This window comes from Grammomys surdaster, unplaced genomic scaffold (genome assembly GCF_004785775.1).
Source record: "Grammomys surdaster isolate TR1022 unplaced genomic scaffold, NIH_TR_1.0 174, whole genome shotgun sequence".
In the NCBI taxonomy this organism is placed as follows: Eukaryota; Metazoa; Chordata; class Mammalia; order Rodentia; family Muridae; genus Grammomys; species Grammomys surdaster.
Genome location: NW_021604622.1, coordinates 9,154,583 through 9,226,671, shown reverse-complemented (window position 1 = coordinate 9,226,671; position 72,089 = coordinate 9,154,583).

Genomic DNA, 72,089 nt, shown 5'->3' with positions numbered 1-72,089 from the left:
CAAATAAAGCAACATTATTACCCTGCAAAAAAAGTCAAGTCAAAATATATTAGGGACCCCAACATAAAACTAGATACACTGAACTTGACAGAATTGAAAATGGGAAATACCCATGGGCATAGGAGACAACATGCTTAACATAAGAACAGTAGCACATGCACTACTAATGATTAACTACTAATAACAGGACCTTGTGATGCTAAAAACCATCTGTAAAGCTATGGACACTTTCAGTCAGACAAAGCAGCAGCCTAGAGAATGGGAATATATGAATATATATATATATATATATATATATATATATATATATATAATCCAACTCCACATCTAATAGAGGTATAATTTAAATTGGTAGACCCAGAGAGGTTAGGTAAAGAAAAGTAATCTGGGATAGAAGTATGTATCACTCTGGGAAGGATAAATAGAATAGATTTTATTGGTTGGCTAGGGGTCACAGGGGATGGGAGCAGGAGGGATCAGAGAAAATAAAAAAGTAAAATAATGAAGGGGCTTCTAGTGAGGAAGTGTAGGTATTTACAGACGATTACATGGTCTGTAATGAGACTAATCAGTATGCATTGCATCCATGTATTAATCTGTCAATACCAAATTCAGTACACATTTGGTAAAAAATAATAAGTAACAGATTTCAAAATGCATGAGTCGGTAATTTTTGGAAAACAGATTGTAAACAGCCAATTGGTCATTCGACCATGAGATAGCATTGAAAATAATACAAGACAATCAGGAATATAGGTCTCATAAAATCTAGCATAACAAAAGCACTTTAAACAAATTAATTAGAACTTTTCTTTTAGAAAAATTCAAAGTTAGTCATCAAATATTTGAGCCACCTTGTTCTAGACTTAGAAAGAGAAAAGAAATACTAAAACTAAGACAATCCTACAGATCTAAAGCAGAAGTCAAATTTGTTTAAAATAACATAAAGTGTCAGACATCCATTAAAATGGTATCAGAAAAAAAGAGACCAAGAGCATCATGATGACTCAGAGACATAACAGAGGTAGTTTTTATTTTTTATCTTCCCAGCATTCCCAGCAAGGAAAGACAAAAGAAGCTCATAGGCTTTAAATTTCCCTAGGAACATTTTATCGTATTTTGAAGAGATCATCTCAACGTGCATTCTTCCAAAAGAAAGGGGAATTTAGTTAAGAGACGGCGGAAAGAGATTGCCCACATCCAATCTAAGCATCTAGCTGAATCCCTATACCACCACAAGAAATATATTTTACCTCAGCTATGAAGTTACCTGCTATGAAATGAGAAGCCTGAGTAGATTGTTATATGAGAAAATTGCTTAAGAAGTTGGCTTAAGTCTGTACTATCAATAACAAGAGCAAGAAATCAAGCCACTGCAGGCTTCAGTGAGAGTTGTAAGCATGAGAGAATGTGGTTTGTGAAAAGATAATAGTTGTATTCCTTACACGGCAGGGTGTGGCCAGGCAAAGAATGAACCCAGAGGGTGGACAAATCCTGAGGTTTGCCCCATATCCTCACCTCTAAGTCTCCTGGAGACCTGAATGATCCTATGTAGAAACAAAAGGAAAAGCCACAGAGAAAAAGGTCACATCTTTTTACATCTTCCCAAAGGGAGCCATTGTTGTAGAGTCAAGATTGAAGTAAAAAAAAAAAGTGCAGAGTTAGACATAAACCATATGTTCTTAGTTGGCTGGGATTAGATTTTATCTGACTAGCTGTTAGGCAAAATTTCCTCAGACTGATTAAATTAACCAAAATGCTAGGGAAACTACTTAAAGCTTGAAAGGGAACTTTGAACATGTTATATTTGAGAATGGTAATGGGAGATAGAATTTTTAACATTTCAAAACCTATCTATATCATTAGTAAGCCAAGATGGCCATTGTCATTAATTCATGCATAAACTTCCAGGTAAATGACATCATCTTACTCTGTATAAGGAGACAATATCAACCTTGGAATTTATAAAGTATATCCATGCTTTCATGTCATTTTTAATCAAGACTCATTAATCAAATTAAGATGGCAAAGAAACAAAATAATGTCTTTTAAGTTAATATAAGGAACTACACTGAAAATACTTTCCTTAAAATAAATATACAAAAGATTTTACTTAAAGACTTTAACAGTAGAAATATTTCAGTGTAACTTTGTCTGACCCTCTATTTTATATGAATGATATTGGCAGAAACATAAGAAAGAATTTGGTTAATGTTATTAATTTAGCAATGGTTCTCATTGCTAAAATGTGTTTTCTGAAGACTAAAGAAACAGACATCTGATGCATTAATTTAATTTATCTTAATGGTGCTAATTGTCAATGAGCAATGTTGTTAATGGGATCAGTACCTGTCTTGTAAAGGCAGGTCATCAAATTGAACTGGCATTCTTCAGTCTGATGTGGAATTTATTCAATTAACTTCCAATTACTGACCATTTATTTTGTGTAAGAACTAACTCAGTATATACAAAAGAAGACAATTTTGTTATGGAGTGTTGGAAGAGAAATACTTTGCCAAAATTAGTTGAAAAAAACAATAATTTCATTACAAAATTGATAAAAATGTTCTAAAGCAAATTCTGGGAAGGTTTGGACTGCAGTGGACACACACACAACCGCAGGAGCACTTAGATCAGTGCTAACACTTGGATTCTCAGTATAATATCTTTAGATTTTTCTCAGGCTTAAAGCTACTGATGCTAATCTTCAGTGTCATTTAATTTCAGGACTTGTGCTTGTCTTTTTTTTGTTGTTGTTGTTGAGAGTAAAAATCTTTAAAGAGAAGTTAGTGCCAGGGTTTTCCTCTGTGAAGAAATTCCCAGTGTTCTGATATAAGTTGGAAATGAGTTATGAAGTGCCTTGTGAGAAGCTGGAGCTGGCCAGTAAGCTGTGCCCTCATTAATTTAGTAAAGAGCATACATTTAGGGAACACAGCCCAAGATCAAATGAGAAAAACAAGTTGGGGTTAAGTTGGAAAGTCATATGAAGAAAAAGGCATTTCTTCTTTTCCTCATTAAATTTTTACATGCATAAATTAGTGATGTAGCAAAGACAGCCTTTTAAGAACGCTAGTGTAGAATTGGAGAAGACTGGATTTGGAACTGGGCACAATACAGCTTATTCAAATTGCCATGCTAACTATAATGCTGGATACTGTTGCTTTAGATATTCTTCCCTTCTGTACCCATTCATAGCACTCTTGTGTGACTACCAGGCTCTCAGCTGAGAAACTGATATCGCTGTCTCAAGCAAAGCACACAAATTACACACCTTCATGTGGCTAAGGGGCCAGGGAAGAGAAATAACCGGTATAAAGAACAAAGAGATATTATTTTAGATTGTGATAACAGTACCGATAAAACATTAAAGTGATGAGAAAGCTATAGAATGCTGATTAGAGAGAGTAGAAACTTGTTTGCGATGGCTAGAAAGCGTAATCCTGGAAGCCATCTGAGTTGAAACTTGGCGTCTGGATGCCATGGGAATGTTCAGAAAATTACTTGTGGTCAGTAAAATTAGTGTGGGCTTAATGAAGGTTTGGAGTCAGGGAAGGAGGGACCAGTATAAGAGTTATCACCACCAAGATAGATTAAAGATAAAAAAGGAGAATCCATCCCAATAGTTGTCAGTTCACATAGCCAGTACAACTTGTTAGTTCAAGCAGTTTTTTGTTGAATAAAAAATTACTATTTAAAATATGGACTAATTAAGGATGTGTGTGTGTGTGTGTGTGTGTGTATAAATTTACTGAACAGCAATATTGAGCATAATAAATAAGTACAACTGTAAACACTCCCCATTGTTTAAGCGATATCTATCTTATTTCATTATTATTCATTTGAGGTTTGTTCCTCAATAAGGGTCAAGGATTATCCATGCACTTAGTGTTAAGTTTAATAGAGGACATTAAGATTAGGTTTATAATTGGGAGCTTAAACATGCTATCCACAGTTCTGTAGATTCATAAAAAAAGCAGAAAATTTCCTTTTTAAATTATAAAGGCTGTTTGTAAAAACCACATGCATATTTAAAAATATCCTTTAATTAATAGTCCTTTAGTACAGGAGTAAGGTTTTTTGAATAAACATCAAGTTTGGCTCGTGTGTGTTGTTTTCTCTCCAGTTGTCAGTACAAACGTAACACTCATCTGGACTGAAGTATATGGTCCTGGTGAGACTGTATGAGGTTCGTTTTGCTTTAGAGAAAAAGTGATATCCTATTTATTCAGTCTAGCATTTCATGACCAGTGTTGCGTCTGTCTCGTCTTTGTCAGTTTGTTCTTGTAGCAATACCTTACAGATAATTTGGTGAGATCACAGAGAAGCATCTTGAGAGTTTAATGTCTGGCTTGAGAAGACCAAATTGCTAAACCTCATATTACAGCGTGAACTACCCATCCACTTCAACTCAGCCTTTTTTTTTTTCAGAAGCAATCAGTGGATATTTCAACTTATGTTCCCTAATTTTTATCCTTGTCAAACTACAAAAATAATATTTTTCTTTAATCTATCTGGATCCCTTATCATTTCTATCTACTGCCTGCTATAATGGAGTTATTCTGAATTTTGCATATTTTTTAAAGTAGTTTTTACAGGTAGGAGCCTAGTCTCTATAGAAGATAATCTAAAAACAGAAGAGAGAAAACTGCAGCCATTCTATGTAACTAAGGTATGATCAAGGTTTAATTTTTCCAACATAATAATTTTATTGATTATTTTGGAATTTTACACCATGCACACCCACCTCCCAGTCCTCCCAGCTCCCAGCTCTGCTGCACTCCCTTATGACCTACACACACAAAAAGAGGAAACATCTATTTTATGTTGTCTGTGTACTCATTGGAGCATGGTCAAATTCCCAGTGTCCAGCCCCATTAACTGAGACCTTCCTCACACATACACAGACACACACACACACACACACACAGACACACACAGACACACACACACAGAGAGAGAGAGAGAGAGAGAGAGAGAGAGAGAGAGAGAGAGAGAGAGAGAGACAGAGACAGAGACAGAGACAGAGACAGAGACAGAGACAGACAGACAAGCAGATATCCTCTGGATGTCAGTGGCCCTTGCTCACACTGATTGAAAAAGACAAGGAGGAAAAGGAAGTTGCTTTTGCTGTGTGTCAGTGCCTTCAGACTTAGAGAGAGGGACACAGAAGGCTTCTGTGACAATGGCTACCACCACCCCAGCTGAACCCCAAAAAGCAACAGCCTAGATAGGGTGCTATGATAATGTATGTGCTTGCTGACCAATGCATCATCATAAAATTGCAGCCATTTTTATATGTTTGTTTTTATTTTTGTTGTTGTTTTGTTTTATGTCTGTTTTTGTTGAGCCTGTGGCAAATTTCTTCATTAAAAGGGGATGGAAGCACTTAGATTTCCATTGGCAATTTTAAAAATACACATTGGGATAAAGTTAATATTCACATCAGCACAGCATTTTGCTGTATAGTTGAAGAGTTATTGGCATTCTTTTTTTATTTAAAATTCATCTGAAAGTTAATCCCTCATGCTTAATAGGTGAATGCTATTCATAGCTGAAGCACTGGTAATGAAAAGAGTCAGAGTGTGTGTTATAGCAATAACTTCATCAATTCTGAAAATTATCTCAAAATCCATGGATAAATACATATGGACTTTGGCAGCAAAGCATTGCATAAATATTCAGCACATTATGTTGGATATTTATGTTTATAAATGTACATTACATATTTAATGAAATGAGTGGGAATATCAAGGGCTCTATTAACATTTTCATTCTAGCTAATAAAAACAAGACACAAATGGGCTAGGGTAATTAACTGACTTAGAGTATCTTATTTGGGGGACTAAAGGAAGAAAATGATAGATATATCTGGATACAAATTCAGCATATTAAAGAAGCTAAATACGTGCGTATGACACTAGAGTCCAGGGAGCAGCACAATATTCAAGAATATAGTCTGCCAGCTAAAGTACAATAGCTATCAGGGCAAAGAGAAGTGAAGGGGAGGCTGATTTCTAGAATAAACTGCTTGGTTTTGATCTTCAAATTCACCTCATTGGCTTCTTAATGCATAATCTGGGCCTAAAATTAATTTCTCCATAATGTCTTTCCTTATTATTTCTGGTTCATAGATTTTTAAGCACCCATGTTCTGCTCCATAATCCAACCAGACTGGCATGTATTCAAATCTGTGCTCCCTGTTTTCTCTCTGATATTGTCTTGATGCATGGGTCTTTGAGGCTCCAGACCTGTCTTCATGCTGTGTAGTCTTCTTTTAACACATTTGCTGAGGGACTGATGCTTATTCACAGATGGAGGTGTCTTCAAGAGGCTATACTTGTCTCACCCCATTTCCTGTTATCTATCAGTCTCCTATTGGTTCTGTTTTCATGACAAAATCTTGACCAATGTCCAGCAATTACTCTGAAGAAACGAAATTTTACAAAGATGTTTGCTTTTTTTTTCATCACTAATGTCATTGAGCAAAAATTCTTCAAAATGACTAGTTTCTTAACATTAATTAGCCTTTCTTTATTAATTATTATTTGTTCTTTTTAAATTTATTAACTAATTTCTTCACAATTCAATGCATGCATATACTGAGTTTAGGGCAATTTTAACCTGTTTCAGCTCCCACTGTCTACAGGATGAACCCTTCTTCCTAATAATCTACCTACTACTTATAACTTTTTGTACCTTTGACCACTGAAGATGACTAGGCTTGCTCTTGTGGTGTAATTTACTGGAACACAAAGGAGAATTTGTCAATGGCTAGATCACTGAAGAAGATGAATTCTTCTTGTCCAGAACTCTTTAAAAAATTTGTTAATGAGGTTTGAGCCCTGTGAGTCCTCTGCATGTTCTGGACTGGCTGGACTTATAGGTGTCCAAAGAGAAGACAGACAGGAGCTCCCCTCTGATAAGTTACATATCGAGCTCCAGGATTTGATCATGCTAAAATCAAACTTACCTGGTGTAAGTCCAGTAAATATACAATCCTCTTTTCCTTACTTAAATCATCCCAATGTGGTTTTCTTCAAAAATTTATTAATTTTATTTTATTGTAAAGTTCAAATATATATGTCCAGGGGTAATACTGCTAAATTTTTTGGTAGATCTACTTATAAATTCTTTGAGAAAATTCTGGCTGGGCAGTGGTGGCACACAACTTTAATCCCAGCACTTGGGAGGCAGAGGCAGGCAGATTCAAGGCCAGCCTGATCTACAGAGTGGGTTCTAGGACAGCCAGGGCTATACAGAGAAACACTGTCTCAGAAAAAAAAAAAGAGAGAAAATTTTGTATTAAACAATTTCACAAATATATAATTTACATTTAAATTGAAAATTTGTAAATTTTCAATTTAATATAGTACTGCACTAAAACAACACTAAATTGTATATATAAATTAACATTAAAAAAGAATTAAAAAAACAAGAATATCTGGTTTTGATAAGAAACCAAAGGAACATAAGAAATGGATGGAAGGAAAGAGGAAAGAAGGAAGAAAAAAAGGAATGGGAGAAAGTGAGAGAGAAAAATTAGCTTAATAAGAGGCCCATTACATTTAGAGATTACATACCCAATAATTCCTATGTATTGTTATTAAGTTTAGACAAGCAGACAATCAATTGCCAGGTGTTTATTTATGGCCTACTCTTTAGCAGATGTCTCTACTAATAAAAACTAAATATTCTAACTTACATATCTTCAAAAATTCACTTACTAGGAAATTATCAGTGAACATTACTAAAATCATTCTGAAAAATGGTTCACAGCAAAAATAACCCTTATTATTTCCCTCTCTAGGACACACACACACACACACACTTGTACACGAGTATACAAGCATATTTGCCTGAAATTAGCAATGTGATAACAAATAGATTTCATTTAATAAGTGAGTTTAGGATTTGGGTACCCAATCTAATCATCTATCTTTGAAATTCTACATTTTTTAAAATTATTGGATATTTTCGTTATTTACATTTCAAATGTTTTCCCCTTTTCCAGTCCCCATCCACCAAAACCCCCTATCCCTCCCCCTGCTTCAATGAGGGTGTTCCCACACACACCCACCCACTCCAGTCTTCCCGCCCTCGAATTCCCCTACACTGGACCAAGGGCCTCTCCTCCCATTGATACCTGACATCCTCTGCTACATATGCAGCTGGAGCCATGGTTCCCTCCATGGATGCTCCTTGGTTGGTGGATTAGTCCCTGGGAGCTCTGGGGGGATCTGGTTGGTTGATACTATTGTTTTTCCTATGGGGATGCAAACCCTACTTTTAAGAACCAAATCCCTACTACCTCTACTGTCAGGAAAAGAAACAAGAGTCTCTTCCCTGACATCACTCTTCTCAGGGCACCTCTTGCCCGAAGACCATCGGATGTCAGGTCTCTTTTAGCCCCACAAAACCCTGGCAATATTCTTCCATACAACGTAGGGAAATTCAAGCAATTTTTGATTGAGTGTTGAGAGGGCAGCAGCATCATTGAGAAGTTCAATGCTGAATGTCCTATGCAGTCCAGAGTTTGGAGTGGGTGATATGAAAAAGTACCACTCAGGTGGTACTTTTTGAGCTAGTTAACCCCTACTGCCAACCCTTCATCTTACAGCCTATCTCTGTGAAATCTGCCCTAAGGCTTCTTCTAACTGCCTTTCTTTGTCTTGGCTTAAGTAACTGTTGAGAAGCAAGTCCGGATGAGTGTTTGAGTTCTTACATAATGCATACATGTTTACTTTGCAATTAATTCCATGCTTAGGCCATTCCTTTCCCTGAGAGCAGCAATCCCAATTACATCTTCTTGTTTAATTGCTGTGGGGTATGGCACAATTTTAAAAGGAATAGGCAGAGTCATTACGCTAGGCTTTCTCATTGATGTTTGGTAAGAAACATGTGCTCTGGGGCAATAATGTAATTACACGAATACTGTAAACATAAAGCATATTTTACCTGACTTCTCTTCATTGTTTTGTTTTAAAAGTTGCCTTCTTCACTGGAAGACGGAACTTCAGGAAATGAGACAAAAAGATTTGATTCACAAAACAAAAGACAGGGGGCTTTAGGGATCTACTTCAGGCCTATTAAAGCCTGTGTTTTGGCTGGATAGTCGTCCATCTTGTGTTTTTGTATGGCAGGCATTTTAGTTGTAGCCACTTCTTGTTCTTTCGGAAGCATTTGTTTTCCCTGTGTTTCTTGCCATGTGCTGTCTCCAAATCTTTACATATTAGAGAAATAGCTGGTGAAGGTGGATGACTAAGGTTTTTTATTGCAGACTCCTGAGACACAGAGGCATAGTTTAGGAAAGATAGGCACACACACGTGCACGGAGACGCTGGAGGCCAATAAATCATGACCACCGCGGCATCTGATGTCATTTAAGGACTCTTTAGCTTCTGATGATAAAGAGCTAGCTTATCACCATGCTGACAACGGCAAACCCCCTAGGTCCTCAGCTTCTGTCTTTCTATTTGTTACCTAGTCAGCTAAATGGAATTTAACAGTGAAGTAAAGTATCTTTCTAAGTAGATTTTGGGAAAAGACAGGGAACAAAGCTAGCCGGGGTTTACATCCTGTTGGTGAGGAAATTGTTATATCTATGATTCCTCCTTCAGAAAGAAGGAACAGACACAGAACAGCCACACTGTCGTTTCTGTCTTAGAGAATTACATTTAGTTTATAATTTTAGAATGACCACACCCCCACACACAGACACACACACACATTTCATTTTAGGTCTGTTGATATAGCTCTGTGACATGGCACTTATCTGGCTAGCAGGCCCAAGGTCCTATGTTGAAAAGCAAATGATTTTAGCTTAAAATAGAGTTTAGTCCTGGGGAGGTGCGCATAAGAATAAGAATGATCATGAGAAGCTGATTTAGATTCCTCAGTCCCCAAGAAAAAGTTGGCCTTAGGTACACAGGAAACTTCAACCCAGTGCAGTGGAAGCCAGTGGATCATCCCTGGAGACTGCTGAAGGGCGTGAGTGGAAAAGTATAAAGCAGAAGTGCTAACATGAGACTAGAGAAAAATAGCTTTGCCATATAGCTATGCACCTGTTAATAATGCATATATGAAAGATGGTTAATTGTTAAAGAAAAAATTTCATAATACATATTGATCAGGTTTGTAGATAATTGTTAACAAGGACTAGCTCCAGTCTCTAAAGGAAATAAGGCAGAGAGTGGAAAAGCAGAACACATTCAAATGTACATAAGCCACATATACTCGATAAGCACCCAAACATATATACAAATACACATACACACATAACACAGATAAACACATACACACATATATGCACATGTGCACACACACACACATATACTTACAAATGTAGAGGAACACATGGCTCTATTTAATGTACATATGATGTTTTCCAACTGATGACTCTTCCTTTTCATATTATAAATTACAGGATAACCAGCCTGGTAATATAATGAAATAAACATATTTATGAACAACTACCATGGTAAATTTAAAATAATCATTGGTGAATTTTATTGGTATCAAAAACTAGTAAGCTGTGGATATAATTTAAATTATGAGTCAGGTAGATATTAAAAACACTCAGTTCAAATATCTGTTTCAAATTAGCCTATGAGTAAGTCAAACATCCAAAGTAATTTTGAAGTAAACTGTTCAAAAAAGTTTACTTTTTAATAGGAGTATAATGCTCTAAATTATAAAAGTACAAAGCTTATGCTGTATTTCCTTCTTCTTTAGGTATTATGTAAAACTTGATTAAAGGACCACAAGAAAAATCCATCTACAGTTCCCCCAAATTTGTATAATGAAATATTTGGCTTTACCAATTATTCTATACATATCATATATTATTAAAATGCTCATAGCTGCGAAACACCTCTCTATGTAATCTCATATTAGCATTTTAAATTACCTTTTAGCTTTATCATTGGTATCAGGAAGAACAAAGGAAGAGTCAGTATCAAATACATGGATGTTTGCATCAAAATGGACTACAGTATTTGTTAATACAAGTGAATCCTTGGTTAGGTTGACGAAACACTCATAAAGATATCTAATACACAAAGATACTTCTAGTGATTAAAGGACAGAACATCAGAGAAACAAGGAACACATTCATTATCAACCTGCATTGTATAAATCTGAGGGGACATGTTTTCTACATTTCAGTAGCTATATTAGCATTACATTCCTCAACTTTCTCTTTCTTGGACTGCTTATCCCACACTTCATGTTTTTTTTCTTCTTTAACATTGTGTTCTCTCCTCCTAGTCTATAGAAGAATCTCTAACAATTATAATGCAGACTAGTTAAAAGTGCACAAGCAAAGCTAATTAATTTAGAAATGGATATCTACAGACCATGGCAGGTCCTTTGGTTGTTGTTGTTGTTGCTGCTGTTTTTAAATCCATCAAATATTCAAATCTCCATTAAGTATCTCTAATTTAAAATATGCCAAGACTGGAAAATCCATCACATAAACAAGTATATAATCAGCTCTGGTATATTTTAAACTTTTCTCAAAGACCCATGCTCTTTAAAACAAACTCACCTGAGATAATTTGCATATAATCCCACTAGGTTTCCAAGACACATGGGTCTATCCACAGAGATCCATATTAATTAAGGCTGAGCAAAACCTAATTATATAAAATTTAAACTGACTTAGAATTTCAACACACAAGGATTTAACTTCAGCTTCTTTCTTCTGAAGGAAACAACAACTGAATCCCGTCATCAAGAACACTATATTACTTCCATAGTCTTCTTAAATGATAGCCAACTTTTAATCAAAACCACTAAGGATGCAGGAAAATGAGACATGACTTACAAGATTCAATAAAAGCAAACAATATAACCTGACCTGAGGGGCAGAAGCAAATATAAGTGCTAAAGCCACAAGCTTTAGAAAATGATTTACAGTCATGAAATTAAAAGTTAAGAAAACACTGCAAAACAAAACATAAATGAGTCTATTCTCTGTTCTATACAATAATGTGAAGCACAAATTTTAAAAAGAATCAAGGCACATGTTGAAGTGCAGCAAACTCTAAAATGAATTTGTTTTTAATTCCTTAGGAAGAAAGTGAGCCTTTACATTGCTACATCAGTGTAGAACCACTGAAAACCAAAGACTAAATCAAACCCTTAAAAAGGACCAAGCAACTTGTGGTGAGGTTATTATTATTGAACATAAATAATACTATGCAGAAACAATTTCTCAACAACAAAGATAGCAAATGTAATGCAAATTAAAGTGTCATGCCATCTTGAAGTAATTTTTAAAATAATTTATGGTATACAGGAATGATATATCTAATGGAAATAGCCACGTTTTTAAAAAAAATAAGGTTTGCAGACAAAAGGTTACTTCTGCAGTTTTAGTCTCGAGTGTTTTAAGAAGATGTGGTCATGAGTGATATGATTTTGAAGGTGGCAGATACGTTTAAAATTGGGCCCTTCTTAAGACCCACTTAGCAAGAGGGAAATTAGGCCTAGAATTAGCCAACCACTTATGGCTAGTGAAGTCATGGATCATGGAGGAGAACCTACAAGCAACACTTTACTAAACCAGAAGGGCCTAACTACATTCTTAATACCGGTCCTTAGACTCATAGATAAATGTAGCCCTCACCCATCATCAAGTTTCCTGACTGCTGTCTTCCCAAGCAGCTCCCTTCCTACTCCCACGTCCTTATTTTTCTTCTTGATAAGTCATTGTGCATGAAGGAGTATCTGTGTGTCACAGTTGTGACAGGCATGTAATAACACAAATACAGCATTTCATCAGGTTCCTGGATATGTTTGGAGTCTTTCCTCCACACTTCTCTGCTTTGTGCTTCCTGTGTCTTAAAGGTAGTAGCATAAATGTTATTACGACTTTTTAAATAAAGATAATTCTGGAAAAATAACACAAAGATAAGCCTGCTTGATTAATCAAAGTGTTGCTGTATCTTCCTACTCTTCCTAAGTTGATGATCTAACACTGCCAATTTCTTGGTTCTTTTATGAACATATGTGAGTAGTTTCTTCTTCTTTGAGTCTGGGTGGCTTCTGTGAATCCTTGGAGCCAGCAGAATGTGACAGAAGGACATTGGAGAAATTCTTGGGATAGAACCCAAGAAACCTAGCATATTCTCACTCTTTGTTGGAAACTGGTTGTTTTGATATGGAATAAAGGAAGCCTCAACTAGTTCATTGGATAAAAGAGAAGAGCACTTCTAAACCTTGGTCACATCCAGCTGACTAAAACAGGAAAGAAAAATCCAAGTTTATAGCATAAACCCTTACAACCATCACATGACTGTTCATGTGTGGAAAACTCAGTACATGTGCATTTCATGCACTCATTAATATTTATTTCAACAATTTAAACCATTCTATCTAAGAATCATTGATAGTTGATGGCAATGGGCACACATGCACAGACACAGGAACACATTCACATGGACAGGCACACACACATGTATAGTAAAACAAACACGCACAAGCATAAACACACATACTCACGCTCACAGGCTCACACACTCGTACATGCAAACATACATTTGCTGGCACACAGACAATGCACAGGCACATACACATTAAATTAAATGTAAAAAACGTGAAGAAAATATGACGCATGTATCTTCTTGCATGTGGCAACTTACCATATTTACTATTACAAAAATAACTTTCATGTATGATTTTAATTCACCAGTTTAACTAATATGCTTATAAGTATGTCATGGTTATGTATACTGAAACACTTAAAAACAGAAAGAACCCATAAATGTGGAATTCTCTGACAAGTGGGTCAGGATGCAAGTAACATTTGTCTTTTCCAGCTACTACTAGACAATATTTTTATTAACTTATTATAATAGGAAAAACAAGCAGATAATAGCTGAATAAGAGTGGGAAGACAGTTATGCTCAAAACAAGTGGCATACTATTTAGTATTCAGTGAAAGACTATAACATATTTTAAAACAATCACATTTTCTGGAGTTGAGGAAGAAGGATTTGAGATGTTTGCCTGCATTTTCTGTCAGCAACTATCTGACAAATTCTACTTCCCGGGACTGTTCACTGCCCATTGTTCCTTCCCTCTCCACAACTCCATTTATCTTGAAGAAAGTAGGACCCAGGAAATAAGTCTCCCTTGCCTATCCATCTTGATAACTTAATGCTTCTCTCTGCCTGCAGCCTCACACATTAGTGTTTTGAGTAAAATCTATAGGTCAATCCATCTTCTGCTTGAAACAAAGTGCCAATCTTTCATGTACTAGACTGTACCCTCTCTTTTCAAAGTACGTTGTTAGACCCTGTTATTATTTTCCTGGTGATTTTGTCTATGTGCTTTATGATAGAAAGCGAATCACGTGCAAGACATGCACGTACACACATGACCCAAGAAGCATTGGCATACGCTACTACTTCACAGATGACAACGTTAATGTAACTATGTCTTCATTAGAAACTGTGAGCCAGAAGATCTTTGCAATCCCCTACCTAACATAATGTTACCCACAAAACAAAATAAATAAATAAATAAATTACAAAGTTTCCACAATCTAAAATGTAGATAATAATTCTTCTCACTACTCCGTTAAGTATGTTTCACAGAAAACGTGCTTAAATGGTGGAGTTCTCTTAGTATGATTATTTAAAATCAAATGCTGCTGCAGATATGCTCGTTAACACTTGAATTAGCATTGCAACCTAGAGGAACTTACTCAAACTTTGAATTGCTCTTTCCTTCCCCTGCTAAATCCAAGAAAAAAAATATCAATAAATACTTGATGTCTTTCATATACAAGACACAATACTTGTTGCATAAGAGGCATTGCTTCAATCAATTTAAATTTAATCTTTATCTCATTTAAACGACAAATCAAAATATATGGAAAAGTTTTTATAGGGATTCAGGCAGATACATAATAAGTACTAGTTCCTATCCTTTTCTGTCTTATTGCTTTTATTGACATCTACATCAATATTTTATGGTCAAAGAAACCTAAGCCACTCAACACCCAGAAGGTGACATTTGCTGTAATTCTTTACCTTCACCTCCTATGGAGCTTACCAGCATCCCTTTGGAGGATTCCTGACAGGGGGAAGAAAAACCCTATCACACAAATCAAGAGTCCTTGCCAAATGGCCAAAAGAGAACAGTTTAATATAAGAATTTTTAGTAATTTATCTTTGTAGGCTTGTAATTGTTCTGCTCAGAAAAAAATGAAATATCACCACCAAAGTTGATATAACTTTTGGCTGCCTTACAACTTTTAGATGGATACTCAGATCTTATAGTCCAATATATTGACCTGAAATATTAAATCTGTCAAGGCACACTAACTGAACTCTACTGAATTGATACTCTTTTTGGGTTCATGCTACCCAGTGCAACAATAAACTCTATTACTGCCATTTTTTTCATAAGCCTGCAAACCCCTTAATCCTCGCTCTGCATTTAATACTTTTCTGCTTTTTACTCATTGAAAATGATGTTTTAAAACTTGGGTATAAATCTCAAGTCACAACCAAGAATCCTTAAGAAAATTTCTCAGAATTAAAAATACTTGTAACATTTCTGTGAGATGACTTGTTTGAAAGGGTTTTGACTTTCTCTGAAAGTTGCTATTCTAAAACCCAGCAGAACCTGTACACTTTAGTAGTCTCAAGTCCAATAGCATAGCTGTGGCTAGATATTAATGAAGACTATCAAATTATAATTTCTTGGAAGTCAAGAAAGTCACAATGAGCATCATTCTGTCACAACATATTCGAATTATAGTATGAGAAAGAGGCAGTATTATGATTTTTTAAAGCATAGTAAACAGTGATAAGATACCAGAAGAATAAGGGTAACTTTAGGAATATCACAAATGCTCTGAAAGTCTTGCTGTACTTTCAGCCATAAAATAAGTACTAGTTTCCCAAGAGGTCTGATACTAACATTCTGTTAAGTGCCTAATAGTGAGACAGTTTCTAAACATACCTATGTCAAACTTCAGAATCCTTTGAAGAGTATCTGTGTATACCATGCCATGTAATTAGTTTTTCTTGTATCTCCTGCTAGTTTAGCAGGAAAGTAAATAACCCACTTACATTGTTCCTATAGAGAAAGAATGACTCTTACTCATATCTTAAGCCTGCCATGTGAGGCTCAAGATTATTTGACAGTTTCTTGTTTATGAAAAATTCAATGATAATGTATTATTGTACCTTTTCTCTGCAAATATAAAGACCAATATATTCAATTCTTCTTCTATGTCCTAATTACATATATAAAGAAAAAACATATTCCAAATTGAAAAGGAGTAAATATGAACTCAGTTGACTCTAGAGAACTATAGTAACCATCTTTAGAGATACACGGGTATAGACAGAAGGTTCCTTCTCTAACTCACAATGCAGAAATCTACATGAGCTCTTTTTGCGATCTCTACTGAAACTTGCTCTCAAGATTGTCCCAGTAAGCATTTTGATCAATGCACTGTAAATTCTCAGCATTGTGGAGAAGGGCAAGCACATTGAATTTCAACCTCATGTGTTTCCTATATAGGTATGTGAATATTGCCTCTGAGATCCTGTTATATTTCCCAGTATGTCACCAGTCAGTGGAAATTCGGTCGATTTCAATTGCTGGGAGTAAGGTTGCAAGAACCCACATGGAGAAGGATGAAGTTTCCTGTTCAGAGGTCCATGTGAGCAATAAGAAAGTCTCTTACTTTAGCTAAGGGTTACTGCCTTTGACTATTAAGCAGCAGGCTGTGGAAACTTGAAGCAAAAAGCAGTAACAATCCAATAAAACCACTCAAAGGGATGGCTTGCCATGACTTTGGTTGAACGTGGTCATAGTGAAAACAAAATAAATTTTCTTCCTGCTTTCTACATGCCATAATATGTCAAGAACCTTACCATAAAGCTTATAAACTGTTGCAAGGAAAAGTATCAAATAATAGGATTCAGCATAGGCATGGACTGTCTAAATAGGACTCTGGTCATACGAAATGAAGCTCTAACTGACAACTTGAATTTATGAAGTTATATTTATCTACAGCAAAGGAAGCTGTCAATGAAGTAAATCAGTAGTGTAGAGAATGAGAAAATATTTACCTGCTACATTTCTAACAGATAATAAGTATCTAGAAAATACAATGAATGGGGGAGGATTCTACATTAGGAACACACAGAACTCAATTAAAACAGGAAGTAGAACTTAATAGAGTGTTCTCCATACTGAAAATACAAATCAATATTAAAAGCTCATAAACACTTCAAACATGTCCAACATCATTTGCAAAGAGGAAAATGAAAAATTAAAAAAAATGAAGATCATATATCATCCTAATCAAAACTGTTACTATCGAGACATCAAATGGCAGGAGACTCTGGAGAGTTTTGAAGGCATCACTTATTTATTGTTAGTGAGAAGTTAGAATGGTATAGCCACTACAGAAATCAGTGTGTTTTCCCACAAAACTAGAAGTAGCCTGTCAAATGACAAGCAGCCTAATTCTTGGGCATAGACCCAAAGGATTTTATATCTTACTTGAGAAATTCTAGAACATCTATGTTCATGGTGGCTCTATTCACAACAACTAGAAAATAGAGTCATGCTAGATGCCCGTTTACAGATAAAGTTAGTGAAAATATGACAAATATGAATAGCAAAGTATTATTAAAGTACAAAGCAAAATAAATATATGGATTTGGCAGATAAATGGATAAGACTGGAAAAAATACTGACTGAGGTCATCCAGGCCCCAGAATGTGATAAATATACACAATGAAATTTTGTTAAAGTGCAAAGGAAAATGAATTTTGCAGATAAATGTATCAAACAGGAAAAAATACTGAGTGAGGTCACCCAAGCCTGAAAAGACAAAGAGGACATTTTTTTTTTTTTTTTACATATGATCCTAATTTCAGTTCTTTTGATATGCTCTTAGCAGTACCAGCTCTATACTGTAGGAACTATATGAAGTTTTCAAGACAAGACACTGTGACTGATACAACAAGGACTTGACTGAAATAGGCATAAAAAAAATTCTCAATATTTGAGCCCTATTCCCAAGGAGGAAACACATTCCTGGTACTGTGAACCTAATACCATTCCCAAGACTGGAGAGGTCATAGATCTGAGGCTGGAGCACACTACTATTCTTTAGGTAAAATAACAGAGAATCAAACTGCATTCTAAACACATATGTTTGTCTTCAAAGAAAAGGTTACTCACATTCTTAACCAATATGCTTCTTTTTGAACAATACAAAATGACCCATGCAGCTCAAGACACTGAGAATAACTGTGAGTTTGGTCCACAAGCCTAAATAGACACTCTATTTTCACCTTTTCTATAGTTCAGAGAATAATGTGAACCAGGTGGTAAATAAGGACAGGGTTCCCAAAGGCTATCCTCAGGGCATGATAGAGTCAGTCAGTCACGAGCTCACAGATGATGAGATTAAGTACACTGGGCTTGAATAAAAATGAGCCTATTAAAAGCCAATCATGACTCAGCTAATAATGTATAATGCCCCTTTCTCCTTAATTGAGCAATTAAATATTAGTGTATTCTGAGGAAGAGGCTGACATTATATTCAGTTGTATATTCAAAAGTTCACCCATTAGGCTCCAATGGAGAGTTTCAAGGCACAAAGTCACATGGATAGTCATGCTTAATGACAGTTGACCACAGAACAAAAAGTCATGGATGTAGGAAAGGAAACTTTAGGACACAGGGGATTACAAGGGCTGGAAGAAAATAAGAGAGTAGGGAGTGAGAATCAATAGAATTTACTATGCACCTATATGAAACTGCTAAAGAAAAATAATAATATTTCTTGTAAAAGAAAATATTGGGAAACACTTTAAAACAAACAAGTAAAAAAATCACACAACTGTTAATTGATTATAAAAATAGCAGGCCTGAGTCAGGGTGACAATTCAATTCCCCAATTGTATAATAGGGTCTGTAATTCTAGAAATCAGCCAAGTATTCGCTAACCATCCTTAAGATAGAGAACACAGAAAGAAAAGTGAGCAGCTACTTTGCAGATCCATCAAGCCATATGTGGACTGAGGTATATACTATCATCCTGCTTACCAGAAGAATGGTAGGATGGAGGAAGCCTACCATTATTTCAACAAGGGAGGTGCAGCTACATAATGGTATCCAGTGTCCATTTAGTTTACAGACATGTCCGTACTTTAATAAAGAATATTTGTATAAAAAGCAAGCAAATAATTTATTTGGTTCCAAGAAAATTAGATTTTTATATATGTATTTGGGTGGGTGTGTGCATAAGTGTGTGCATGGGTGTGTGCATGGGTGTGTGCATGTCAACACTCAAGCTTTTTTACTTCTATTTGTTCAAGAGAAAGGGAATGGGTATGGAGGGGAGAGGCCAACTTATAGAAGTTGTTTTTTTTTTTTCTTTCTAGAGTGTGAGTTCCCGAGACTAAACTCAGGGTCTCAGGCTTGGCAACCATTATCTTTACCTGCTGATCCAGCTTGACAGCAGAGAAAAAAAGGCTGTGTTTGTTTGTTTGTTGGTTTGTTGGTTGGTTGGTTGGTTGGTTGGTTGGTTGGTTGGTTGGTTGGTTGGTTGTGACAAGGTTTCTCTGTGTAGCCTGGCTGTCCTGGGAAACACCCTGTAGATCAGAATGACCTCAAACTCACAAGTACACCTGCCTCTATCTTCCAAGTGCTGGAATTAAAGATTTGTGCCACCACCACCTAATCAAAATTACATTTAAACAAAAATTCAATATGCCTTTTTTTGTTTAAATGATGGTAAGTATAAAATATTAGGACTTCTAGAGAATACATTTTCTTTCTAAGTTCACTTCATGAATTCATTGAAATAGTATATAAGGTTATAACCTTTGCATTATTTTTTACTTTCAATTTTTTTCTCTTTTTAATTAATTTCCACCTTTCTTTGTCCCTCTTTCCTGAGTTCTTTTCCCCACCTTTCCTCCCCTTGCTTCTGAAAGGGTGCCTCACCTTCCCCTATCTCACCCCTGCCAGCATCCTCCTTCCCTGAAGCATCAAGTTTCTACAAAATTATGTTTATCCTTTCCCACTGAGGGCTGACAAGGCAGTCCTCCATTACATTATTGTATTTTTCTTTAATATGCTAGTCATGATTTTGACCGCAAACAAGAATTTTACAAGATGTCTACTTTATATACTATAAACAAAGTCGAACTAAAAAAATCATGGAAGATGCTGTTCATTTTAACAGTCAATGGCATATTCTTCTGAGTATGGTGAGTGTCTTTTACTATGTCTAACACAGAATATTTAGGAAAGATATTAGAGTAACAATGCCAAAAAAAAAAAAAAAACAGAAGACCTTGTGTCTCAAATGTCTTAATTTCTTGGAACATCCTGAATAAAAGCAAATAACGTAATTCTAACTAGTAGGAGAAAGAATGATTCAAATATAAATACCCAGTGGACAACTATTCCATCCATAAATCAAAGTATATTTATCTTCTAAGTTATTTTATATTTGAAAAAAATACTGTTGACTGACTTAAAAATTAAATGACAGATTTGTCTTGGAATATATATCATTTGGCTTGATATTTCTATATATGTCATCTATGAATGTATATTATATGTAGATGGGTAGTGTCCTTACCTAAAGTCAATCCTGAAAATTGACATAGGAATTATGTGGTTTTAGCTTTAATTTTATTTATTATGATAAAAATAAGGTATGATTTGGGATAGGAACTAGGAGAATCAGGATACCAACCTCAGCTACATAAGGAAGTTTAGGTTAGTTTGGTCTGTCTGAGATGCTTTCACAGAATCAAAGAATTTTAAATTCATTTACTGAGTTAAATAAATGACTAAGTGATGTTTTTCCCTTCCAAAACTTTCCTACCAAGTGACACTTAAACACAGCCTTCCCAAAGCATCTCTCTTTGTCCTCTTGAAGTTTGACAAAGTAGTGAGTTTAAAAGACAGTTGATGAGTGAAAGCCATTATATTAGACTCAGAATTGTGGAGTTTCATTTTTATGTGGGCACTAGAAAAAAATCGATTGGCTGTTGCTATGAGATAATCAACTAGTATCACAGACTTTGGAACAATGCCACAGATGGAAGGGACTTCACCTCACAGGAAAACCAATGATCCACTTCAATACAGTTCCTTCAGCCTTGCTTTCATAACTCAACCATACATGTTCAGTGTAGAAACTTCTACAAAAGCTCTTTCATAAATGTTCATAATTAAGAGCTAACTTATTCCTAATGCATGCTTTTCACATCTTTACCTTTCTTCTCTTTTGTTCACATATCCTTTTGTGGCATAGATGATAGATAGATAGATAGATAGATAGATAGATAGATAGATAGATAGATGACAGATATGTAGATGCATGTGTGTGTGTGTGTGTATGTGTGTGTGTGTGCATGCGCGCGCATGTGCGTGTACCTGCTAACCTGCTCTTCTTTCTTTTCCCTCACACATCCATCTTTGACTCCTTATTTCCTTTTGTCTGCCCACTGTTCCACTGGGGTATTTGTCCATTACTAATATAGCTGCCTTCTCTATTTTGCTTTATATTTCTGGGACTGGAAAAATGTATTTTCTTGTTCTTGTTGTTTTCTTTGTTTGTTGCTTGTTTTACTACCTGCATAGTGGCTTCCAACTAACTTTTGGTACTGAGGAAGGTAGACAGGAAAATAAATTTTGAAGTGAAGATGTATCTTTTTCTGAATCTAACATTTAATAGTAACTGCCATACCAGGAGTGTTTTAACACTTTATGGAGGGTTGGGTATTCACACAGAGGGTTGGAAGTGGCCTCTGCATTTGTAAAACATTCTACTTTGGATGACACAGCACCTCTAGGAGTCCAAATATATCAAAATATGTCCAAACAGTAGAAATACAGATGGAGACACCACCTGGAACTACCATTTTACTTGATTTCAATTCCAGATTCTACATAGTCAACCTGATCCCCCTTTCTTCTCTTCTACGTCCCTCACACAGTCAGCTGCTTGATCCCATAACTTCTCCTACGTACAATGTCTACACTTACTTCTGCTTTCTATGTGTTTTGCCTGATTATCGGCCTTTCCATCCATGTATTATTCATCTATTGTGTCTTTATCTATGTTTTATGTGCCATAGAAAAAAACAAACATAACCAGGATGTTACAGTGAATATTTTCATAACCTATCAATCATTTGAGATTCAGAATAATTTACTTCTCCATGATTTTAGCATTTTACACAACGGCAGTGTTTTCAAAGAATTTGTTACATAAATCTAACTTTGCCACACCCCTTCCCATCCCTCTCTTCCGGCATTGACTTGTATCATTGCCAAGAGGTCCTCATCAACAAAGAGCTGAACCAACACAGAGGTCATATCCTGGAGCTCCAAAACAATAAATTAAGTCTTTTCTTCATATATGTTGACTGTATTGATATATGTTTTTGAGATTTTATTTAATTTCATTAAATATTTATGAATCTTTTCCTGAAAGTATGTATGAGAACTAATCCATGCAGTGCCTAAAGAGGCATGAAGAAGACCCTGGATTCCTTGAAACTGGAGCTTTTGAGCATTGTAAGCTGCCAGACAGTTGGGAGTTGAATTCAAATTCTCTGGAAAAGCTATCAGTGCTCTTTACCACTGAGACATGCATAATAGTCCATTCCTATTATTTTGCTTTAATAAGATAAACGGACTAATATGGCCTCCAATAAGTATTTACTTTGCACTAAACTTCGTACCACACCAGGACTCACATCTTACTCATTTTTTGCTTGCCATATAAATTAGATAAGAAACCATCTTCTCAGCACAAACTTTAAGATCTGGCAGATTTGAATTGCCGTATTATAAGTCCACCTATTTCCTTACAAAATCTTGTTCTGTTCATTCTCTTTTATATGTGAGATGTCTTAATAATAAGAATGTAAGTAGACTCTGAGGTTTAGAAAAATAAGCTCTTACACTGTGTTATTCATTATTTAATTGTAAACCCATCATAGTGCTTGAAATTAAACAGATGATAAGAAAATGAATATTTTCCAACAGAAAGTAAAAATGTCTTCATTTTTCAGGTGATGAAATTGGAAGTAGGAGAATAAAACCATTTTGGGTGGGGGAGCGGGGGCTTAGTGTTAAGCCTGGCTTTTGATGCAAAAGAAAAGCATTTTGGTTCTTCTGGGTTCTTTGTTGGAGTTTACAACAATTCAATTGTTATTACAAGGAAGATGCGTACAGTATATAAGATTAAAAGGCAAATTTTTAAATATGGATAATATGGATAATAATGATATGCTGATATATATTCTTAGATATCTTTGCCTGTGTTGCTTTCTAGAACACATCGATGACTTTGAGCTTCATGTTAAAGATGGTAAGGCACTATCAGGGTCTATGCTTTTGATGAAGTTTAATTTAAGCTGATATATACATTTTATATATATGCACATATAGCATAATATATATATATATATACACATATACACATACATATACAAATTTAATATGCATAAACACACAGATACATATGAATCTTATGAAAAGTTTTATTTCATAGTGCCTGCATTTTATTTTAAAATCATATAGGTCTACAACTTTCCATATTCAAGTAAAAAAAATAGCAGCAATTATTTTCATATACCCTCACATAAATTTATATTTGAAGGCCAACTTTTTCTTTAATTTTCATCGTATTTTTAAAGCAGCTACATGTCATTCAGGACATTCAATGAAATAAACCTTATGCACATTACAAAAGCATTTGTATTTGATTCATAAACTGTATACACATTACAAATATACAAAGTATTATTATCGTGTCTAACATAAGCTAAAATGAACATCTCACAGACATAGAGTTGTTTTACATCTTATCTCTGAGGCATTACATGACAGGAAACCATGCCACATACTGTGGACCACACTCTAGGACATGGCTATAAATTCTATCATTTGCCTTCATATTTGAATAGCTCCAGAAGACAAGTGCTATTATTATAGTGAATGTTTACACTTAAAGAAAATGAGCTGAAATCTTCTATCCTGATCTATATATTTTTTTTGTAAAGATCTTTTCTTTTGTTTTTCTGCCATTAATGGCAATTCAGCCCAAAGTGATATTTCATTGTACAACAGATATGTTCTCTCTAAGTCAATTTCAATCATATGACACAGTCTAAATGTCTTATACTTGAAAATATTCATTTTATAATTGTTCTCCACTCCCTAGAATAGAAGTTTCAAGAGAACATTGACTTCATCTACTTAGTGTTTATTACAGAGTCTCTGTAGCTAAAGAATTCTTGTCTCAAGAGAGAAACTTTTAACAAATGAAAGGATAGCTGAACAAACATGTTATAAAATTTCATTTGAAACCTCAGTTCATTTACCTACTAGTTGTGTTGCTTTGGATACATACTTTAATGACTATGAGCATTTGAATAGACATTCTATTTAAATCAAAATGTTGTTGTGATACTGTAAGATAAAATCAAAATTTTAAGTGTTCTGATCTTGTCTTGTTGAGAAAAAAAATCATTTAATCTCAAGCATTTTGTTGGGTAACTTAGACAATAAGCAATGTAATTACATATGAATAAACTGGGTAAGAAAATCCAGTTCTCTGTGTTCCATAAGTGATATGTGATTGTTTTACAATAGATGTGACTAATTCATTGACAAAACATAAATTTCAACAAAAATTTGAGCTTAAAATAAAAATCATCTTCAAGTTACAATCATATGTTGGATTCTGTCACATTTTTCATTCTCTCAGAGCTATGAATTTGACGAATTTCTTTTTTTCTAATTGCTTCATTATCTATAAAGATTACCAATAGCTCCTTAAGCGGCCTACTTCTCTGAGTATATTTTATAAATAACTGCATTTTTACTATGGCAAAGTATAAGAAAAGACCCATCTTATATAAGAAGCCTAACTATGTGATTCCAAGTTATTGGAAATAGGTGTGTGATGGCTATGCTTGGTTATCAACTTGACTACACCTGGAATTAACTAAAATTTAAATGGCTGACACACCTGTGAGACTTTTTTTTTGTTCTTGTTAAATCATTTGAAGTGATACCACACACCTCTAATGCAAAACTTTAAAAGCTCTGCCTTTATCCTGGGTCACACGTTTTGCCAGCAGCCTGTATAAAGGACACAGAAGGAAGCCTTTTCTTTGCCTTCTAGCTCTTGCTGGAAAATATACTTCTTCATTGACACTAGAGCTCATACATTAAAAATTCTGGTAAATACTGAAGCCCAGATAAGATATCCAGCCTCCTAGACTGAGTAACTACTAGACTCTTGGACCTTCTATTAGTAGACAGCCATTGTTAGACTAATAGACTCTATGCCCTTCTAAGAAATCACCTGAATATATGGGATGTGGGTGTGTGTGTCTGCACATGCATGTATGCATGCAGGTTTAGATACAGAAGATTTATTAGAATATATACATATGCATATACATATACATATATATATGTAGAGAGAGAAAGAGAGAAAGAGAGAGAGACAGATAGACAGAGATAGAGAGAGACAGAGAGAGATAAAGACAGAGACAGAGCTTAATTCTATAATCTATTTCTCTAGAGAATCCTGACTGATACAGGGTTCTGTAACAGTTATTTTAATATAAATGTATTCAGTAGTTAATACAGTTGATTCGTTTCTTTATGCTAGCTCATTCATCAATAATGATACAGAGACAACAAGATTAATTTAATCAATCTTTACTATACATGGGCAATTATTGAGCTTATTTTAATCCTCTAAACTAATGTGGCTAGCTCCTAACCAAAGTCCCTGAGATACTTGCATTTTAGTATTGGTCTGGCTCTGGGCTCTCATATGGGTTTTTCCATGATGTCTTCTCCTGCTTTCCTTGTGGCTGAATCCCCCTTACTCTTCTCTTTCTTCCTATCCCCTCGCTAGCAGAAGTCCTGCCCTATTCTCTCTTCTGCACAGCCATTGGATGATCAGTTTCTATTGTAAGACAGAGAGAAAATGGTAAGAATTGCTAACACAAACTTGAAGCAGTAGATGTTTGGAATTGGTATTACATTGCCTTGTCTTGGTTGCAACAATATATGAGGGCAGAAAAATAAGTGTTTGAATAACACAAAGATAATCTTTACACAATGCACAAAAATATGTCTACGGGTTATATTCATGCAATTGTTAAAATATTGCCAATTAGTTCCTTTCAAAGCACAATAAATTCTTTGGTAATTAAACATGGTATGCATGTGACTATATATCAAACAAAATTTCTAAAACCCTAATTTCACTAAATAAAAGAACAAGACTATTATTCTGAAGACAAAATTCCTCTTTGTTGGCTAAAATTAGCCTTACATATAAGAAAGCAAAAACTCACTATAGATTTATAAATAATAATTGATTACATCAAAAAAATTTATTTACTAAAATACTATAACCAGAGACTTTAATTTCTCTATTTGTGTCAGTAAGCTCAGGTGGTGCAAGATGATATTTTATCTTCTTTCACTTAGGAAATTTAAGAAAAGCATTATCAAACAACCACAGATCAATGACAGTTCGGAGATGGAACAAACTATTCTTTATTTTCTGATTAGGGTGATATTGTTTTCATGATGTCTAATGTCAAAGCTGGAATGCATCAGAGAGAACACTGTGAACCGTTTAAGTTGGAGACAGAGCCCACGGTGTGCTTTTTCTAAAGACTTCCCAAACATTTCTACAACGCTGTGTCTGGGCCGCCCTGCATCAAATATTTTAATTTCTACCAAATATTTTAATTTCTATGTTATTTATGCATGAAACATTTGATTTCAAAACAAAATCAAAACCTGCTCAGAATTTTCTCATTAGAACTATGACCAACTAATCATAAAGAAATCCTCTCCCTAATCTAAAGTCACTTGTAATCAAATCAGATATAAGACATACATTTTGTCAAGCAGACTTTACTGAAACATGTTAAGAATCTGGAAAATTCACAAAGAATCCATGAGTTGAAGAACTGTGAACCCTACGAACACATCTTGTTTTTATTCTTTCTTGTAAATCAATTGTACTTTTTATAGCACGGTGTTTGCTGTCTTTGCAGGCACTATTATTGCTTAATATTTATACTCTCATGTAAAACAAGAGATGGTGAAGCCCCTTGTCAATAATGGAACTATATGTCAGAAATTTTTCAGCAATTTTTATAGACACTGTTACATATGTCAGGTTGAGGACTTAACTACACCTCTTGCTAAAATGCGATGCATTTTACACCATCCCATAATGGCATCCGCATGTTATTGTAAATTAAGAAAATAATTGGTTTGCTCTGCAGGATTGAAATACAGACATGTGATCCCCAAATGACAGAAAGTATAAGTAAAGACTCATTATTGATTTAAGAACATATTACTAGAAACATCTTTTAAATACACTAGGGAAGATTAATAGAATATGAAACAGAAGAGTTCCAACCAAATAACAGATTAGTTCTGGAATATATTTCCCTTTTTTATAAATGTATGTCCGAACCTGAAAAGACATCTTAACAGCTGACAGAACGTCTTGATCTTGCAGGGAACCCTGGTTCAGTTCTCTACATCCACATTGGAGCAACTCACAACCACCTGCAACTATATTTCTCAGAAACTAATGCCCTCTTTTCAGCTCTGATGGTACCTGCACACACACACACACACGCACACACACACACACACATACACACACACACATTGCTTGTTTAAAAGTCATTAATTTAAAATAGGAAATAGATATTATCGCAGCCTGGAATATTGAGTATACATTCATTCATAACAACTAGTAAAAAAGAAAATATACTGTATTATGTTAATTAATAGAGATTCTATTATTTATAAAGTTTAAATATGTTTAATAATATTTTAACACAAAAATGTATACATTTTGTTTTGTTTATTAGATAATAACATAATGCAATATGGAATAGATCAAGTATAACATTTAAAAAGATATCAAATACGTTTGATAAATTAAATAATACAGGCTATCTAACTCATTTCTTAGGTGACTCTTACAAGGACTCTGAATAGTGTTAATTTAAACTTTAACAATATAAAGAACATTAGACATCTTTTAAGGTAAGAGAAATTGGCTTTAACCTGACTTAGACACCCTCTAACCTGGAGACACTTTTTCCTAGAATATGGCAATTACAGATCTCCAAAGTCTCTGAGCTCTAAAATTGTATGACTTGATTACAAAGGACAGAACACATACATTTATTAACTAAAACAATTTGAGTCCAGTATCACAAGTCTTTGGTATATGTAGGAATATATATATTCCAATGATAGTCACTACCAGAAAGAATAGAATAGTATCATTGATGTGCGTGATGAATAATTCTATGAAAGGAATGACCTCAATCTGAGCACACTGAGTGATAAGATTCACTGGAAAAGTATCTATGCATCCAGTAAATAAGGTATGCTGGTAAATAACCTACATTGGCAAGACAATTTTAGGAGACAGTAAATTTCTGTATTTGAAATCTAATGGAAATCAGCTTTAGAGAAGTCACTTAGGATGTGATAAAGAAGTCAGTGCCACAGAAACACTGGGAGAAATGAAAAGGGGCAAGTAGTGTTAAAATAAATAAACTTCAGGGAAACTGAGAGCAAACAGTTAGTGCAATAACAATAGATACAAAAGTGTCACTTTCCCTGAAATAGAAGAATTACTAGTAATTTAACCTTTGTCCCATTGTGTCAAGCATTATAGAAATGTAATTTAAGAAGATTTCCAAGAAGAAAAGTATGAGGTGTTTCAGGATGTCATTACTGGCCTCCTGAAAAAAATGCAATAAAATAAATACCCATTTAATATATTGCTAATGCGTAAAAATGGAGAATGAGTTAAAATTTGGGATACAATACTAATCACCTTTGGAAATGCAAAAAAGGAAAGTAAAAGTACCTGTAAGTTCTTAGTAGTCCCTAAGCCAAAACAACGACTTTTAAAATCATCAAAATGTACCTATAGTTCACAGGACGTTCATACCTACACTACAGCTACATAAAATCTACTGAGGCAAATGAGTAGGAAGAAGCAATTACCTTTGGAATAAGTGAAGTATGAATTAGTCAAGTACAATTAATTATGACAGGTAAGATAGTCAAAGTGTTTACTATCAATAAAATTAAATGAAATTCTTGACAATATATCATCGAAAAGGAAGAATCAATAAAACTGGAAAATATGCTAGGAACTGTGAGAGACACGAGGGTATTGTTGATTTCTTCCTAAGGACTTAGTTTCTTCTTGCTGTTATTGACAAATCCGGTTATAAAGAAACAGGTTGATTGCCCAGAAAGCAAAATGTCTAGAGACTTTTGGATCAAAGTTGGATACCATAAAATTCTAACTCAATGTTTCAGGGAAATGCATACATATCTTGTGCCCTCCATAGGTCTTGTAAAGTTACAGAATGGAGACAGTCAAAGAGAGGGTATGTAGAAGAAATGTGGTTAAGTGCTGAATTCCCATGTACCTCTTTAATGCTTCTTTAAGTAGAATGTGTATTTGGAGCACAATGTGCTGCAGTTAATCATTGACAAACATAGCAGAAGGGTCAGAGTCACTAAGGTGAGGTTGCTTGGGAGGGGACAGAGATAGGATTCGTGGCTTTACCACAGATGGATATTTTTAAATTATAGATAATATAACCTCTAAATATTGAAATATATGATCACACTAGAAAAAAAATGAAAGAATGAGGGACCAAGCAGAAATTAGAGGGGATGGGTAAGTCATGGTGTTTTCATGGTGTTTTCATAGGTCCATAGGTCCTATGAATTTAGGGGAGATAACATACACTCACTCCTTGACACTATGTCAGAGATGAGAAAATCATCCCCAACTGCTGTAAGAAAGTTCATCCAGGAACAAAGCACACCCTCTGGTAAGTTTGAGGTGGTTTGTCCTCTGTATGTTTAAACGCTTGGTGCTCTGTTGGTAGAGTTGTTGGGAAGGGTTAGATGTAGTATGTTAGAAGAAGTGTCTCACTTGAGATGGAATTTGAAATATCAAAGCCTCAAGGTATTCACAAGGAAGCTTAATCTCTCTCCCTCTCCCTCTCCCTTTCCCCTCTCCCCTCTTCCTCTCTCTCTCCCTCTTCCTCTCTCTCTCCCTCTCCCCTCTTCTCTCTCTCTTCTCTTCTCCCTCTCCCCCTCCCCCTCTCCCTCCCCCTCTCCCTCTCCCGTCCCCTGTCCCTTCTTCCTCTCTATCCCCCACCCTCCTTTCTCTCTACACTTAATTTGTTATCTGAACAGGCCAACTCTCAGCAACTAGCCCAACTCTCATGTTTCGGTCTGAATTTTCACGGACTCTGATCATTTGGAATTCTGAGTCACGTGTTGTCTTGGTTATGGCATCTCCTCACAACAATAGAAAATAACCAGAGACAAAGGGCCAAGATTTGAACCTGTCCTTGGCCCAAACAAAAGAGCTCTCTGATTCAGCTATCTCACATGGCAAGATCCCGAAGCTTAGAAGTCAGCAGCGACTCAGATTTGAAACATAGATATACTGTCCCAATTCTGATGTACTGTATATGTAAAAATCACAAACATCCTCCAACGGCAAAACGCCAGCCTCGTGGCTTACTGTGGTAATTTATATTGAAAATTCTCTGCAAAGGATATTTTTCATATTTATATACCACTGCAGATGTAATATAAGTTAAATTAGTGTGTTACAATACATAGTGACACAATGTGATTTAAATTAATTAGTATTTTAATCCTCAGAAGACACATGTACAGTGACAATAGATATTATTTTATACTAGAGAAAACTAAGGCATTGAGCAGATAGCTACCTACTTACGTAAAGCCAAGGTAAGAGGGAAAAAAGCTGCAGGCTATAAATGGTAATGGTTTTATATTGTACATGACCTAGCTCAAGAAAAAAAAAATGAATCAAAAGAGACAGATTCATGCTTTCCAGGCATGCCCCGGGAGTGGAGGATTCTCTTTTTACGTTAATCTACTCTGTTTGAGTCAAAAGCTGACAGTGCACAGACAACAAAGGCCCCTCTAAGTCGGCTGTCCAAAAATACTCACTACAATTTGTCAGGCTTCACATAACAACACGGCTTTTTACACATCGCTGGCCTCCAAACACAAGATCCTGTTGGTTTCCCTAATTAAATACAGGGAGATCAAAGGTTCACCAGTGACTCTGACTGTCTCAAGGTATGCCAGACCTGAAAACAAGTGAAAAGCCCGGAGTGGGAGAGTGGGAAGAGGGGGACACACATGTCGGCAGTCCACAAAGCTCAGCTTCCTTTTGGTTTCTTTACCTTTACCAAAAAGTAAATAAATAAATAAAATATAAACAGATAAATTAAAAAAAATGCCAAAGCAAGCCTGAGCCACTGAGAATGCCGTATGTTTATATTTACATTGTATTGTCCCTTAGTCAGGTAATTGTTTTGACACCAGAGTTGGAGAAAATTGAAGTATAGAATATAAAAATGCCAGGCAAGTCATTTGTATAGGAAAGATGACATTGCACCAGGGTATGAAACTGCTCTCGTGAATATTTTCTGTCGACAGAAAAAGATCGTGAAACAATGCATTTTTCAGAAGCCAATAATTTATCACAGAGGAAGATACATTAAAATAAAATATGTCTGGCCCTGGGTGAGTAAACTTCTAGTTTAGACTCATGAATCCATTCCCAGATTACTCACAATGGAGTTAGTGTTTACAGGAAATTTCAGTGTCAAAGAGATGATCTAATCCTGATTCCTTCAGGGTGAGTCAATATTGATTATCTTCATTAAGGGACAATAAGTAATGGATTTGAAAAGGGTACCTCTTTTAGAAGCATTCTGTCTGAGCTAAAAGGGAACTGGATAAAACTGGTGAAGCTTTGAGAAGATGTACCAGCATGCTCCCAATCTCGATTTCTCTCTATACAGATATACTTATTTATTTCTAGATTTATAAAAAGAGAAAAACTGAATAACTTTAAAATGTGAAAATATATTTTATCTACTAGATAGTGTACACTTATATAGCTGACATAAGAGCCAAGAACATGTGGATGACAAGAACCACACAATAATATTGTTTTTGTCTTTTAATGTAAGCATAAGTATACTTTTATGCAAATATAAAGTAGGCAAATCAGAATTTTTTTTTCTCATTCTGGTGTTAGAATCTAACACCAGGGAGTTAGGCATTCTGGGAAACTGTTGCACTGGTAAACTGTGTTCCATGACCTTTGATGTGTACACGTTTGTTTACTTGTTTGATTTGAAACAGGATCTCATTACATAGAAGTAGCCTTAATACTGCGAACCCTGCCTCCTGAACACTTGAACAAAATGTTTTCACCACCATGCTATGCCTACACAAAATTTTAACTGACAAATCGAAATTAATAATGAGAAGTTGCCAGGGAAAAATGTAAATGCCCATGTGCTTTACTTAGCAATAAATTGCTTCCTTTAATATGCACTTTATTAAAATACATTAAAAATATTTCTCCTGATAACCAGATGGTAGATAGCATGATAAACTAAAGCCTCACATATGTGTGAATAGAAAATAAGACAACTTGCTGTTGACATAAATGGCATTTACAATGTCACATATGTTTTTTCTAATGGATACAAGATGATCTTGATATTATCAAAGATTTTCATTCCAGAAACGAAGCAACTAGATGAGAAAGATAGCATAAAATCTATGACCTATGTGCCAGTTCAAAAAAGAATCTTTGAAGCTCATGAGATAGAAAAAAGAAAGTATATTTCCATTAGTTATCTTATTCTTATTTTTCACACAATACTTAAAAATTAACTCTATATCTAACTTATTCGCTATTTGTCTATGGCCAGTGAGATCCAAGGTGTTATATTAACAAAATCATAGGTGAGGATTCTCCATTTTCATGCAGAATAGCCCAGAAAAGGTTTATAAAAATCCAAGTACTTCTTGAGACACAGAGACTTAATTTGAAATATATCTCTACAGTACATCACCTATGTGATTCTGGATATGTTATTGAACTATTTCAATGTTATAACCTATTTGTCTAGAATTAGAGATTGTGTTAATATGTAATATAAAACAAGTGTGAGGTTTAAACAGGGTGATGTAAACACTTAGTGTGGTGTATGCTTTATATTCAAATCCTAATAAGGCACCAATCAATGTTATAATTCACAGCATGTACCCAATACAGAAAAATGTAAATAAAAAAATGATACCTTGAGAAATGAAGGTCATTCTCTCTCAATGAGTCTCACCCTTCAGTCTGTTACATAACCTGCCTTGGCAGTTCCCCTTCAACAGTTGTGCTCCGTGCCTAGCTGGGATGATATTAATGGTTGTGAATATTGAACAGATCCTGGCAAACCAAAAGCAAAATACATAAATTTTTTTTTTTAGGAATTGTTTCTTGTTAGGAATGGCCAATAAACTGTTTACTACTTTGCAAATATTGAACTTGGGAAAAAACATGGTAATGTTACATCTGCTAAAATGTAAGGAACAAAACTGATGGTCCATTAAACACATAAATGTATGAGGAATAAACAAGGATGGTTATTGAACATGAGAAAGCTGGCACATAATACACGCAGGACAGGCGGGGAAAACTGGTGAGAGTCTGAAAGAAGCAGAGCAAAGGGAATGGAGAGCATTCCTAGACCAGATATAGATCTACAGTAGTAAAATTCCAATAGATACATGGCCACAATATAAAAAGAACCCATAGATGTTCAGGAAGAGTCATATCTCAGTGGCAGCTCATTGCTCATCTGTCCATGTGAGCAATACCTAATTTTAGTGGTAGTTATCCTTAATATAAAAATAAGACTTGCATCCCAGCTCAACTAAGCAGGTAAATATTGACACAGATTAATATCAAAGGAGTTCATCACGTGGCCTAAGCAATAATGCGAATTTGAACTCTGTGCTTTCCCACACTGTCCTGGAGTTGCATTTTAATTAGTTCTGGTGTGACAAGTGAGTGAAGAGTTCAGTCTCTAAACCATATCACATACAGGATACAGTCAGCTGATCATTTGCTCCTAATTGAGCACAATTTATATCTCAAATTGTATATTATAGACACGCAAGAAAAAAAATAAAGATTTGTACATTTGTAAAGATGATGTACTGGTTAAGGTCTCAGCATGAAACAGATGGTCCATGAAGTGTCTAACTAATAAGAATTTCAGAGAGGAAGTAGACACAGAAGTGAGGGGAAAATTAATAAAACCAAGTAAAAATAAAAACAAGAAAGTCCAGAACTCTAGGGATTCAGTAGTATCCTGAGCTGAAGAAGCAAGGAAATACAAAGGGCTATATTTAAGAAACATTTACAGCCAACAGGACCAGTGGACATAGTGGAAGACTGCCACACAGAGAATAGCAAGAATACAGTAAGTACCAACACACAGACCATCCTTTCTAGGAGCTGCCATTTTCCTCAAATGTCCTGTCTTGCTTTAGAAAGGTAGAGGGCAAGGAAACTTTTGGCTTCATAGACTCTGAGGTCTGAATCCTGTAGGAGAGAATGGGACACAAAATAGCTGACACTGAACAAAAATGTCTGAGATGGGAGAGGGGGATTAAGGGAAAATAAAAGCCACAGTTGAGCACAATGTGACTGCATTGCATTCTTCACAATAAAGTTGTCGGATAGTGGTAACAAAACTGATGATAAAACTTTTCTTTATGACAACTGCTGTATGCATGGAATTGTTTCATCTACCACGCTTCTGCTTTAAGTATTTTTTAATCCATACAAATGCATGCAATAAAGTGCAATTACAGCTCAATTAAAGTTCCTGTGCAATTAAAGCACATTGAAAATAAATGGCACAAAACAAATCCTTGGTGTTGTTTTTGTTTGCATTCACAGGGATATTGGCTGTCCAAAGTACCAATCTGCTATTAGGGATACAAGAAAATATTTAAATTGGCTATGTAGCCTACTCAATGAATAAATTATACTGTCATAACCTTGTCTGTATCATTGAAATTGGGCATAAAATTCTGTGATTCAAAATGACACAAAGAAGGGTAAAAATAAGCATTTGCACATTTCAATCAAAAGATTAGACACTGAAGTTTTGATAGTGTATTAAAGAGATCTGAAACATCTTCTAGAACTTTCAAAGTTAGCCTTATTCAAAATCAAATACTGAAGTTAAAAATCTGATGCAGACAAACAATGAAAGCTACCTGCTCACTTATGTTCTCAATTAAAACATGTCAAAGGCACAACAGGCAATAAGTATATTTTAATATTTTTAATTAAAATAGAATCACATCACTTTCCCCCTCTCTCTTTTCCTCCAGTCTCTACAGGCACACTTCCTCAAGCCTTCCCATAGCCCCCTCTCTAACTGATGTCCTCTCTTCTTTCTTTCATTGTTACTGTTTATATATATATATATATATATATATATATGTAAATTTATATTATATAAATATATGTAGATATAAATAAATCCTACTGAGTCCATTTAGCTGTTTGTTTTCAGGGTTGACCAGTTTTTTTGAGTAACTATCAAAGGGGGTCATTCATGGAAGAGGCTAATCTTCCCCTACTAGGGACCATTAATTGCCTATAGTTCTTTGTCTAGAAAGGAGACTCCATGAAATTTCCCCTGTTCCATGTTAGCATGTCTATTGATATTGTCATTGTAATGACTTTTTGTGTAGCTGTTTCTAAGAGATAGTTTTGTAGAAGGTATCTTGGCATTCTGGACCTTAGGATCTATCACTCCATCTTCTGTGAGGCTTCCTTAACTGTAGATATGGGAGCTTGGATGTACATGTATCTATTGGGGCTGGACTCGTCTTGATCCTTTGATTTCTGTACTGTATCTAGCTGTGATTTTTCTGTGATGATCTCCAATTGTTGTAAAGAGAAGCTTATTTGTTTGGGAACGCTGATATATAGGAAAGATACACCTATGTATGGATGCAAGTATAAAACCTAAAGGGTAGTCAGAAATTATAGAGGCATAGCAAAGTAGCAGCTCAATCTTCTTTCCTAAGTAGGTTTATCAGAACTGTGGTGACTCCCTTACTGAATGGACCTTAAGTCCCTTTAGACAACCGTTGGTTATCACCAACATGACTGCCACTTATTATCTCTGAAGATACCTTGCTGTGCTGGTTATTGTTGACATTCATAGGTGTTGCAGCTGGATAGGAATATTAATTTCCACTTTGTAGCTTGCTAGTATTGTCTCATATAATGGAATCTAGCTCTCAGGAAAGAGACTCTCAGATTGGATCCAGTACTTCAAGAATAAAATGCTGCCTTCAACTTCTGAGGGGCAACAAAATATTTAATCAATAATCTGTACTGGTTAATCAAACTTGACCAAGCATCTGAAAAGAAATTTCTTGTGCCTCCACTTTTTATTCTATGTTTCTTGTGGTGAGCATTGTCAGTCCATGTAGTATAAATTTTGGTAATATAAAATGTAGTGAGTACTCAAGGCTTTCTCAAAAAATGTTTTTAAGTAGTATATTGAAGGTATTAATACTTACGATAGAAATACAAAGAAAATAACACTGTGGTTCCAATCTATAAGTTCACAATTTAAACAAAGTTATATGCTTGAAAAAATACAAGTTCAATAAAAGATTGAAATCATACAATAATTTAATAATATTCTCTAAGAGGAGACTTAAAAAGAGAAAGAGTATAAAGTGAAATTAGTTGAGACAAAATACATATACATGTATAAATGTCACTAAGCCTTACAGATTGTATGTTAGTTTTCTAGAATAAGAAATTGCAAGTAATTAGTTCACAGTAAATTCATGCTGTTTGAAGACATGTGTGACTATCCTCCTGGTAGCATTCCGGAACCAATGAAGCCATTTCTCCACCGGAATGGTCCAATAGTGGAAGAACAGCTTGACCTACTAAGGGAAAGTAGCATAAAATAATACAGCCCAAGAAGAGCATGAGAGTCTGGATTTGAGATTAGAGCATATAGAACATATAGAAATGTTAATAAAAGTGATGCCATTAAAGTCTTTTAAAGCAGCAATTGAGACTTCCTCTTTCTTTAGAAGATATGAGTGTAGCATAGGAAAGTAAAGATGACTCTAATTTGCTATGATACAACTCTGGTAACTAAGTCTCAGAGATCATTGCAGAAGACAGGGTAAAATGATTTTAATAGCCAGAGGAACATGAAGTTTGCTGTGATATTTTTATGCCTTACTCATGTTAGAAGTTATACCCTTAAAGTTTCAACATGATTGCCTAAACAAGAATTAAACAAGGATGACACCAATATTTTTATTGTTATTTTTTTGAGAATTTCATGCATGAGTAGTGTATTTAGTATTGTATTTGTAACTCAGAAATAATAACTACATATTGATGGATTACAATATAGTATTTTGATACATACATGCATTGTGGAATACTCAATTTAGGCTGCTTAACATAGATGTTATCTAATGATTTGTTTTAAAGATATTCCTAAACTTCTCTTTTCATGAGATAAAGTATATGTAACATTATCATTAATTATAGTCCTTAAACTATGTAGTTGAACACCAGAAAGTATCTTTCTTTAGTTTCCTACATTTGCTCTTTATGTCTACATATTCTAAAACAATGGTAATGTCATTCTCCATTCTGTTTCTCTGGTCTTAATTAATTAGGTACACATAGGGGAGATTGTGCAATGTTTGTCTCTTATGTCTTGTTTATTTTACTAAATAATGTTCTCTGGCTTTAAGTATATTGGTGAAAATTACAAGCTTTTCAATATGTAAGAAGCTACTAAACAAGGATAAATTACTGATAAAACTTATAAATATAACTGGATACCACTGTCATTGATTGAAAGAACAGGTATTACTAGAATGTCATACCAATTGAATAAATCCATATATTCTATGTATGTCACAGAAAAATCTGTCACAGAAAACTTCTGTTACAGGAAGGATAACATCTTCAAATTTCTATGTGACAAGAGAAGATACTGAATGACTGAAATAACTTTAACAAAAAGAAAAATCCTGGAGCCATTACATTACTAGATTTAAAAATATATTAGAAAACTTTAGTAACTAGAACTGCATGATGCTGGCAATAAAAAAGACATAAGAGCAAACAGATAGTTTATACAGATCAGAAAGAAATGCACGTACCATAGTCAGTTGCTGTAAAATCTATTTAATAACCAACCAATTAAGGAAAGTATCTTCAATAGTGTTAAAAATAGTTGTTATTCTCATGTATAATGAAAATAGACTTGTATCTTATCACAAATACCAGAAAAACTCAAAATGGATTTTTTTAAAAGTTTCTACTGTAAAAACAAGAGTAATTTTTAATTTTCTATTTCATTCACTGAAGCCTTGAGGCAATTTGGAAGCAATTTTAACCCAGGTTTATGAAAGCATGGTGGTTAGAATGAGAATATCCTCCATAAGTTCATAGGACTTAGTATGTAATTCATTGTAAGTCAATTTAGGACTTGGTCAACAGTTGATAGAACTGTCTCAGAAGGATTAGAAGGTGTGTCCTAGTTGGAGGAATTATTTCACTGTGGGCAAGCCTTGAGATTTCAAAGCCTCTGGCCAACCACCCTCCATGTATGCATATATGTGTATGTGTTTGTGTGTGTGTATCTGTGTATATGTGTCTCTGTGTGTATCTGTGTGTGGCACACTTGAAGAATAATATGTAAGCTCTCAGTTTTCCTTGTAAACATATCTTTGCTCTGTTATCATTAACTTTAACCTTCTGAAAATTTAAGCTCTAAATCAAATCGTTTAATGTACAGATTATCTTGATCGTGCTGCTTTATCACAGTAATAGAAAAGTAACTAAGACAGCAATAGTCCCCTCAAATAATGTATAGGTTTATTTCCTGTTAAAATTTTACTGAGTGTCCTATGGTTCACAAGGTTTTGTGAACTGGTGATGGTAATAGCTGTGGTGTTGTCAGTAATAGAGAAGGATTAGGATTAACTTGTTCAAAATATTTACATCTTAAAGACAGGTGGAAAATTCTAATTTTCGTTTTATATTCTAGCAGAAATTTTATTAAAGTTACAAATCCTAAGATAAAATATTTTATCATACTAGAATGATAAGTAACCATATGCTAAGTCTAATATAACAACTATCAACATTGTCATGAATTACATGAACAAGAAGACATAGCATGCATTTAAATCTAACTTTTCTGAATTGGTGCTGAGGAAAGGCTTCTTAAAATACTGCAAAGCAGCAGGTATTAAACCTGGAGCATTAGTCACTAAGGAAAGTTCCACAGTGCAGTGGAACTTCAGATGGTCAATAGGGAGCTATTTGGCCTTGTAGTAGTTCTTCGGATTCTTAAAAAAAAAATGTGCTGCTAGCTGAGGAAAGGCATCACATATTTCTGGATCTTTACCTCTCTTCCTAGGACCATTTTAAAAATAAATGAAAAGAAAGGCATATACGCTCTTTGAAGAATGTGCAACCATATATAGCCATGATCTTGTCTACAGAGAGAATATTGATGGCTCTTTCAGACACTGAATACTTCTAATACTACTAATAAATTTCAATCGGTCTGTGAGGAAAATAGAACTTGGGCTTGAGAGTTCAAAAGAGAATGCTTATCATGGAAACTAGTTACATTTTGGGTGAACACAAAAGCCAAATCAAGATTTAGGCCAACTAAATTTTCTGAAGAAGTTAATATCTATTAGGTCTAACACTATTGCTATAGAGGCTGGAGTAGAGGAGCTGGTGTTGGAAAACACGATTTCTTGACTCTGCAAAGGTCTGCTTAAATAAAAGATATATTAGTGCACTCAAGACATAACTTAAAACAACTGACTTCAATATAAATAAAAGTCATGGTCTAGTAAAGAAAAACAAACAGAGTTAATTAGTCTGTCTTTTTGAATACACGGAGAGACAGAAACAAGACAAAATTTAAATATAAATTCCACATGCTGTTAAAGAAACCTACTAAAATTCTTCAAGAAACAACAACCATAGTATTGCTAAGTGAAACAATTATTGAAAGCTTCAGTACAGACTGACAAAATAGCTCAACAGGCAAAAGTACTTGCCACACAAGCCATGTGACCTGTGTTTGATGCCAGGATCACAAGTAGAGAGCTGAAGACAAGTACACATTTCCTTATCCTGTAACTCTTACAGATTGATGGCAGAGACAAGAGAGACACTGTATAGCAAGATGAAAAAAGAGAATATTCTCAGAAAAATTAACACTGCAGCACCCATAAGGCCAGCTGTCATACAACATATCACCCCCACATACACTACCACAGCAACAACAACACAGCTCAGCACCACAAAGATTTTTTTTTGAGACCATTAAGTTCATTAACTATAATATGGAAACAGGATTAGAAGGAAAAGCTTTAAGTTCTTCCATCACTTACAGTTTACTGTGTGACTGCCAATATATTGTGTTATCTACTTAAATTCCAATATGATAATCATACACTATTTACCATTTCCAAAATATACTGTTGGATTCGTTGGTTTCAAGCAAGAATCCTTGTTCCACACTTACACAGTTTCCACCTTAAAATATCTTTAATCAGCAAGTCAACTTGCCCACAACATATTAATACTTAAATTTATCATCCATATATCAGCATCTCTGTCCTCGCTTCTGAATAGCTTGTGTAAAGTGATGTTGATCTCCACATCATGCCCTTGTTGGTCTCTACACAGTCTGAGAAAATGAATGTCCCAACAGAGTTTAATCTAGTTTTCACTCTACTTTAGAGAGGCAGATGCTGAATAATCTTTAGATAAAATTCTTATAGAATACCAATAAAGGTCGTTTTGTCCATTCTAGGAGTGATTGCTATAAAAAGAAAATGACAAGGTTACATCAAGCCAAGCGAAGCATCTTTGAAATGGACATACAAAACAGAGTCCTAGGAAAAGGAAATGTCAAGGAGATAAGAATGTGATTACAAGGATATACAAGATCTAGACACAAGGAAAACACTCTAAAGGGAAAGGGATATTATACCTACACATTTGAGTGTAAAGCCTTAGTTCTGCACTGTCTACTTGGAAAACTGATGGCAGTCATGGCAAAAGTTTATGATGGTATGACCTGTGTTCTTACTGAAAATTTACTGAAATTTTGTCTGGGGTGAGGACCAATGAGAAATCATGATGTCACTTTCCAATACATGTGGCTTTTATGTAGAGAACTTAAATAGCTACATCCATACAAATCAATGATAAAAGTACGGACTTCAAACACTGATTCTGTGCTTGGTTTCAGTAGCTGAAGTGCATTCATGTTTATAGAGTCTGCAAGACAGTTTCAAGTAGGAATAGAAAACAGTTAAGTGGGTTTATCCTGTTGTAGCATCACCTACCAATGTAGTTATAAAATCAGTCTAAGCAGCCACAAACAGATAAATGGATTTTAAAAAGTGCTATATATGCAGTGAAGTACTATTCAACCACTAAAGAAAAATGAGATCTTATTGTTCTCATGTAAATGGATGACAATTGTGACTGAAAGACCCCTGAGTAGGGAGACCCTCACTCAAGTCATGAGAGATAGTGGCCACCCAATGACTCATGAGACACCAATCTTGATGCAACAGCAAGAGGTTTATTTCAGGATCAGCATACTGAGGCCAAGACTCATAACCCATGCAGGGGCAGAGGAGTTTGACCCCCAGCTTGGGGAGTGTGGTATTTAAAGGAAAAAACCACACACCAGGGGGAGGGAGGGAGAGTTACTCGACAATTCCTGTGGAAAGTACCAGCAGAAAGCACCAGCCCATTATTCAGCACATGACAGTGTTCAAGGATCAGTAATGGGGGAAACATCCTGTACAGGTTTTTCACAAGAATTGAATCTTACTCAACCATCTATTTTGTGGTCAACCAAGTTCCTGGAACACAGAACGCATGAACCAGCTGACCTGCAGTCTTGGCTCCACTCTGTCTGCTATTCTGCTAGGGGTAAAAATTTTTCATCTTTTTTATTTTCTTCTTATGATCATCATGCTGACAATAAGAAAGAAAAAAGAAAAAAAGAAAGAAAGAAATAGAAGGATGGATGGATAGATGATAGATAGATGATAGATAGATAGATAGATAGATAGATAGATAATAGAAAGAAAGACAGAAAAAGAAGTAGAGAAAAAAGAAAGGAAGAACAGAAGGAAGGAAGGAAGGAAGGAGGAAGGAAGGAAGGAAGGAAGGAAGGAAGGAAGGAAGGAAGGAAGGAAGAAAGGGAGGGAGGGAGGGAGGGAGGGAGGGAGGGAGGGAGGGAGGGAGGAAGGAAGGAAGGAAGGAAGGAAGGAAGGAAGGAAGGAAGGGGAAGAAGATAGGAGAGGAGAGAGAAAGAAAATAAAAAAGTGAGGGAGGAAAGTACGTTGTATAGGTTAGAGGAGGAAAAATGCATGAATATTTATATTCTTTGCTATTTTTTCAAATAGTTCCAATGATAAACTCTAAGTTTCATCTATTATTTATTTAATGGGAAAAAGAAACATACTCCCTTATTTATCCTTCTCAAACTATTTATCTACATATTTGAAAGCAGACACTTAAATTCTCAGGTTCATAGAGTCAGGGATTCAGGGGCCAGTACCCTAGTCATCCATTTTATAAGCAATTTTCAGGCAAGAATTCTAAACTTATCTCTGGAGATCCCTTAAACTCCAGCTGCTTCCAAATATTTGTGAACTTGCAACATTGCCTCAGTCTTAGAGTCAAATGCAGATTCATAATAAATGTTAGGTGTCATAAAAGAATGACCAATGACCTACTACAACATAGTTTCTTTAAAATATCCCAAATGTCTTCGATATCCATCCACAACACTTCCCTCTAAACTTTCAGGGAACAAATTACAAATGGAAGAATTCTCATCAAAGACATAAAGAAATAATTAGACGAAGATGCAGGGAGACAGGGAGAATCTATTTAAAAGCATGCTCTGGCCTTCGGCCCCTGCCTGGTCCCTGGGACTGGAGCAGACACAGAGTCGGTCTGCTCCTGTCCTGTGGAGAAACTGAATCCTGAGTCATCCAGGAGCCACTGCACTCAGAGCAGCTGGTAAGAACTCCATCCCACACCCTAAGCCCCAGAAATACATCTGGGAGCCAGGGACATCCTGGGCACAGCAGCTACCCAAACCCCACCCCTCCGGAATTCCACTTCCCTTCGGCCCCTGCCTGGTCCCTTGGACTGGAGCAGACACAGAGTAGGTCTGCTCCTGTCCTGTGGAGAAACTGAATCCTGAGTCATCCAGGAGCCACAGCACTCAGAGCAGCTGGTAAGAACTCCATTTCACTCCCTAAGCCCCAGAAATACATCTGGGAGCCAGGGACATCTAGGGCACAGCAGCTACCCAAACCCTGCCCCTCCGGAATTCCACTTCCCTTCGGCCCCTGCCTGGTCCCTGGGACTGGAGCAGACACAGAGTAGGTCTGCTCCTGTCCTGTGGAGAAACTGAATCCTGAGTCATCGAGAAGCCACTACACTCAGAGCAGCTGAAACTGAATTCTGAGTCATCAGGGACCCACTGCACTCAGAGCAGCTGGAGCCACTGCACTCAGAGCAGCTGACACAGAGTTGGTCTGCTCCTGTCCTGTGGAGAAACTGAATCCTGAGTCATCTAGGAGCCACTGCACTCAGAGCAGCTGAAACTGAATCCTGAGTCATCGAGAACCCACTGCACTCAGAGCAGCCGAGGAGCCACTGCACTCAGAACAGAAGGATTACCAGATCCAAGAGGTGGCCTGAGTCCCAGGAGTTCTTCCACCCGGGAGATTAGGGGCATAAGACCACAGAGACCTCTGGACTCCGAGGAGCTCTGCAATAAGCAAGATAACTGGAAATACAGATTCCAATCTTACACAGAGAGGGCAGGTACCACTAGAGTTACCCAGATGGCGAAAGGCAAGCGCAAGAACATAAGCAACAGAAACCAAAGTTTCTTGGCATCATCAGTGCCCAGTTCTCCCAATATAGCAAGCCCTGAACACCCCTTCACACCTGAAAAGCAGGATTCAGAATTAAAATCACTTCTCATGATGATGATAGAGGATTATAAGAAGGAATTAAGTAACTCCCTTAAAGAAATACAGGAGAGTACAAGTAAACAGATAGAAGCCCTTAAAGAGGAATCACAGAAATCCCTTAAAGAAATGCAAGAAAACACAAAGAAGGAATTAAACAAAAACATTCAGGATCTGAAAATGGAAATAGAAACAATAAAGAAAGTTCAAAGGGAGACAACCATGGAGATAGAAAACCTAAGAAAGAGATCAGGAGTCACAGACGCAAGCATCACCAACCGAATACAAGAGATAGAAGAGAGAATCTCAAATGCAGAAGATACGGTGGAAAATATTGACACAGTTGTCAAAGAAAATGCAAAACGCAAAAAACTCCTAACTCAAAACATCCAGGAAATCCAGGACACAATGAGAAGACCAAACCTAAGGATAATAGGTATAGATGAGAATGAAGATTCCCAACTTAAAGGGCCAGTAAATATCTTCAACAAAATCATTGACGAAAATTTCCCTAACCTAAAGAACAAGATGCCCATAAACATACAAGAAGCCTACAGAACACCAAATAGACTAGACCAGAAAAGAAATACCTCCCGTCACATAATAATCAAAACATCAGATGCACAAAACAAAGAAAAAATACTAAAAGCAGTAAGGGAAAAAGGACAAGTAACATATAAAGGCAGACCTATAAGAATTACACCAGACTTCTCACCAGAGACTATAAAAGCCAGAAGAGCCTGGACGGACATCATACAGACCCTAAGAGAACACAATTGCCAGCCCAGATTACTATACCCAGCAAAACTCTCAATCAATATAGATGGTGAAACCAAGATATTCCATGACAAAACCAAATTTGCACAATATCTTCCCACAAACCCAGCATTTCAAAGGATAATTGATGGAAAATGCCAACACAAGGAGGGAAACTACAACCTAGGAAAAGCAAGTAAGTAATCTTCCAACAACCCCCAAAAAAGATACAAACATAACTTTACCTCTAATAAAAAAAATAACAGGAAGCAACAATCATTTTTCCTTAATATCTCTTAACATCAATGGTCTCAATTCCCCAATAAAAAGACGCAGACTATCAGACTGGATACACAAACAAGACCCAGAATTTTGCTGCATACAAGAAACGCACCTCAGTGACAAAGACAGACACTACCTCAGAATAAAAGGGTGGAAAACAATTTTTCAAGCCAATGGTCCCAAGAAACAAGCTGGAGTAGCCATTCTAATATCAAATAAAATCGACTTTCATCCAAAATTAATCAAAAAAGATAAGGAAGGACACTTCATACTCATCAAAGGAAAAATCCACCAAGGTGAACTCTCAATTCTGAACATCTATGCTCCAAATGCAAGGGCACCTACATTCATAGAAGAAACTTTACTAAAGCTCAAAACACACATTACACCTCACACAATAATAGTGGGGGATTTCAACACCCCACTGTCAGCAATGGACAGATCATGGAAACAGAAACTAAACAGAGACACTTTGAAATTAACAGAAGTTATGAACCAAATGGACTTAACAGACATCTATAGAACATTTCATCCTAAAACAAAAGAATATACCTTTTTCTCAGCACCTCATGGTACCTTCTCCAAAATAGACCATATAATTGGTCACAAAACAAGCCTCTACAGATACAAAAAGATTGAAATAATCCCTTGCATCTTATCAGATCACCACGGACTAAGACTGGTCTTTAATAATGACAAAAACAATGGAAAACCCACGTACACATGGAAACTGAACAACTCTCTACTCAATGATGACTTGGTCAAGGAAGAAATAAAGAAAGAAATAAAAGACTTTTTAGAATTCAATGAAAATGAGGACACATCATACCAAAACTTGTGGGACTCCATGAAGGCAGTGCTAAGAGGAAAGCTCATAGCTCTAAGTGCCTACAAAAAGAAACTGGAAAGAGCACACACTAACAAGTTGACTGCACAACTAAAAGCTCTAGAACAAAAAGAAGCAAATACACCCAGGAGGAGTAGAAGGCAGGAAATAATCAAACTCAGGGCTGAAATCAACCAAGTAGAAACAGAAAGAACAATACAAAATATCAATAAAACCAGGAGTTGGTTCTTTGAGAAAATCAACAAGATAGATAAACCCTTAGCCAGATTAACCAGAGGGCACAGAGACAGTATCCAAATTAATAAAATCAGAACTGAAAAGGGAGACATAACAACAGAAACTGAAGAAATTCAAAAAATCATCAGATCCTACTACAAAGGCCTATACTCAACAAAACTGGAAAACCTGGATGAAATGGACAATTTCCTAGACAGATACCAGGTACCGAAGTTAAACCAGGAGCAGATAAACCATCTAAATAGTCCCATAACCCCTCAGGAAATAGCAGCAGTCATCAAAAGCCTCCCCACTAAAAAAAGCCCAGGACCAGATGGTTTTAGTGCTGAATTCTATCAGACCTTCAAGGAAGACCTAATACCAATTCTCTTCAAACTATTCCACAAAATAGAGACAGAAGGAACACTACCCAATTCGTTCTATGAAGCTACAATTACACTCATACCCAAACCCCACAAGGACCCGACAAAGAAAGAGAACTTCAGACCAATCTCCCTTATGAACATCGATGCAAAAATACTCAATAAAATTCTAGCAAACCGAATCCAAGACCACATCAAAACAATCATCCATCATGATCAAGTAGGTTTTATCCCAGGAATGCAGGGATGGTTCAATATTCGGAAATCCATCAATGTAATCCACTATATAAACAAACTTAAAGAAAAAAACCACATGATCATCTCACTAGATGCTGAGAAAGCATTTGACAAAATTCAACATCCCTTCATGATAAAAGTCTTGGAAAGATCAGGAATTCAAGGCCCCTACCTAAACATAGTAAAAGCAATTTACAGCAAACCAGTAGCCAACATCAAGCTAAATGGAGAGAAACTTGAAGCAATCCCACTAAGATCAGGGACTAGACAAGGTTGCCCACTCTCCCCCTACCTATTCAATATAGTACTGGAAGTCTTAGCCAGAGCAATTAGACAGCAAAAAGAAGTCAAAGGGATACAAATAGGAAAGGAAGAAGTCAAAATATCGCTATTTGCAGATGATATGATAGTATACTTAAGTGACCCCCAAACTTCCACCAGAGAACTCCTAAACCTGATAAACAACTTCAGCAAAGTGGCTGGTTATAAAATCAACTCAAACAAATCAGTAGCCTTCCTCTACATGAAAGATAAACAGACTGAAAAAGAAATTAGGGAAATGACACCCTTCACAATAGTTGCAAATAATATAAAATACCTTGGTGTGAATCTAACCAAGCAAGTGAAAGACCTGTATGACAAGAACTTCAAGTCTCTGAAGAAAGAAATTGAAGAAGATCTCAGAAGATGGAAAGATCTCCCATGCTCATGGATTGGCAGGATTAATATAATAAAAATGGCCATCTTGCCAAAAGCAATCTACAGATTCAATGCAATCCCCATTAAAATCCCAACTCAATTCTTCACAGAGTTAGAAAAGGAAATTCTCAAATTCATATGGAATAACAAAAAACCCAGGATAGCGAAAACTATTCTCAACAATAAAAGAACTTCTGGAGGAATTACCATCCCTGACCTCAAGCTGTACTACAGAGCAATAGTGATAAAAACTACCTGGTATTGGTACAGAGACAGGCAGGAAGATCAATGGAATAGAATTGAAGACCCAGAAATGAACCCACACTCCTATGGTCACTTGATCTTTGACAAAGGAGCTAAAACTGTCCAGTGGAAAAAGGACAGCATTTTCAACAAATGGTGCTGGTTCAACTGGAAGACAACATGTAGAAGAATGAAAATTGATCCATTCTTATCTCCTTGTACAAAGCTCAAGTCTATGTGGATAAAGGACCTCCACATAAAACCAGATACACTGAAACTAATAGAAGAGAAGGTGGGGAAAAGCCTCGAATACTTGGGCACAGGGGAAAAGTTCCTGAACAGAACTCCAATGGCATATGCTCTAAGATCGAGAATTGACAAATGGGACTTCATAAAATTGCAAAGTTTCTGTAAGGCAAAGGACACTGTCAATAGGACAAAACGACAACCAACAAATTGGGAAAAGATCTTTACCAATCCTTCATCTGATAGAGGGCTAATATCCAATATATACAAAGAACTCAAGAAATTAGACTCCAGACAACCAAATTACCCTATTAAAAAATGGGGTATAGAGCTTAACAAAGAATTTTCAACGGAAGAAACTCGAATGGCCGAGAAGCATCTAAAGAAATGTTCAGCATCCTTAGTCGTCAGGGAAATGCAAATCAAAACAACCCTGAGATTCCATCTCACACCAGTCAGAATGGCTAAGATTAAAAACTCAGGTGATAGTAGATGCTGGCGAGGGTGTGGAGAAAGAGGAACACTCCTCCATTGTTGGTGGGACTGCAAGATGGTGCAACCACTTTGGAAATCAGTGTGGCGGTTCCTCAGAAAATTGGACATAGCATTACCCGAGGATCCAGCTATACCACTCCTAGGCATATACCCAGAAGGTGCTCGAACATATAATAAGGACATATGCTCAACTATGTTCATAGCAGCCTTATTTATAATAGCCAGGAGCTGGAAAGAACCCAGATGTCCTTCAACTGAGGAATGGATTAAAAAAATGTGGTATATTTACACAATGGAGTATTACTCAGCTATTAAAATCAATGAATTTGAGAGGTTCCTAGGTAAATGGATGGAACTAGAAATTATCATACTGAGTGAGGTAAGCCAATCACAAAAGAACACACATGGTATTCACTCACTGATTATTGGATATTAGCCCAGAACCTTAAAATGCCCAAGATGCAACTCACAGGCCACATGAAGTCCATAAAGAATGAAGACCAAGTTGGGGTGATTCGGTCCTTCTTAGAAGGAGCAACAAAATACTCAAGGGAGCAAATATGGAGACAAAGCGAGGGACAAAAACTGAAGGAGGGGCCGTCTGAAGACCTTTCCACCTGAGTATCCATCCCATGTGCAGTCACCAAAGGTAGATGCTGATGTGGAAGTCAGGAAGTGCATGCTGATAAGAGCCTGATATGGATGTCTCCTCAGAGGTCTTCAAGAGTCTGACATATTCAGAGGCAGATGCTCACAACTAGCCATTGAAGTGATCATGGGGTTCTCAATGGAGGAGTTAGAGTGAAGACTGAAGGAGCTGAAAGGATTTGTGGCCCCATGAGGAGAGCAACAATACCAACCAACCACAGCTCCCAGGGTCTAAACCACCAGCCTGGGAGCACTTATGGAGGGATCCAGGGCCTTAGCTGAATATATAAGAGTGGAGGGCCCTGCTGGGCACAGGTGGAAGATGAGATCCTTGACCTCATGAAGGCTGGACGCCCCAGGGGGTGGGAGTTTTGAGGGTGGGGAGGTGGGAGTGGGGGGGTAGATAGAGGTTACATCCACAAAGAAGAAGGAGGAGGTGTGAGGGGATTGGGGGTTCCTGGGTGGGTGGGGGATGGGGTAAGGGGACAACATATGAAATGTAAATAAAACATCCAGTAAAAAAGTTAAAAAAAAAAAAAAAAAAAAAAAAAAGCATGCTCTGTTCTGAAGTCTGAGATTCACACCTATTTCCAGCAAGGCAACAGATTCCTTAATGGAGGATAGAAAGAGACAGAAAGGCCAAAGCAATGCACTTCAAGAGTCACTGATGTGAGAATGGTAAATTCCTCGGACTTCTAGGAAAACTCACTATTAGACTTCAAGTAAAACCATTGCTTCAAGTAGCAAAGAAAAATGATCTGCCCTTTACATTTCTCAGAATCCTCTCATCAGTAAAATATTCAGAGGCCTGTTTAGAATAGCTTGAGTAACAGGAAGAATAAATTGTAACAACTATTAATAAATGCTCATAATTAGATAGTAATAAAAATTACTGGTTACTGATCAAGTTGAAAAAGGAAACACAAAGGCAGTAAGTGAAGCAAATCAATTTATTACAATCCTATCTGGTAGGAATAGGATTCCTGGTCTAGCGTCATTTTCTGTGAGTGTCAGTGTGAAATGGACCTTAGACCATGAGGATCTACAATTTGAAGCTCAGAGATTTTCTTTTTAACAGAGGAGATGCATCACCCTACAGTTTACTGTGTGGGAACTGTGGCTTCCTGGTATGTTACTAGGAGTCTGATTCCCTCACTGCCTCTGAGCACTTGTAAGCTATCATATATGGGTACTGGGCACTAAATATGGATCTTCTGGAAGAGAAAAGTATGCACTCTTAATTTCTAAGACATCTTTAGTCTTGTGTGTGTACATGTGTGTGTGTGTGTGTACATTAGCACATAAAATTGTATTTTCACAACTGTGTCTATTACATTCCATGAGATATATGTATGTATTGCACAATGTGCAAATCATTAAAAAGCATATATGTCCTCAAATATTTAATATTTCTTTGAAAGTAAAACATCCAACATCTTGTTATAGCTTTTAATCATTACAATTTCAGGAATTTTTAAAATTTCCCTTCTCCTAAGTCCTGTTTTTAAGTTATCTTTTCCCTATTATAAAGTTATGGCCTATTGCAGTCTATCTGAAAGATGCTTACTGTAAGAATATCAATTGAATTGAAATGAATTTTACATAATATTTATGGCAGGTTCCAAATGATGATGCTGGGAGCCTCTGAGTTCTGATCATACAGAAAATAGCATATGTAGGAAAAGGTAAAAGAAATAATTATGACATGAAAAATGTATTTATTTTAAGAGTCCAGAAGTGGATGTCACAGGCCCAATGTAAGAGGACCTTTAAGTTAGAAATGGGAGAAATTATTCTCAGTGAGCATGTAAAATGAATCTGCCAAAATAGAAAGTAGGAAAGAAACCCCAGAATAGGGACAGGAATGCCTGAGCTATGAGAAATTTGACCACTGAGGACAGCAAGGCGATGCAGACTAGAACATGCACCTCAAGGAAAACACAGAGATGGGAAGATGGTTGTATACACACATGTAAATGTTCACACAAAACTAACAGAGAGCTACTAATGGATATTGAAATGTCATGTCAGCAGAAACAATCCAAATAGATAATTTTAAAAGGTATAGTTATGTATTACATTTGTACTGACCTCTGCAGCTTCTGAATAGTCATCAAGATTGACTAGAACTTTCCACCCTGTGACTAGACTCTGTTAGCAGATGGTCAGACAATGTCTACACAATGTGATGGATGTATATGTATAAAATATAGCATATAATTTTCATATATTTGTTTCTGTGTAACTTAAAAGTAAATTAATTAATAGAACCCAAATCTCAGAACAATGATCCCATGGAAAACTTTCAAGACCTATGTAAAGTCATTTTAAGTGTCTACCCAGAATGTCCCTGTGACTTTCCATCACATTTAGAATAGATTAAACCTGTTTGTCCTGGCTGAGAAAACCTTAGCATTTGACCAGAAGAGATTTTTCTTATCTTACTTCTGGCTACTTTCTAATCACTGCGTAGGTCATGAAATAGGAGTCATCATGACAGGGGAGTCTTTATGCCTTGTTCACATTTAAACCCAAAGTCCCTACAACATACCAAGCACCTTACAAATGTTCAAAACATTTTGGCAAATGGATTTTAAATGTATGTGGGCTGTACAAAGCAGATGTTCAGATATAAATTATGTTGTTCTGCTATCACACTTATTGTAGGAAATTATCTCAATTACACAGATATTGAACATATTAACACTGATTTTTCTTCCGCATTTTGAACTACCAATATTCTCCAGTTATTCTAGAAAGAGATATGGCATCATCCCATTTTAACGTTGTTTTAATATAAAAAACAAGACTCAGAAAAACTGGGGCAAAAAGCAATGAATCTGAAATGGCTTAAGAATTTAGTGGCCAAAAGGGATATTCACCAGCTAATCAGAAATATTTCTAGTCAATCTGTATTTTAAAATCACAGCATTTGTGTAAACTTGTATAAAATAATTTTCGCTAACCATGTTCCTATAAAGTAAGAAAAATAACTGCCAGATAATCACATCCTCAGAGAGCTGTTCCCAAGTTTGTCAGAAAGGGGTTAGTTCTCCAACAGTTACCCAACTATGGAATCCATGTTACACCAGTAGTATGTAGTTTTGTAAAACAGACAAAATTTCTCTACATGGCAAGTGAATAAATTTCTTAAATAGGTTTGCCGAAATGGAAGATGAGAGGAACAAAACAAGGAAAAGATATATAAAAACCAGAAACACATAAAATAAGTTTCAGGAAAAACAAACAAACAAACAAACAAGCAAACAAACAAAAACAACTTGCCCAGCCTGAGTGAATTAGTGAAAAATGTCACTGATTAAGAAGAATTTTGAAAATGGTTTTGATCAATTAAATTATGCAAATTGAGCTTTTAAAGAGTATCTTCTGTTTTAACATGGGACTTTATTATGCTTCAAATTATGTTGTTTGATTTTTCTTATAATAATGTGATAATAATCCTAGTTAAAAGGGGACGAGATTTATAATGTACAAAACAGAAAAATACTATTATTTTTATGATGTGTCACTTAATAAAAGAACTAATTTTTCTTTTACTTCGTTGTTGAAGTTTTTTGCCAAGTTGTTTGGGACCTGTTTGCCTGAATTATTTTTTTTCAACATCATTTTCTGTTTCTTGTTTAATTGTTTTATAACTTTTTTAAAAAAGTGGGAGAAAACAACAAAAAGTTAAATAGCTATAGAGGTTGGAAGAACCCTTAAGATTTTAGAATGATGAAAATATTTTTTAAAATATACTATATGAAAATATTTTCTATAAAAATAAGTTAAAGAAGGTTAACACGGTTTAAACTTATAGTTAAATTTGCCACATGTTTAAAAACAAATAAAATAATTCATATTAGAATGCTTATTATCTCAAATATATCTATTTAGATTTTCCTTTTAAATGTGAAAGGATCATTGTTTTTTATGCGCTGAAATCAAAGATTTTATGACTTTGGATCCTTATATTTTCTCATGATGTTGATGGTTTATAACTTGATTCATACATTAATATTGTTAAGGAATACTAACTTTCTGTTTCACATTATAAAACCTACCCTCCTACAAACATGTTCATTTATCAAGTCTGCAATAAATTAAAAATAAGGAATTATAAAATATCTAGATTATTGAAATTGCCCTTAAAAATCTGAGCCTCCCCCTCAAAATAAAAAAAAAACACAGCTCATTGTAAAGTACAGTATAGTTAATTTTTGTAATAATCTTACATGTTCATTTTTACCTGTACAAAAATTTCAGAACTACAGAAAGCAGACCTGCCAAGCTGCTATGTCTGAGTTTAGACATAGAGACATTCTGTCTCTAGGATAACTACAGAGCTCTGAAGGGGAAAGCAGGAAATGGTTTCCTGAATTTCTTTTATGTGAATTGAATTTATTCTATTTTCTCCCTAGCTGTAAGGTTTTATAGTATTAAGATAATTAGTATGCTAACCAGTCTTTTCCCCTTTCCCTTAACTTCTTTTTGTTTAACTGAACAAATGAGGCTCTGCCTCCCACTCAGAATCAAGGCCTTCTAGAGTTTTACCAAATTTGTTGACAGATTTAGTTTGCCCACACACATTCAGAAATGTTATATTTGTACTGTGGTTAAATTATGTCTGTACTAATTTCCCTACAAAATCCTGTATTTAAAAAAAAAATCCTTTTGGTTTTTAATTCTTTATTGTTAGCAATTTTTACCAAAGAAATTTCTCCAAAGCACAATAAAGAACCTTCCTCTGGGGAATGTTCTTAATGTTCCTAGGTGTTAAAAATACTTCACACAATTTTCTATTGTAATGCGCATTGAAATTATTTTCATGTGCACATTTAAAATATTTAGCTCTGCTTTTGACTTCACATATTATGGTCTTATTCATCCCACTTCCATTATTCTCATGAGGTTTTTACGCAGAATACTCACCAACAGAAAGCAAGTCTGGGGCAGGATTGCCCTGTGGGACAGCTGTGAACCTTCACTTAAAAAGATTATGACTTAAGCAGTTATGTACTTATCACAAGTAAAAGCCTTTATGTAACATGTATATTTTCATTGCACTGGCTTAATCTACTGGTTTAGTAATAGGACATGGTGAATACTACCAATCAATATTGATGAAGAAAAAAATACAGAATGTACTTTAGTTCTATCAAGATATTTTAAAATAATCTAACTTTTAGATAAACTATTAAAGTAAACAGCCTGAAAAACTAGTACCACATAGGATGGACATGGACACAAGCATTAAGTTAAAGTATTCCAGGGACAGCAATCTGATCAAATGGTACCTTCTTTGGCTCATTCACAGGCCCACAAAATTGATTATAACAACAGTACTATGTAGATACTCTATCTCTTAGTAGCAATGTCAGCAAAGACTTAGCAAAGGAAACACAAATTTTCTGTGATCTTTTTTAATCTGGATTTGTTTTTAATGTTAAAATGTATATTCTGTAAGATTTGATGGCACACACCTTAAATCTGACACTGAATGCTGAGGCAGGAGGATCTTTCTGAGTTTGAGGTCAGTCTGGTCTCCACAGCAATTTCGAGGTTACCTATATAGACATCATGAGATCAATCTTGCTCCAAAAAAAAAAAAGCATATCCTTAAAACACGGTATTTTATAAAAATCTGTAAAAGTTCATGCCTACAAAATGAAAGATCAAAATGTGTAGAATGTTAATAGAAACATTATTCTTAAACAAAAGCTAAAAAGCATCCTAAGTACCTATCAATCACAACATGAATGAATCAATTCATTCATGTAACTGACAATTCTCTGCAATAGAATATGATCAAAGAATTGCCACATGAAAGAACAGGGATGCGTTTCCCAAATGTCTCGTTAGATGAAAACAAGAGAGAACTACTGTAAACTCCAAGGGAGTTGATAAGCATTCTCTACATTTAACTCTTAGCATTCACACTGCTTCACTTGTTATTTTGGAAGTTCTAGGTAGAAACTCACTGTGTGTGAATGAAGCATAAATCTAATTAAATTTCTATGCCTGATAATTAAAAATGATATTTTCCCCAAATATACACTGTTACTCTTACTGGTCTCAATCATTCTTCAGTAACATACAAATTACAAAATTGCCTAATATTATTAATGGACGACTGTTCAATAGGCAATTTTTTTTATCAAAAGATAAGTTATGTAGTCAAAACCGTCTGCTCATAAACAAACCCAAAGCGCACAGCTTGATGAATTACCAGAAGCTAAATGTGACTGTGAATCTGCCACTCAGCAGGTTTAAATTATGTTGTGCAGTTGTGCAGCTATCGCCTTCAGTATCCTCAAAAGGTAACGTAGATATTGACTTCCCCCACTGTTTTGTGTTTACTCTTCTGTGTACATGCAACCAATCATATTGAACATCACTTCCGGTGTTCTTTGTGCCTCCCCAGCGAAAGAATTAAAAGTAATAGTCACTCTCAATGCGTTGCTCCAACGCAGGTAGGCATGGATTATTATGAATGAGATTATTTAAAGATGGAGCAAACTATTCCGATGTAGTCATCCATGGTGTCTGCTTCAGTTCCCGCCTTGGCTTTTCTCAATGATGGACTGTATGCTAAAATAAATTATCCTCACCTTGCCCCCTCAGGCAGAAATTGATACCAGACAGTGCCATCTTGCTGTGATGGATCTGGACTATTTGGGGTGTTTTAGGAGGGGTGTAGTGAATGTATTTGTAACTTTAGACTGCAAAAGTCATTGAGGGCTCAAAGCTTAATGGGCTGTTCTGTTAGAGTTTAACAGTGAAGAATAGTTTCTCCCAAGTCCCTCCCACCCTCTACTTCCCTTGATTATTTTGTTCCCCCTTCTAAGTAGGACCAAAGCATCCCAGGATAAGGGGGAATCAGTAGGAGGATTACAGGGGAAACTGGGAAAGGGGATTACGTTTGAAATGTAAATAAATAAAATATCCATTTTTTTTAAAAAAGCGAAGAATAATAAGAGAAATACAGATGACAAGGATCTCATAATGTAAAGTTTTGGAAAGAAATTTGAGAGTCCTCTAAGTACTCTATTTGTGCCCCCTGTATGAAATATTTGAATTAAGAATACGTTGAAGCGAAGCCTTCTTTGGTTTACTGGGGACAATGAATGTGGGTTAACTAGAATTTAAAAATCATCTCTAGTTAATAAAATAACATCACCAAAATGAAACCTCCTGGGGAGGTTATCACAAGTCAGGGTTATCATACAGAACCTGGGATATAAACTTGGCAATGTGTACAAGTTTCCTACGTGGTACTGGTTTTAGGAATGGCTGAAGCTTACCACTAGGAGAAGCCACAAAATGTCATAGATGACGGTAGAGCCTCAGATGTAGTGGAGATTCTAACATATCAATGCTACAGATCAAACATCGAGGGAGAGAGAGAGAGATGTGTAGAGAATAGCCAGCCTGTATCTGCATCCCTAAGATAAGCCTTGTTTACCATGGGTAACCAACAGAGCTGGAGACGTTGAGGCCTTTAGATAGCCAAGCTCTTTAGAACCCAAACTGGCTTTTAACAGAGCGTCTTTAAATCCTGAAGTTCAGAGCATTATTGTGAAGATTGAAAATCAACTTGTTATATATACTTCTGTACACCATCATGAGCCAGAGTTAATGTACAGCTGAAGCTTGGTACCCCAAATAGCCTAAAACTGGAATCTTTGTTTTACTTCCTCTAGTGTTTCAGCAAACAAAATAACCGATAGCATCAAGATTTATACCTTCTCAGAAACGGATGGAAATAGTCATTGCTTTTCAGAAGTAATTACTAAGGAGTGCTAAAATCCCAGCTCTGAAACATCCTCAATCATGCCCAAAGCCTAAACCTCATGAAAGCTCTCTAAATCAGAAGGAGAAGCTTATGAGAATTTCCCTATCCAAGAGAGAGAAAAAGAATCTTATCCTGAGGATGATAAACAAAATGATTTTCACAAAGAGCCTGGAAAATATATTCCATACAATTATGATATGTAAAGATATTTGAAAACGCAATTTATAGGCTTAACTTTACTAACTTAACTTTTTACAGTTCTTATCACTCATTCTTTACTTTCAGTTTTAAAAACAATTCTTTCCTTGTTCTATATACATATGTAGTATATCAGGCCCTCAGTAACCTTAGACCGAAAGATATATTTGCTTTCTATAGAGTAAAATTCTGTGAAAAGGAGCTATTTTACACTTTAAGTTAGATGAATAATGGGAATCTTCATCCTGTCATTTTTCTTATTGAAATGTATGGCTGGAGAATGCTGCTCAGGGATAGTCTGTTTGGAGAAAGTTTAATCAAAGTCAGCAGTCAACAAAGAATGGGAAGATGGCATAAAGAACCTTGCCCTGGGCTTAGGGCTTGATTTGGTAAAGTACTTGTCATGCAAACCCAAGGACCTGGGTTAGATCTCTGGCATCCACATTAAAGGCGGGGAGCAGAACTGTTTACTTGTAAACTCAGGGCTGAGGAAGCAGAGATATTGATTCTCAGAGCTTGTTATCATGCTAATATAGCCAATTTCCACGTTCAGTGAGACACACTTTGTCGAAATGAAGATGAAGAGCTTAACACCCAGTGTTGGTCTCTGGCATCCATACGCGTGTGAACACATTTGCACACACATGTACACACATGTGCACACAAGAGCTTCAATTCTTCCAAGTAGTCTCCCTTTCAAAGGCTTTGGGAAAAGGAAGCTCATCAAAATGTCTCTAATTACTTACAGGAAAACACCCATTTTATATACACTTGGAAAGATACTGTTATTTTTAAACTGCATGTCATTTTACTATCCATAATGTCTTTATGGGATACTTTTGTTGAGTACCATGATTTTAGTGGCTGAACTATCTCCTCAGCCTTCAAAAGTAATTTTTTCTTCTTTTTAGAAAAGACATTGTCCTGTCACAAAATTCGAGCCTTAAAATTTTAATTGGCTCTAAATATTAACCACTATGATAAATATGAAGCTTGCTGTTATCTTTATGTTGATTACCAAGGTTTATTAATTTACTTTGTTATTATAATACGGACCACGGAATGTTCTTTTTATGTCCAAGTTTATGTTTTCTCTTCATAGCCCTATTAATGATACACAGTTGAAAACAATATTCTTCCTACTGCATTAACAGGTGGAATTGCCACTCCAAGTTACTTTACTAAGTACTTTGCATAGACAGGTAATTTTAATTATGGTGTAGTGGTTTTTAATGCGATCATATCATATACAATTTTTTAATGTTCAGCTGATACAGAGTTATATGACTTTCTCCTCCCCCTTCTCCCTTCCAGCCCCCGTGCTCACCTCCCATTTAAGCTGAGAGCCTTACATAAGGAAGTTGTAGGGGGCAAACGAACCTTTTCATGCAGGCTTTCAGTCATCAGTCAGGCAATGCATAATGAATCACAGAAAAGCAAGAGTCTGTTCTTCCGGAAGGACCTTCAAAAAACACCCAGAGTGACTTCCTTACTGTCAGAGTGTTTCTGTGCTTATTAGCTCAAACCTGTCACGCTTAGGAGTAAGCAGGTGGCCCCGTTCTGTGTTCAGTGTAAGAAAAAAATTTATCATCCTTCAAATAAAAGCCCTTCATCCATGCAAAGACATATTCAATCACCCCATCCTACTAGTGAAACTCAGTTTCCATTCCTTGATCTTCATTTTCTTGAACTAGTTCCTCCTCTTGGAATACTTTCCTGCACATTGCTTTTCACATTGGAAAATCTCTTTTTAACTGCCAAAGGCTTATTGGACCATGACGATAAGAAGATTAACATCCACTCCAATAATTGACAAATGGTGTGTAGTACTCTGTTTTATTTTAATTAATGATAACACGTCTACTTCTTTTCCTTTTGGCCGCTCTCTCTTCTGTCACCTGGCAGTTTTCTAGCTACAATCCAACGTCTCCAGTTTTCATTTGGTGCATTCCTATTCAAATGTGACTAACCGCAGACCTAGCAAACAATAATGAAGCAGAAAGTAAATTAATAAATATTTGTAAAACTAGCTTGATTATTTTTAATTGTTTTGATAATATCTTTAATTTTATCATTTGTAGTTTCTCCTCCATGAGTTTTTAAGCTACTTTCCCTTGCTAGTCTCTTTTTAGCTCACCACACTGAATCATTCATAGTCCTGGATCAGCTTCATACATTTTTACATTTGCAATTGCATCATTCAGAAAAGCACAGCTTCTTTTCTTGTTTGTCCATTTTGGATATTTTTCTATCAGTTAGAGTTAAATACCAACACTATTATATTCACAAATAACATTTTTTTATTCCTAAGTATTTACAGTTAAAGAAAGCAGAAATCAAGTTCTAAATATTTTCATCAGTTATACAAGTGAATTGAAAATAATATTCAAATAGCAATTATTATATCATTTGAGGAATATGGGAAACCAATAAAAAAATAAAAACCAATAGAAAAATAAAATTATCAGCGGCCAGAGATAAAAAGCACATATGAACACAAGTACAAACACATAATAAGCATATGCACACATACAATAATAAAAGAAATGGATATACATAGAAGTAGTAGAAATAGATCCCAGAGAGAAAAGAGACCATTCTCCCGACATGTTCAGCATCTTCTTCTTGTTGTAGCAGACCCAGTGTCACTTCTGTACTAAGTTTACTCATGTTAATATTGGCATTTTTTAGTTGTGCTTGAGTTTATCATTTTATATCTTATTAACATTAGGAAACATTTCTTAGGGAAATATCCAGCTCAGTCGTATACACATCTTTTCACAATGATTGACAATGAATGCAGAGACTATTGGGCCCCAAATGAACTCAGATTAAGCAACAGTTGAGGGTTTTGCCCAAATAGATATTTACATCACCCTGGCAATGGCTCAGGGAATGTTCTAAATGAAAATGTAGAAAAAAATATTCTAAAAGCAAAAATTGAAAGAACTATGAAATTCTCTCATCAGAAAAAATCTTAGCCATCCCAATCAGGAACATAGAATTGCTGTGGCTCCTTCTGCTATTCTTGATAAGAACAGACCTGTCAGTAGACAGTTATGGATTGAACAAGGGCTTACTGGACTACACTATTGGTTATTGCTGCATAACCAATGGAAAGAATCATTGTATTTAATTGTATACTCAATTGTGGACACTCCTGACTCCATTGGATAGTTGTAAACACTGGTCCCATAAAGGACACAGGTCAAATGCAGTGGGTCACAAAACATACAAAAAGACAAGAATGTGGGAAAGGAAACTTTAGAGAAGACAGGATTGATTGAATTAAGAGGGAGAAAGAGAGGATGTTGGTCACAAATCATCATTATTTTATATGAGTATGTATAAAATTGTAAAGGAAAAAATTTAATTACTAAATAAAAACATTTGCTATAAACAAAAGTTATGATTTATCTATTTATGACCTTAGGAATATAATCTTCCATTGTATATGCAAAAAAGCAACTTTCAGAAATAATGACAACTTAATTAAATTCAAAGAGATATTTTTTCTTAGTGAAATTTGTCCTTTTGTAATTATATTTTTTTAATTTCTAATATAATTGTATAATTTCTCCATCGTTTTCTTCTCTCGAATACCTCCCATGCATGCTCCATTGCTTGCAGTGGGCTTGTCTGATGCTGCCTGTAATCTGATGGTAAAGGTTGGCTTCTCATGTGTTTGCACATGATGAGCAGATTTTCATGGAGCTATATGAAACTTGCTCCCCAATTTATTGTGTCAGGAAAGTCTAGAGCCTGTGAGGGAGAAAGGTGTGATTTGAAGATCAAGTGAGAGGGTTTTCGTTAGGGGGAGAAGAAAGAAGAAGGAGGTGGAATAGTCTGCCATGAGAGAAGATGGATCATGAGCTTGTGTTCAGAAGAAAGTGCAAGTAACTTTATAGCTGGGGAATAAATTAATATAGCTCCAAACCTGCCCAGTCTTGGGCTTACAGATTATAAATTAAATACCTGGATTGTGTGTCTTTTTTATGGGCTAGCTAGGATTGTAGATTCCTTCCACAATTTCTAGTTTTTGAAATTCATGTTTGCTTTCTACTTGTTCTCTCTCTCTCCTCTCTCTCTCTCTCTCTCTCTCTCTCTCTCTCTCTCTCTCTCTCCCTCCCTCCCTCCCTCCCTCCCTCCCTCCCTCCCTCTCTGTCTCTTTCTCTGTGTGTGTATGTATGTGTGTTCCTCTCCCACACATATATACATATTCTTAGATTCATAAATACAGACTGTTTGGTTCATATAATGTTGCCTATATGTACATGATCTCAGGTCTGACCCATTCATATTACATAAACAATTGGAGGAGTCCTCCTGGAGGGAAACCATTTCTCCAAATATCAACATTTCCTAGCTGCAAATAGTTTTCTTTGTAAGGTTGAGGCCCTGAGCTTTCCTGCTTCCATGTTTGTGCCCGTTTCAACATCAATGTACATTGTCATACACTGAGGAAAACAGGTTTTAAAAAGTTTTACCTTGAAAAAGTTCACGATTGGGATAATTAGCAGGCTATTTTTGCAGTATTACTCACCAACCTGTTTTTCAATCCTAAGAGAAAACTAAACACAAAAACAAGTTATCCCAAAGAAATACATTTTCTGTTCATTATTCTGAACTTATGTAGATTTCAGCTAGACACGTTTGGACACTATAATAAACATTACACATATAGCTTTCTCAGGAGGTGTATATGAATGTTTTCTCTAAAAGTGTACATGTGGAAATTTTGTTTGGCAGCTGGCAGTATACCGGCTTGAGATGACTAAGGCACATTCGTGGCCCCTTTGGAGACATAATTTCTCATTTTTCCTGTTTGAAATGTAACCAATGAATTAGAACTAGAATGGATTCCTTGGACCACTGCGTAACCTTGGAAGTGCTAGGCAAAAGGCTACATCCCTGTCACCAATAAAGCATGGACTAGCCCTGCACTCTTATCCCACATTTTGATGACATAACAAAAACCTAGCTGGCATAAAGACAAAAGAATATAGTGTGATATATAAAGTAGATGATGTTCTCCATAAATCAAAAAATACATATTTTCAAGTTGAAGAAGGTGAATTGATTTTTCAGATAACACCAAAGGTCCATTTTTATTTTTTTCATTACAATAATGAACCATTCATGCATACCTCATTATGGGACCTTTCTATGCTGAGTAGGTTCTGCGAGAGGTATAAAGTTTACTATTCAAGCCTGCCAAAATAGTAACTGTCTTTATTATTCTTACCCCAAACTGCCTCTTCTTGTATCACATTACCATATTCCAATAAATGCTCCTTCCTTAGAACACCTGCAACAGCACATCCTCTCAGGAGGTCGTAATGATATGGGTTGTCAATATGACAGGACTTAGACTCACTTTGAAGGAACACCTCTGCAGTGCTAGTCAGAATTAACTGAGAGGAAAACAGTTATCATCAAGTGAGTAGCACCTTCATACTGAAACCCAAATATAGGAAGGTCTACAGAGACAATAGTGTGTGGCTGCCTGGCTTTCCTTCTGCGTTCATTGCTTCTGTTGCCTTTCTCCCTCGACAGCAAGGCTTCAGCATCTTCAGATGTCCAGCATGGACCCAATATTCACAACTGGACAAGGAGTTTCCAACATTTCAGTTATAGTTTGGGGAAAAGGAGGTATCCACGTGCCTGTACTAGCTACTACTTCCAGGTTATCTACTTTTCTAATATACAAGTAGATATTGTTAAATTGCTCAGCCCCTACTGTATAAGTCAATCAAATAATACTCTTTTTATAATATAATATATACATTCTATTGGTTATGTTCCTCTGGAGAACACTTTCTAGTGAAGTGAGGCTCTTAGACCAAAACAGTAGAATGACAGTTGACTACATTTAATATGTTGGCAACAAAGCACAAACGTAAAATGGAAGTAATGCATGAGTTCATAAATACTTTATGTATTATTAAAAAAATACTCTCTATAGGATAGAAAAATGGCTAAGCTTGTAAGGATATATGTTCTTTTTTTAGAGTACCTGAGCTCTCTCTATTCTTACTATCAATGTTGGATGACTGGCAACTGACTGTAACCCCAGCTAAAGAGAATCTAATCCATTCTTCTGGCATCCTTACACACTCAAGTGCACAAATAGGCAAATGCACACACAATTAAAGATAAAATATTTTTTAAATAAATAAATGAATAAAATAAGTAAATAAGGTTTAAAGAAAAAATAATCTAGAAAGTCATCAATTCCCTCACTCAACATAAAAGTACCAAGCATCGCTAATGGGAAAAAGCCTCATTTGTGAACACAGTGCTACATCAAATCGTTCTGTTTCTTGGCCATCAATGTAGTTTTGAGTAACTAAACACCAAGGAGACTAGAGTTGACAAGAGATGTACAGGCTTCTTAAGGATATGAATAGTTATTATATCAAAAGAGAAAGCATTTACAAATGAAAGCACGCTTGCTGGCTATTATTAGGAAGCGGTGCTTACTCATGCAGGCAACAGCAACTCAAGCATTGACAGAGTTTAACTTGAAGTCCTTGTGCTGCCTTCCCTCTCAAATGAAAACACAAATCATACTGCAATATTGAGGGGTTTGCCTTCCCTGCATGTCAAAGCACATTTCTCTGGTAAGCACTGTAGTCATAATTTAATATACATCTATGTCTGGTGCCACTTAATCAAGAAAAGCTTTCCCCCACCATAAAAGGCTTTGTGAATTTCACAGAGAAGCCACAATCATGTTTCTGTAATGTGAAATGGCATTTGCATTCTTCCTGAACAGGTACTGACATTTCCCCTGGAGCCGTCCTCGAGCCCTTTTTCCATAAACAGGCTACCATTCCTTAAATAAAGTTAAAAGTCATGTATTTTTTATTAAAAATCAGTTCAGTAAAAATGAGGGTTTTCTGTAGAATAAAATTATGTTAACAAAAAGATTATATTTCTTATAAAATGTTTTCAAATAAAATAACTGGGTGCTGTTTAATCCATCACTTCTCTTTCCATGAGATTAATGTGTACTCAGAGAAAACTCTATCTAGTTCAAAATACTGTTTTTTACATTATAATTTTTCTTGATGATATTACCAATTAAAACTATCAGGCATTGATCGCTCAGTCACTCAAAGCAAATCAGTCATACTTCCAGCATACAATATTCTAAAGAGAGAAATATTTGTTGTCAAAAGATGTATAAATCAAATTGTCATTACTTAAACTATGCTGGTAATGTGACTAGAATATTTATTTTTCAATTTTTGATATTGGAGACAAAACTAAACGTCAAGTCAAAACAGAGAATAACTATTTTAAAGAAGATACATCACAAAATACAAGGCTGTGTAAGATCTTTCTTCGTCTCCTCCACTCCCTCCTGTCTTCCTCTTCTCTTCCTCCTCTACTTTTCTCTCACCTCCTCCCTTCTCTTCCTCTACATCGTCATGATCTGATCTAAGTCCTTGAACATCATATTTTAATAGTTCTTTATTGACGAACATAGCTAGCAGGATATCTGTGTGATTGCAAATGTGCATGTACTGTATGGTAAAGAAAGTAAGAGAAAAAGAAAGGCAGAGAGCATAGGAGGGAGGGAAAGATAGAAGGAGGGAGGGAAGGAGGGAGGGACAGAGGGAGGGACAGAGAAAGACAGAAATAAGACAGAGATATTTTTTAAAAGAATTGTTAATCCCAGCATCTTCAGGATAGACCATCAAACTGGAGATTCAAGGGGAAGTTGCTTTTGTAACTGAAGTATGCAGTACAGAAGGACCATGAATTTCCTTTCTTTAGATATTGTCAGACTGGTTTTCCTCCAAGCCTTTAACTTACTCAGCACCACCCATTGCCCAGCTACATTGTGAAGATTAATCTGCTCTAATAGAACCATATCAACATGAATGTAAAATTTTCCTACAAATGTCTTTGTAACAACATCTAGATGGACATTCAAAACCAAATATCTGGATGCTGAGGCCCAGACAAGCTGGCATATAAAATTATCCAGTACAGACTTTAAATAGATGCAGCTGTTGGTACAATACCATGGCCCAGTTCATTTCACATTTGTGTAGCCATTAACATGGTATTAATCTCTTTCTAGTGCTAAAATGAACAGAATGTTGAAATTTAAAACGGCGATGTATTTAGTTTGATTATATTAATAAAAGAATTGGAATGGTTTAGCAGTCTGTTCGCAGCACAGATAGCTATGCTTCTTGGAATAGGCACTGTTCATACTCAGCATCTTTACTGTGAAAGGCACACAGAGCAAGGGATTCAATGCAAAGTTGCCTGTAAGTGAGCACCTCTCAGACATAATTACCTCTCAGTCCATAATATGTTGAATTTCAAAGAAAATATGAAGAAATAAATACTTTTATTTTGTTTTAAACCTTATTAATTTCATGTACTCCTAAGATGTTTATATTTTAGTATGAGATAGAAAGGCAGAAAAAAATGAATAAAAACTGAATATTAGAAAAATTAAGGCTTTGGGTTTACAATCATCCTTAATACGAACACGGAGCACCATTATGTAATTCCTATCTGTGTATGTTTAATTTGCTGTTTAATGAGTACACTTTTTAAGGTTTGATGGGTATTGGCAATAGGTTCATATAATCAAAAGGAAAAAATACCATATAAAGTCTGTGGTCTTGTTTGTCTACTTTTTACCTGGATTCTTTTCACACCCCGACACAATGAGATTTCTCACCATGGACTACCTAGATACCTGAACGGTATCTTGCAAAGTGAACATAGTTCATATCCACATACAAAAATACATTATAGATTACATACAGTGAACTGTTTCACTAATAATAACTCTTGACAGGATAAGGAAAGGACCTACACATTGACTTTAATGAAAAGATACTGAGACTATAAAAAGTTCATCTTACTGGGCTAATAGAACTGGGTTCATCTTACTGGGTTATACTTGATCAGCTAGTTAAATAAAGGTTGAGCTATTCGTGTATACCGGCAACATCACTTCAAAACTAGAGGTTATTGTTGCTGAGTAGAAAGTCCAATATCAGTTAACATTGTCTATACATTTTTTGGATAATCTGATTTAGGCCATAATCATTTGGGTCACAAATTATTCTTACAGAAATCACTTAAAATCATGTTATTACTATAACTCAACATGTCCCTTCAGATATATTTGAAAAGTCTATGCTGTGACATCAAGAATTTGAAGAAGAAAAGAGTTATTATGGCATACATCTCCAAGAGACTCGGCATCTCATGGTGAGAGAAAAATGGTAACAGAAACAGAAGGCAGCTCATTACCTGGTATCCAGTGTTAGGAATCAGAAAGAATTGAATGCTGGTACCCAGCCGGCTTTAATTCAGTCATCAACTGTGCCAGGAATCCACATTCAGAAAGCCTTTCCTCTTCAGCTCACCACATTTGGAAACATACTTTTAGATACAACCAGACACAACAAAGTGGTTTTGGAGTGAGTATTATTGCAGTCAAGTTGTTAACTAAGATTAGCCACATATTTCTTCTTCAAAATCAAGAAAAAAGTATACAATCATTACTGGAGATGTAGATAGATATATGTAAAGATAAAATTTATTCCAAGCTGCTTAAATGGATTCAGGTCAAGTCATATCTTACTTATGTATTTGCAAATAATCAGATTGCTTTAGTTAGAGATACTCATTTGCAGACTTCTAACGTTTGGCCAACTATATCAAAATTCAGAAGAATGTGATATTTATAATCCTTTATTGAAATCTAATCTTGAGACATTCCTGGCCTACTTTTAAAATTAGAAGTATTCATTGATTAGTGAAATTCAGCTAAAATTTTGGTGATTGCTATCTTCACAGGAATGTTCCCTTATTTGCTATTGAGTTATGAAATTCTCGTTCACATAGGATAAGGAATTTTAATAGAACAAGTAAATCCCTCTGCTTTTATTTCAAGAATATAAAAGTAGAGTGGAACACTATAGATAATGCAGAGTAAGTCACGGGTACACTAACCAGAGGATATAATCTAATCAAAATACACTCAGTATTAATGAATCTATTTCTGTCTTAGAAAGCAGTATGTAAGTCTTGTCTTTCCTTTCTATAATTCTCTTTTCTAGTGTAGGTTGGATGTTGCTATGTATTCAAATGCTATATAATACACCCCACCTCCCAAGACTTGGTTGCTGTCCAGGAGATGTTATATAAACTTTGCCCATGGATGTCTCTGACTGGTTAAATAAAAGTGGCTAACAGCAAATAACTAGGGATAATAGAGATAGGCAGGGTTTTGGTGCCTAAGGTTGAGGTAACAAGCAGGGACCATAAGAAAAAGAATGGAGGAGAGAAAGAAAGAAGAGAGTGTGTGGAAAGAGATAGAGAACCAGTAAATGCCCTGATGGAATGAAACCAGCATGGACAGAATTATTGGCAAGTATCTCGGGGAGCAGTGATGGGTAATCTCCAGTCTAGTATAGAGAGTTTAGGGGTCATCACCCAGAAATTGTGATAAGACAGATTTAATAAATTGACAAAGTCTGTCTCAACTATTGTGGGGGTGGAATTAGCTGGGTCATAAGAACTAACAGATAATATCTATATCTAATAATAAATATTTATTAACTAAATAAATAAATATCCAACATCAGCAATAACTATAACAAAATCACTCAGCATTTGCACTTTGGGTAGTTATATTTTAGGCAATGGATCTTTGGAATTAAGCAATACTGAAACAAAATAAAACAAGAAAAAGTATCGTTCACAAAATTTAAGTTGTCACCGTTTTTTTGGCCTGATTCTGTTTGTTTCTCTGACCTATGCCATGCAAGCTGAAGCTATATCATACTGTTTTTGTTATAGAACTTGTTAGAGAACTTATTAAGACTATAGCCATGTGAATAAAACTAATAATATAAAAAAGTTTGCCTTTTTGATATGGTTACTGAAGAAAAAGACCGAGGGGTGAGAAAAGGGATAACATGAGTTTTCTCTTGAGTGGTCACAGTTTGCTCTGGTATTTGTTTGCTAGCTTGTTTGTTTTTTGTTTGTTTGTTTTAGTTATCCTTCAAGGTTTCACTTGCTCCATCCATATCCTGGCAATAAAATCCAATTTTCAATAACAAAAAATAAAAAATAAATATATATATATAAATATTACTAGAAATAATATTTCTTTCAATTTCTCTACATTTTGTGTTTAAATTAACATATAATATAGTCAGTTTTCTTAAAATGAAACAAAGACATTCTGGTCACATTACTGAGCGGTAATTCATATTTAAAGATTTAAAAATGACATTACTACTTATTAAATTAGTCATAAATTGTCATGATAAGATCACCTTAAATTTCTTTGAAATCAAGATTTTGCTATTTAATGAAAGATATAAAATGTAAAATGTAGGCTTGTCTAGGAATTTGTTAATTTGACTTTTACTAAGACTAAACTGAGGGAAATGAGATTAAATTGTGGATATAGGCTAAGTGGAAGCATACAGAATGTTGTTAGCATAAGCTCACTTTAATGGGAACTATCAATAGCCAGTACAGTCCTCATATCTCTTCTTTCATTTCTATGTGACACTGTTGAGGCTTTGGAATGTGTCTATACGAAGCCCATATCCACACTGTTCTTTAGAATTTTATTATCCAGATACTGGAAAATATTTGTTCAAGCAAACAGAAAAAAGTAGAGAGATGGATCTTAGTAAATTATGAATTCTGGAGAATGTCTAGCTTCATTGGTAAAGCTAATGGCATCTATATCTATGTCTCTGTCTCTGTCTCTGTTTCTATTTCTATCTCTATAAATAGACGGAGTGTATTGTGTGTGTATGTGTGTGTATCATATATATTTGATTGATAGCTGAGACTAGAACATCACCAAGAATTTTAACTTGGCTTGGCTTGTTTCTCTTCAGTCCTTCTGTTGCCTTTCTTGTTGGTTTTGCCAAAGATTATTTATAAAACTAATTGATTTTATCCAACAACAATTTGGTAAATAATTTACTGATAGGTAAATACCAATGGTAATTCCTTCTATAGAACTCAGTTTAAGAGGAATACCTGCTTAACAATAAATAAAATTGAACATAGAGAAATAAAGTTAAAAAATTATATGAGGTATATTTGTTTTAGAAATTGTGTCTCCGTTACAATTATGTGAAATATTTTTAAGTGATTACTGAAAAATGTAAATGTAAATTCTAGATAATTAAAAGGATATATAAAGTAGAAAAGGTGAACAATTATAAACATTGTAAATAAAAGGCATAAATTATTACAGTGCACTGAAATACTGAAAACATATGAATCCCTTTTCCTAATAGTGACAAACTGACTAGAACTTCTAGTAATTTGCTAGATAGTAAAAATTCCCATCACTTATGACCAAAGCACAAAAAATACTACGTAAAAATTCCAACAGTGGGGAGAAACACAAGGTTCAAGCAAATTCCTGAAGGACAATTAGGAAAACATAAGTATGTATGTGCGACATTTAGCTTATGATTAGCTGTAGTCAGTGGGATCCATACAAGTGAGTAAGCATGTCATTGAGAAGAGTATTTTTCTGGGGACTTAACACTGAGTAAAGCAAAAGATAACCACTTAAAATGACAGAAGAATGCCAGAGAGGGAGGAACCAACTGAGAAAAGTCTAAATGCTATCTACCCAGATGCCTGGCACTTTCCTGATAAGGCTTCACTTGTTCCATAGGTGACATGAGAACTCAGCTCCAGATCCAAAGCTGAAGCATACAGATCAACTGCAACTAAGGAAATGTCTTACAAACAGAGAGGCTGCAATATTAAAATAAATGTGGCAGAATGTGAAATCTCCACAATTTAATAATAATATCTAGTATAGAAATCTAAATGCCTCAATATTTGATGAAGAATGGAAAATTTAAATATATGCTCTTTTGGGGGGGGAAGATGTTTACCAAATTTGGCACTTACATTAATAGTTTTGTTACTATTGCAATTGAAATAAAGCAAACTTGTATAAAAATGAGTTCAAATGAAGGTAATGTAGGCAGAGAAATCAAAGTTAAACAAAGATGAGGAGAGAGAGACAGAGAGAGAGAGAGAGAGAGAGAGAGAGAGAGAGAGAGAGAGAGAGAGAGAACTAAGACACACCCTAAAGTGAGGGGGGAGAATCAAGGATAGGTAATTAAATTCCATTGAGTAGACAAGCAGAACGGAGTGAAGACTGGTTAACCAAGGTGTGGGTGTACAAGCACATAGTGTGAGCAATACAGAAGGAAAAATGATAAAATAAAGAAATCCACTGGTTAAAGATGAGTAGACTGCTCCAACTATGTGTCACAGGAGAGAAGGTTAAACGGGAATGTCAATTGTCTTTTGGCTTCCATGGTTTATACTGATATGCTTGATGTAATCTGTGCCTACTCCATTGTTTGTAATGTGCCTGTCCTTTTCTTCTTGATTGCCTTCAGGAGCCTTCTCTTTAATCTTGGTATGGTGTTGTTTTCTTTTTGTCCTGTTGGGATTATCTGGACGTTGTATATCGGTGAGAGGTGTGTGTGTGTGTTTCAGTGTGTGTGTGTTTCACTGTGTGTGTGCTTCACTATGGGGATGTTTGTGTGTAGAGGGGTGTCTATATACATCTGTGTCTGTATGTGTATTATCCATCTATAATTCTAAAAATTATCTAAGTTTTTTCTTGTGATTTTCTTTTAATTTCATTAAAAGACTAAAACTTCTAAATAATGTATGTGCTTGATTTTATGGTTAACTCTTTTGGATTTTATTTGTTTTGTTTGTTTTTCATTTTTGTTTTTTAATCAAATTATTTTATTTATTTACATTCCAAATGTTACCGTGATTCCCAGTCTCCCTTCCCAGTGTTCTTCACCCTTTCCCCTCTAATACCTACTCTATCCCAACTCCCCTTTGCCTCTGACAAGGATGTTTGGGACACCAAAAAGAAGAAACTCCTCCAGATCTACCCTCCCACAGTTCCTCATCCCATTCCTTCTCCACTCTGTTTCCAAGAAGATGTCCCATCCCCTACTTGCCCATACCAGGCCTTCCACTCTTTGGGGTCTCAAGTGTCTCAAGGGTTAGGTGAATGTTCTCCCACTGAGACCAGACCAGACAATCCTCTACTATATATGTGTCAGGGGCTTTGGACCAGCTAGTGTATGCTGCTAAGTTGGTGGCTCAGTGTCTGAGAGATCTCAGGAGTCTGGGTTAGTTGAAACTGCTGGTTTCCCTATGGAGTCACCCTCTTCCTCAGCTTCTTCCAGCCTTTCCCTGATTCAACCACTGGGGTCCTGACTTCAGTCCATTGGTTGGGTATAAATATCTGCATCTGTTTTAGTCAGCTGCTTGTTGGGCCACCTGGAGGACAACCATGGTAGACTCCTGTTTGTAAGGAAACCATAGCATCAGCAATAGTGTCAGACCTTGGAGATATTTGAGGTTTTTTTGTTTTGTTTTGTTTTTTTAAGTGTAAGAAAAATATTATTAGAGTTTAAAAGGTGAACATTCCAGAGTCCCAGAGCAAACAAGCTATAAATCTTAACCACTTCCAAAAGGAAGAGGAGAGAAGGAAAAAAACTTGATGCTTGAGATAAGCAGACACAGAGTCAGCAAGGAGGGGCAGGCTTTAGAGAGTGAGTAAAAAAATCCAACATACCAGAAATTAGGTAGGTAAAACATTTCTAGTTTCTGGTTGACATCCTTATTAAACTCTTGAAAAACTTTTACTGAGGATCTGATAAAAGCAACAGCCACAAAGATTGACAACCTAAGTTATCAGTCATTAGAGAAAAGTTAATCACATTGTATTGAAAATCCCATCTTATAGTGAGTGAAAATCTACATGAATAATATCCAGTATTTAATGAATGTGCAGAGCAGTGAGTTCTCATAGAATATTTACAAAATGGTAATGCATTTTATATTTATGTGCCCAGAAAAGTAGACAGGGTGGTGCAAGCAG